This window comes from Manis pentadactyla, chromosome 17 (assembly GCF_030020395.1).
Source record: "Manis pentadactyla isolate mManPen7 chromosome 17, mManPen7.hap1, whole genome shotgun sequence".
Taxonomy (NCBI): Eukaryota; Metazoa; Chordata; class Mammalia; order Pholidota; family Manidae; genus Manis; species Manis pentadactyla.
Genome location: NC_080035.1, coordinates 59,187,371 through 59,259,459, shown reverse-complemented (window position 1 = coordinate 59,259,459; position 72,089 = coordinate 59,187,371). Strand labels below are relative to the sequence as shown.

The window sequence follows — 72,089 nt, the reverse complement described above, 5'->3', positions numbered from 1 at the left end:
ACTCTCATGCAGCAGCGATGGAGACACAACAGGAGAAAGTTCTCTGAACTTGGCATTCTCACCACTGTGACCTTTGACCTGAAGGAGCCTGAGAACTGTGCCAAAGACTCAGACCATCTATCTTAAATATTCTTCACTTTTGCACCAAACAACTTGCTTCCTTTGAAGGGCAAATACAATGTCTTATTGATGCTGGCTGAGAAAACAAATATCCTGAATGCTTAATTATTGACACTGAGAATTACATCCCTTCCAATGACTCAATGGGTGTGATATTCAGTAATGGAAGTTTTTAATTTGTGATTTTGATCCACGAAGACCTTCCTCTGCAACTGCATTTTGTCCGCTGATGTCATTGTCTGCAGGGATCCCGTCCACATATGCTGCACGCAGTTTCCTGTTGTGTAGTCTACACAATTGAGTGATGCCCTCAGCACTGGTTTTCCAATAAACATCACTCACAGTGACCTTGAAAATAACCATTCTCCTTCAAATATTCTTTCTAGCGCTGGTCGTTAATCAAATGAACTAAAATAATAATATTTTTGTTAATCAGAAAAATAGCAAAAGGGATATAAAGAAGATACTGAACACAAATTGTGTTCTTTGGCACTGTTAATTATATTAAATGATTATGTGAATATATTTCTGTAAATTAACATATATATCTACATGAATACACATGCTTTTACACAGTCTATTATTTAATGTTTATTGAAAGTTGCTATGGGCAGAACACTGTTTTCAATCATAAAAGGTGGTAATATTATTAACCCCGTTGCATAGATGAGTAGGGTACAGGCTTGGAGAGGGTAAGGAAAGTGCTCAAAATGGGGACTGAAAGGTGGTGAATTTAGGGACTCAAAGTTCTTATTCCTGGGCACTGTAATATGGTAGTGTGTATCCTAACATGTGCATATTTGTGTAAGTACCCATGTGAGCACACACATGCACACTTGACTATATAACAGCATATAGCTGTTAACAGTATACAATGAACCTCCATGCAGGTGTTAGCAAGTGTGAGCCAAAACCCTATTACAGGGTAATCCTTTGAAACCAAGCAAAATGTCCAGCTATAGGTTGAGTTTGTTATTTTTCCTCCTTTTGACCCACCTATTCATAAATCTGAGTTAAACAGCATGGCAAATTCTACAAACCTATTTTCATCAACAGTTATTAACAATACCAATCAAATTAAATTTCCAGAAACCTCTTCATAATTTTTAAAATTAGTGATATTTCAAATTTCAGTTTTTTACAGCAACACCCTTACAAAAATACTGATAATTAGGACATTTTAAATCAACACAAGGAAGTAAAAAGTGTAATTTTCAAGTCACTCACAGAGTTTGAAAAAACTCTGAGTTACCCTGAACACCAGCCTGAGGTATGACTACACATAAATGAGTGATTTAATAGGCAATTTAAGAAAAATCAATCTTATTATTATAGAGCAGAGGTCAAAAATGGGCAGGCTACAGGCCAGATTTTGCCCTCAGATAATGTTTTGGTCAGCCCACATAATTTTGGCCTGTCCATGGTTGTAAATTTTTTGGAATAGCCGCCAACAATTGAAAATTGGGAGATTCATAAAAACGTGAGCTTCTGGCTTCTTTTAAAAAGCCTGAAGATTTGGCAAGCTGGCCGTTGCTTGTCGCCTGGCAACTCTGATTTGTATGACGGTAATGGCCCAGCTGTCCCTTCTCTGTCCTTTCTCTACTGCTCGAGCTCTCCTGAGGCTTCTCTTGACTGTGACAGTTTCCCAGACTTCCCCTGTTTTTGATGTCCTTGGCAGTCTCAAGGAGGATGGTCAGGTAGTTAGTAGAATGTGACTGACTCAGCTGGGACTTTGCTAAAGTTTTTCTCAAGATCAGGCTGTGGTTACATTGTTTTCATAGGATCACAGAGGTACAGTCATCACATTATACCAAGGGTACAAACTCTCAACATGATATCACTTTTGATGTTAACGTTGATCATCTGGCTAAGATGGTGCATTAATTATGCAGCTTACAGCTTAAAGAGCAAAACACTTGTGCAATTATTTTGGATCCTTCTGGAAGATGTGGAGATTTTTAGTAGAAGGAATCTCATATTTCAGGACAACTTCAGTACTTAAGGGACAGTTTTGGTCTTCTTGGGAATCTACTGCTTAAGTCCTTCTGGTGATTTGGTTAAATTATCAGGCTTGATAACTTTGTATCCAGTGCAGTATCTTAAAAGGTAGGTGTGTAATACATTTTTGTTGAATGAATTAATAAATTATAGCCACCACAATTTATATAATGTATGTGTATGTGTCATAAATAAATCCCAGTCATTGCTAATCAAAACAGTCAGCTTTTTAAAACGTGCACAGTACGACTCCAGGTGTGATTACTATGCAGTGATAGAAAACAGAGCAGGGGGCAATTGAGACTGGGTCTAGAGAACTTTGGGGTGATGGGAATGTTTTCTAATTTGATTGTGGCTGAAATTACATGAATATCTACACTCATTAAAGCTCACCAATGAGTATATTAAAATGTAACCAATTATTGTGCAAAGTCAGTAAAGTTGACTTTTAAAAAGTAAAATATAGACTCATTTTCCAAGGTTTCTTATCAGATGACAAAGAAATACTCAAAACTGTGAGAAGCAATCAGGTTACAAAATGTTAAAGATGGGTATAAATTTAATAAGTAAAGAGAAGTGTATCAGAGACTGGTAATTAGCAAAATTCATATCCCCATATACCATAATAATGGAGTTTAAGCAAGAAATATTGTCTTATATTTAGAGTTTACATTTCCATTTCTCCTCTGTGAGTAAACAGCCATATAATTAAGTCATTGCCAAATGCATCTAGAAAGAATTGATATATACAGCTTCTGCCTTACTTTCTTAAAAGAAAATACCTTGCACAGCATTCCTGATTTCTTCTTCATGACTGCTGCACCATGGATGTGTCTGTAACCAGCTTCAGTCTTACAGATGAAGATAAGAAGCTACATATTGGTGAAGCTAGATCATGGGAAAAACCTGAATCACCAACAGCCACGTGGAGCAGAGCCTCCCAGGCAGTCACCCAGGGAGGTCCACGGAAGTCAGTTACAGTTCTTCTTTCAGCCGATGCATTTTTGATCTGTGATAAGAGTTTACACTTTGCTCTAATTGAAACCAGGAGGACACAGGGCACTTCATGTGGGATAATAGTAGGAATAAGGGCAGAGAGAGATGCATGGCTAGTAGTGAGCAGGCATGACTCACTGTATTAGGAAAAGGGATTGGGATAAAGGAATGGGAAATCAGGTCAATGGGGTAGCCAAATTGTTGAAGAATTTACAACTAATTGGGGCTTAACAGTATTAGAGAAGGAGTGGAATGATCATGAATACTGCAGGGATGTGCTGAAGGCATTTCTTCAGGAAGATTAATGAGATGTATACAGTTGGTTGGAGAAAAAAGAGATTCCAGTAAAATGAACCTGTGGTAATGATTCAGAAATAGAGTGGTATATGCGAGGGCCAGGAGTAGTCATAAGCATAGAAGACATGAGAAAGACATATCTTAAGGAAAATACTGACACATGAGGTGGTAGAAACAATAAAGGGGTAAAAAAATTAACTAAGGTACAAACGTTCAGACAGTATGGGTAACTGTAGAGAGGAACAGTTCATCTTTCCTTTTGTATAACGAATACTTCGATGCCATTTTCATAGGAGTATGTTCTGCTGAACTTTCCAATTAATTCCCGTAATATAATCTTTTTAAATGAGTTGCCTGCATGAATTACAATTCTGTATCTGAATCATATTGGTTTTCTCACGAAATTAAATTCAAACTATAATTGTTTGCTCTGTGTTCTCCTTTTCGAGGAAGCACGGAAGTGTATCTAATAGTGTGGAGCGGAGAAAGAATGCTTTCTCCAAGAAGATAATTCTGCCGTGTTAAATTATAAGCAAGTGTCCAAGGTGTGTGGAAACAGAGGGCCTGCCCGGTGCTCTGAAACGCATGTAAACAGGGGAAGTTGTATAAGGAAATGTGGGAGCATTAAGGGATGGTAAATATTCTGAATGGCCAATGCGTGGAGTACATTAGGAAAATGAAACAAAAAAAGATCCCCTTTCTTCCTATTTTAGTCCTAAAGCTCAAGGTCAGAGCCACAGGATTCACTGTAGTCTGATATGAGGCTTCTATCTAGTCCCTCTACAATCTCTCCTGTACATTCGCAAGCATGTTATGCCCTATGACATATGCTGGAGTGACTCTGTCTTGTTTTGAATCCTCCGAGAACCCACCACCACCTGAGGAATATAGTTTAACATCCTTGTGTGGGTGTCAAGGCTTTTTCAGATCTGACTGCAACTTATCCCTCTTGACCTGCTAAATCAAACCAGGACTTGTGCTCTAGTTCACGAACACAGCCTGTTGTTTCCCTTTTTTTGTGTGTCTTCCCTGTGTACTCATCTTTTATCTTTACCTTTTGAAAAATCTACTTATCTCTGAAGGTTCAGATTAAACAGCATTTCCTCCTGCATCTCCTTATGCTATATTTAATTTTGTTATATGGCACATCCCTTTTTTCAGTTAGTATATTTAGTTGTGCATGGCATTTTTCTGTGAAGAAACAAGTTACAGTGCTCATTTCTGAAACTTTATAAAATGTTTCATTTTGTCCTTCCATATGCTTCCTCCCACCCACTCAGAGGAAGCACAAAAATCTTTGCACTAAGAGAATAAAGTTACACACACACACTTATACAAATAATTTGATATAATTGTCTTACTTCCCTAAGCAGTTAACTGGAGATTAAAAAAAAAAAACTTACACATATTTACCAAATAACATTTCTTTTTTACTTTAATTACTCACTAGACATGACAGTGTTCTGACAACTTCAAATACCAATTTGTAGGTGGTGATGATAAAAAATGATCTTCCTAATATCGTCTTGACTGGCTTATTCACCATACAGAGGAAGCAAATTGTCATTCCATGAATAGGATACAAACTGAGAGTAATATTAACAATAATAATAGAGAATATTGTTTAGAACTTTTCTGGAAGGAAGTGACAGAAAACCAAATCCAAAGTCATATAAGCAAGAAAAACAATTTATAAGAACTATATTGGCTCAAAATTAGTGAGAATGCTTGATATCTCAATCTGGGTGGTGGTTACATGAGTGTCAAAATTTTGAATTTTGATGGTTACATGTCAAAATTCATTGAGCTGTATACTAAGATGTGTACATTTTACTGTGTGTACTTCAATCAAAAACTGGATATGCTCAAAAACTGAAAAATAGACATAGGTCTAGCCTGAGACACAGCTTGATATAAGTCTCAAATGACATCATCAGTTGTTGTTACCTTATTCTTCAGTTGGCTTCAATCTCACACTCCAGGCAGCAGTCGCCTTTGTAGGCTTAATTCAGCAAACATATTTTGAGTGCCCATTATACACCATCGGGAGTGTGTGTGTGTGTGTGTGTGTGTGTGTGTGGTGTCTATTCAGTGGAAAGCATTCTGGGTAAAGGAGAAAGGCGTTTATGATAGGGGTGCCAGGAAAGGTTGTCAAGGAAAAGAACCTCTTCTAAGAAGGGGTCTGAACGAGCACTGACTGGAAAGCAGTCATGACAGAAGACGTGGGGGCATCTCTGTGAAGAGTCTTCCGCGTGGAGGGGCACCTGGGAGAAGGCTGTGAGGCCAGAGAGGCTGCCAAGCTCCGGAAGACAGGAGAGCCCGGCCTGGGGGGAGGAGCGTGCACCAGGGGAGAGTGGCAGGTAGCCATGCCTGAAAGGCCGTCCAGCATGGGGGGGAATCTGGAGCCATTAGGTCATAATAATAAGTTGCTTTTACTCTAAATGAGGCCAAAATTACTAGAGGATTTTGAGAAGAGATTAGCATGATGAACAAGCATTTTACAAAGAACACTACTTTAGAGGTTCCAGATCAAATAATCACAACTCTGAACCCCAAAGTGGAGAGTGTTCTTGTCACGAGGAGCTCAGTGTAAATTCCAGGAACTGAGGCTCATGGTCACTGACCCACGTGACTTATGTCAGTTACCCTTTTATAAAATGATCATTGGGTCCAGGGAAGGGAATAGATGGTGACTGCACTGAATGGCTCAGTCAAGGTCATGTGCCCCCCCAAGCCCCCTGTATCTGGCGCTAGAGATGGTACCACCTGACATACACAGAAAATATGTAGAATACAGAAGTCACTGAGTTGATTAATAAACTGATGGAGAAGATGTTGGAAAGAGTCAGTGAACTTGAAGCTAGATCAATGTAAGTGATCTAAATTGAAAAAGAGAAAAGAAACTGAATAAAAATAATCAAGGCCTCAGGGACACTATTAGTAATGTCAGTAGATCTAAGCAATGGATAATTTCAGTTCCAAAAGAGAAGAGAGAATGGATCAGCAAAATGTCTTTGAAAACAGAATGGCTAAAAACTTTCCACATGGAGTGCCAGATATAAATTTATGTATTTGAGAAACTCACTGAACATAATCTAAAGAAATCCACACATAGGCACATCATAGTCAAACTTCTGAAAAGCAACTATAAGGAGAATATTTTGAAAGTAACCAGACTAAAACAATACATTACCCACAAAGGACCAATCATTTGAATGCCTGTGGAATTCTCAGCAGAACCGAGCTAACCCAGGAAACAGTGAGACTTGTCTAGCAATGCAATACATCATCTGTCTCAGTAAATATAACGATGTGTATTTGGAAAGAATGTTTATCCCCTAGTCGATAAGTGCAGGGTTGTATAAATAACAAATCAAACTTCCATACTTTTATTATTCTTTCTAGGCATTTTATCAATTGCTTGAAGACTGATGTTAAAATCTACTATGATTGTGGACTTATGCAATTTATCCTTTAATCTTTTATCAGTTTTAGATTCATATGTTCCAAGATGGTGTTATTAGATACATCTGCTTTTATAATGGTCTGTTTTCTGGATGAGTTGATACGTTTATCATTACAGAGAGTTCTTCTTTTAAATGCTCAAAGAAAATAAACTGTCACCTGGATTTCTCTCTGGTAAGAATATCTTTCTGGAACAAAGGCAAAATAAAGGCATTTGCAAATAAAGGAAAACTAAGATAATTTGCATTATAGCTACAATAATAGCTACACAATAATGCTGAAGGCAATTCTTAAGGCTGAGGGAAATGATACCACAGGGGAAATGGCATCTTCAGGAAGGACTGGAAAGCATCAGAAATAGTAAATACATGGGCAAATATAAAAGACTATATTTCCTCTCTGTCTAAAATACTTATAATCATTAAAAACAAAAAGGCATATAATATCTTTGTGGAGTTTTAAATGTATATTATAAATATAGCATATAAAATAACTATAGCCCAAAGTTGATGGTGTGTGGTCAGTATACTCTATGGTTACAGCTTTTCTAAATATCATATGAGATGGTACAATAGTAAAAGACTGTGAAAAAATAAGGATGGATATTGTAATACCAAGAATTAATAAAATTTATAAAGCAAATAGTCTAGAAATAAAAGCTCTGAAAACTATTCAAATACTTCAAAAGAAGACGTAAAGAAGAAACTGAACAAGAAACAAAATAAATGACAAATTAGTAGACTTCAAATGATATAAACAATTATATTGTTTTAATAGATTGAATATTCCCATTAAAAAGCCAGCTATTAGAATAAATGTACGATCATGTGCTATTCATAAATGTACTTTGAATATATTTACATCAATCAATTAAAAGTAAATAAATTAAAACGAAGATCAAACAGTAATAAGAAGTCTATAGTAGCTACAATAAATGTAAAGTAGACATCAAGATAAATAGTATTATAGAGATAAAGAGAGCCAATTCATGATCACAAAAGATTAATTCATTAGGAAGATAGAATAATCATAAATGTAGATTTGTCTACTAGCAAAGCCTTGAAATGTATGAAATAAAAATTGGCAAAGTGAGAAATAGTTAATTCTACAATTGTTGTAGGATATATTACCACCCAACTCAAAGTAGGTGATAAAATATCTAGAAAAAAATCAATAAAAACAGATGGCTTCACTGGTATTTATTGAGTACTGTGCTCAACAATTGAAACAAAAATTCTTTTAAGATGTGCTTTGTTATACTGCCAGGACACACCAAAGTATTGGGCCATTAAACAAGTCAATACATTCAAAGTAATTGAAATTTTATACAGTATGTTGTCTGACCACATGGAATTGTATTTAGAAATCAATAACTATAAGTTTTAGGACAAATATTTATAATATTTGGAAATAATTAGGAGTTCAACACACTTCTAAATAATACTTGGGTCAAAAAAGAAATCATAAATCAGAAAGTGTTTTAAACTAAACTATATTATAGAAAAAATACAATATATTAGAATATATGAAATGGAGCTAAAAGAGTGCTTAGAAGAATAAGTCGGTTTAATATTTAAAAATCCATAAGTGTAATAGATAAATATTATAAATAAATAAAGCTGTTTTTACTCTTTTTCATCCTTAGCAAATTAGCAATAGAAGAAAACATGTTCATGCTGATAAACTGCATAATTAGTGATTGATTATTGAATGCTTAACCCTAAATTCATCAACAGAGCTAACATGCACACTCACCTCATTTCTCTTCTGGAGTGCTTCACTGTCATAAGCTGGGTGGAAAAAAACATTCAGGAAAAAGGGATTCTGGAAAAGAAGTAACACCATCTATTTGCAGACAGCATGATTGTTTACATGAGAAACTCTAAGAAATTTATAAAACTACATGAACAAACAAATGAGTGTGGAGCTGTTGAAGGATAAAAGGTGAAAACATAAAAAGGAATTGCATTTTATAAATAAGCAACCAACACTAGGGAAATGAAATATAAACTCATTTACAATACTGCCAGTAAAATATTTTGGAATAAATTTAACAAAAGATATTGACATATCATTTCACTGAAAATTACAGAAAATCACTGAGATAAAAACAAAAGTAGAGAGAGACCTCGTCCAGAGAGTGAAAGTTTCAATATTTTCACAAGGTTAGTTCAATTGGTCTATAGATTCACCTCAATCTCAATCACAATCCCTGCAGGACTTTCTGTAGATGTTGCAATTTGATTCTAAACTCTCTATGGAAGTTAAAAAGATCTAGAGTAGCCATAGCAAATTTTTCAAACAGAAGCACAGGTTGGAGGGTTTATACTACCTGACTTAGAAATTGCCGCAGGGCTACAATAATTAAGACAGTATTAGATTAACGGTAGACAAATATATAAAAGGAACAGAATGGAAAGTGCAGAAATTCATCCATACGTACGCAGTCAATTGATTTTGCCAAAGGTGCCACAGCACCTCGAGGAGTAAAGAAGTGTCATTTTAACAAATGATGCTGGAAGTAGGGGGTATCGATATGGGGGAACAAATAATGATTGACTTCATTAACATCCTACACAAAAATACCAAAACAGGTTCAGATCTAAATGGCAAAAGCTAAAATTATCAAGCTTCTAGGAGAAAACAGAAAAGAGTATTTTGTGACTTGGGAGTAAGTAATGATTTCTTAGCTAGATCACAAAATGCAGAAATCAGAAAATACCAACAAGCTGGACTTTATGAAAATGTTCTTCAAAAGGCATCATGAAGAAAATAAATAGGCAAACTACAACATAGGAGAAAATATTCTCTATACATTAATATGAAACAAATGTATCCAGAATATATAAAGAACTCTTACAACTCATTAATAAAAAGACATACAACCTAATTAAAAATAAGGAAAACATTTTAATTGATACTTAATGAAAGAAGTTATGAATAAACACATTAAAAAGCCTAACTATCATTAGTTATGAGAAAAAAATGCTAATCAAACCTTTTACTTTCATTAAAATATCTCAAATTAAAACATTGGTCAGGATACAGAGCAACTGGGGTTTTCATATACAACATAAATGGCACTACCATTTTAGAAAAGACTTTGAAGTTCCCTATATAGCTAATCATGTATTTATCCTATTACCCAACAAGTGAAGTTTCAGCTATTTATCCAAGAGACATGAACACACATATTCACAAAAAGATTTGCTCTAAAGTATTTATAACAGCTTTATCATAATAGTCAAAAACTGGGATCAATACCAGTGTTGATTAACAGGAGAATGAATAAGTAAATTTTGTGTATTTTTCCAAAGCATTTACATTTGGCAATAAAAGAAGTGGAATGAACACTGTAAATAGATCTCAAAAGCATTATGCCAAAAAAAAGAAGCCAAACTAAAGAATATAGACTTTATAGTTCCACTTACTTGAAGTATATATTTACGATTCCATTTATATGAAGAACTGGCAAAATCAGAAATCAGGACAGTAATTACCAATGAGTTACAAAGATTGAATGAAAGGAATACAAGGAAACTGGGAGATGCTGTCTTTATCATCATGACTCTTAACTGATGGTAGATAGCTATTACAATTCACAGGACTTAAACTTTATCTTTATTTAAAAAAAAAAAGACAAGCCTATTGCTTAACAGTACATGGTTGAAGAGGAATGGAGGTAGATGTTACTGCATTTGCAAGAGTCAAGTGTGAAGCTAGGATGTTTGTTTATCTATGTGACTATTGCAATCACCCAAGGGGAAGGTAGAATTTAGGACAGAGAGGAAGATTAAACTCGTTATGTGAGGAGGATTTACCTATCTCTGTTTAGACCATGAGCATGGTAAGGCCTGAGATCCTACCTCAGTATTTGACATAAAGTGGTAACAGCCAAAATAATACCAGCCAACATTTAGTGTCATGGTGGGCCAGATGAGCTTCTAAGAACTTTAAATGTATTGACTCATTTATAGGAAGTACTCAGCTCTGGTCAAATAAAAATCTTCCTTCATTTAAAAGTATCCAGATACATTATAGAAGCTGGTTATGCAATTTATAGCAGACATTAGTCTTGTTGTGAGACATGCATTCCTAATATAATGCAGTACTAATATAAAACAATGGGTGAGGCATATATTGCCTTTTTATGTATTCAAAATTGAGAATACAACTGCATTTGCAAAAATGACTGAAAATAGCAAAAGGTAACCAAGGGTCATGTCTTTAGTCGTTAACCTACACAGAGCTATTTGTTCATGACAGATGCTTACAGGGCCTGCCATTCTGTGAAAACCTATCTCTCAAACACTCCTGGAGTTTGAAATTTCTTTTCACGGGGTCCAGCTACAGCCTGGACTCTTAGAAATGCACCCTGAAATGCTCCCCTGTGAACATAACTTCAATAGAAAGCTTGGTATAAATACTGTGATAGCAAATTTAAAGAGCTTGTCTTACCATTCAAGCCTTCTTATGAGGCTTTCAACCAGGAAATAACACGGGTACACCCAGGAGATGTGTCTCTTCGTACCCTGTAAAAGAACTTTTAAACACAATCACCTTATTCAACTTTATCTTTGAAATTTTTAGAATGTCATAAGTAAATTAAATATCAAGGTTTTATTTCTCTGAGTTTATAATACATATCCCCAAATAATTCTGGCAAATCAACTAGGGAGAAACACATATATCCACTAGGCAACTGAGCAAATCTGGAATTCTGTACACTTTTCAAGGGAATAATTAAAAATAATTAACAAATTGCTCCAGTGTACCCTAGAGAAAGAAAAACTATCTCCAACACTTGGTTATGGATTTCACTTCTGTGTGGGTGGACTATTTTCTGTGTATCCATGTATCTTTTTTATTCTCCTATTATATTTCTTCTTGTGAGCATGTGCTGAAAATCTTGCTAGTAAAGGATAATTAGAAATTGTAATATGCCTCTTTGTTTATTGTCAATGTTTACATAAAATCAAGATGATCTTCATAAACTGTAGAAACTTTAAGTAATATAAAGGATGGTAGTTTAAAACAAAAGGAACCCATCTTTGTGTTCCTATCTAACTGAAACAAAAAAAATCTAAACATCAAACCTATGTCTCTTAGAGAAGGGAAACCAGTTGTCCACAACTAGCCTGAAGTATTATAATGCAGAATTGAGAAAGAGGAATGACTTCGGAGAGATTTTACAGCCTAGGTTTGCAGGGCCGTTAGCAAACAGAACCCAAAAGTCAAGCACTTGAGTAAACAGTTCAACACAAAATTACTTACTGAATGCTATCAGAGGCCGTGGTCAAATACATCTGCCACAGGGCCGCTGGGTAGGATGAGTTAGCACTGCACACAGATCAATGGCATTCCATGTGTGGGTGCCCAGTGAGGGGCTGGCAGCAGGGAGGAGGAAGCCAATCAAGAGGTGGCACTTCTTCATTTACATCACATTGGAATTCAGATGGTGGCTGAGAACTCGAAAAGTGAATTTATTGTTGCAAGAAAGTCAATATTTTACACTAACTCTAGGCAGTGATTTAAAAGGCCATTTCATGCACACCATTTACTCCTTCATACACATGTATATTGCTATTCACTGCCATGGATACCTGGGGGCAGAGTAATTCCACGAGGCTGCTTCATTTGAAACACTGGATCTTTACAAAGCAAACACATGACCTACGGTTCATCAGGAAAACTGAGTTATTAAGAAGTTCTCTAAATTTCAAGAGAGGCTATTTACTTTCCTTCTTCCATCTTTCCCCCTATTTTGCTCTTTTTTTTAAAGAATGTTTCATTTTTAATGAAATCTGTCACCCAGTCAAAGCTGTTGAGTTTATCCTGCCGACTGATGGCTTGCCAACACGATCCTATGAAAACAGGCATAGATAACAGAATGTAAACTTGACTTTTAAAGTGATGTATTCTTGACTGATGGAAGAGTATATTCATAAATTTCAAATAAAGCTAGGGTTCTTTTCTGAACTAATGACTTCTTGCTTATTTATAAATAGAAGCAAAACTTATATTTAAGGTTGTTATGCAATGCTTTTAAGTGAGCTTATCTTCAACAAAAAAGAAAAAGATGTTTTTACATATAAAAATTGTCCTTTATGGCAATCACACACAAAAGTAACTGGAAATATATGTTCTCCATTTTTTATAACAGGTGTTCAGTTAAGACAAACAGAAAAATGAATACATTTGATGCAGCTATTAACGCTGTCAAACCCACCCTCTTTCTTTGTGGAATAGAAGGACCAGAATACCTGTTCATTGACATCAGTTTCATATTTTCACTTGTGTCAAAGGGTGTCTTCTCTCTACATATGTATTTTTTATTATTACAATGAGCAACTTCATCAAAACATACTGTGAGCTCTGAGCCTAAAACTCTGAAGAATATGCTATCAAGAAGAAAAACACAGAGTCCCTTTAGATTATTTTCTAATCTCTTCAGTCTCTACAAAGTACATAAAACAGTCACACAGCCCGCCCACGTCTATGTAGTACTTCATGTCCAACAGAAGTTTAAGACCATTGGAGTTTAAGACTCTATAGTTGGGGCTCATGAATATCTTTTCTCATTTGCATTGGTGTAATGCATTGTGTACTTAAATAAAGGGAAAATGAGGTCAACCTTACAATAGGTTTTTATTTGTTTGGATAAATGACAACACCAGAACCTTTCCTCTATATGTATTCAACAAGAGCTTCACCACTCAGAAATCACTATAGTATACATGAATTCATGTTGCAAAGGACAACCAAAACTCAAACGAGATCTGAAGAGTTGCAAAATGCATCTCAAAATAGTTTTGGAGATGAAGTAGTGGATCAGTTTTCTACCCAGCAAAGGAGTACACCATTTACCCACAAAATCCATGCAGCTGTGTGAGGAAGATTAAAAATTGATGCATGGACTGCGTGTTGTGATTTAGGAAATTTAAGAAGGCTGTATGGCCAGCCCTCAGAATTTAAGAGTTGAACCTTGACCTGATCAGAATTCAACACCACCTTGCTGCCTCTTACAGTCTCTGTCATTGTTTTCCTAAACTCTCAGGCTCCAATTCTCCCAGTGTTATGTCTCCAGTGAGTTTCCCTAGATTCTCACTTCCTACACCATTCTCAAGTTCATAACAGGTCTCCTCTTTTCCATTTCCACTCGTTTCCAAACAGTCCTTCAGGAAATGAAATTTGTATGACGTAGCTTCCAGACACTCTGGTAACAAATTCATTCTGAGGGTAGAGCACCCTGTTGCCCCACTCTTTCTCTGTTCTGGCCTAGGACACCTGAAATGAATAAATTTGCCAATTCCCCTAAAAAAAGAAATGCTTTCTTCTATTCAATTACTTAACTTGTTTTGTGTAAAATCTACATGTCCTATTCCAAAAATTGACCCGGAGTCTTTGTGTTTGTGCAATCAGCTTTGAAGGGGAAAATTTCTTGAACTTAGGCTTAGGGAAAATGTAAATTGTTCCCAGATCTCCTATCTCTATGAATCTTTTTTTTTTTTTAATTTCAAGAAAAGCTTTTATTGCTATTACAATGCCAAGGATCAATTCCCACAATTATATTTAACTATTTAAAATAATGTCAAGTTACTTACATAAAATAGTGTACTATTTATTTACAACATTCCATTTGCTGCTGGTCACATTGTGGTCTATTGAAAAATAGGATTTGTTTGAGTTGAGTGAATGTGAGAGAAGGTTTCTCTGAAAGTAAAGAGGGAAATATTTATGAAATTTGATATATTGTCACTGTCCAATACTCTTCTAACATTCAGAAGCTCTACCCTAGAGTCTGCTTCATTAGCATCTGACTGCAATTAAGTGGACCATAAGTAAGGCCACTACTGGGTTCAGCATCTTAATAAAACTCAGCTCAGCCTGAAATCACTTTGGCATGAACGGCGAAAGTTGCATGGAAAATTAATTTTAAGGATCACTTTAAGTCATGTCGATGAAACTATGTAGGCTTCTTTAGAGTAAAATTGCCAGAGCTGCAGGAAATAAGAGTCTCAGCAATGATATTTGTTAAACAAAATGAAGAATAGCAGGAGCCGTGGACGTTGAAGAGGTAGAAGAGAGGATACTCTGAGGGCAAACAGCACCAGAAGCCTTTAAGACAATCAAAGGATATCAAAGTAATGGGGCAGATTAGCTAACTCCATACATACTTTCATCCATCATCCCTTTGAGAAACAGAGCAAAAGTAAACAAGAGGAAAAACCAGTAATCACAGAAGCAAATTTTCCAGTCACTCTACTATCCTCATCTCAAATACTATTTGTGTGCTTCTCAAAGAGCATGTTGCTCATATAAAAAATGCTAAGTGGCATACAGCTATGAGGCCAGCAGTAGATAAATGAATCCTTTTGAAAAATGTAAAGGGGAGAATTCTGATTTACAAGCTACCATTTATATAGTAGAATGAAAATGAAAAAAAGTATATACATTGCACCAAGAATAAACTACTGGTACATGTCAGAATGGATGCTTCTCAAAGTTAGACTGAGTGAAAGGAGATAATAAGTACATGGTGTATGATTCTACTATATAAGTCTATGAAGTTCTAGAATATGCTAATCAATAGTGACAGAAATCAAATCAATACCTGCACTGTTTTTTTAGCTTGATAGAGTGGTGCATTATGGAGGTGTATTCATTTATCAAAACTCATTTGAACACATAAATGGACCTGTGTACCTCACTCTATATAAAGTATAACCTTTATTATATTAAGCATGGAGAAAAACAACATATTTGAAAAAAATACTAAACCCCAGGGACAAAAGCATTTTCAAAAAAATATAAAACATAACAATTCACTCAACAAATATTTACTGGATGCCTTTTACCTGACAGAAATTTTGGGAGCATTTTGATATGCCAGTGAGCCAACTGTAGAAATAGAAAAATAGGCAAATAGAATAAAAAAGAAATAATGACTAGCTTTTACAGTATAGTTGTAGAAGATGATAAATGCTATGGAAAAATAAAATGGTAGAGCAAGGTCAAGTGAATTACGAGTGCTGGTCAGAGGAGCAGAAGGCTTGCTGAAATTCTGTATCAGGTGGCTGGAATAGGTGTCACTGAGAAAACGAATCAAGAGGTGCAGTGGGCGAGCCTGTTTCCTAGGTGCCTATCTGGGTAGAGGGCATTCCAGGAAAACAGTGCTGCAGCGTAAAGGCATCAGGTGGGGATGCGCAGAGAAAGTATGAGGGGCAGCTGGGACATGGGTGTGAGTTTTGGAGGCAACTAGGAAAAGAAATCAAAGAGGCCACTGGGTTCCAGGCTCCAGGAGCCTTGGAGGACATAACAGCATTTGGTTGAAGGGAAACAAGGAGCTATTGAAAGTTTTAGAAAACATTGCCTGAGCAATTTAGTGATGAATCATTGTTAGGGGTCATGGAGGAGACAGGAACCTGTTGTTAGCAGGAGGTGGCGAGGGTGGTCCTGTTCCGGATATATTTTGAAAGTAAACTTTGGAGGATTTGCTGAGCGATTAGGTCTGAAGTGTGAGAGAAAAAAAGAGCTCAAGTTGATTTTTTTTTTCAAGACTATTGAAGGTGTTTGGTGGAGCAGATGAAGAATAAACAGATAAATGTAGATTCACAGACAGCAAGCCAAAGTGAAGGCATTACTCAAATGTGTGTAGTTCTTATCCAACCAGTTTGGGGCATAATGGAAAGAATTAGAGCAATCTGTAAAGAGTAATGGATTTTAAAGTAAGAAAATTCTGCTTTCAAAAATTTGGCTCTAACATTGAACTGAGTTGTTCAGAATACTGACAAAGAGACCTGACCCCACTGTTCCCCTATTTGGCCATCTGGTGAAAGGGAAGCAACACCTGCCTAGTACCTGCACCCCCTAGATTGTGTGCATGTAAACAGCAAAGACAAAGCATCAACAGAAAGATAAAGGAAAGCAAAGGTGCCTCAGGGCAATTAGATGTGAAGTGATCTTAGAAGTCAATCTAGCTTCCTCCCCCGGTAGAAACAAAACAAAACATAACCTCACCCCAAGCATCCGAGATCATTGGCCCATCCAGAAATAGGAAGCTCAGCACCCTCCTTCCAGAGAGCCCGTTCCATGATTGCACAGCTGGGAATGTAAACAAATGTTTAGGTCGATCAGCAAACTTCTGTCTTCTTATAAATTCTATTTCTGCATTTGGTTTAGTTTTCACATCTACACTGAATAAGCATAATCTCCTTCACCTGACAACATGCAAACCTGTCAGGGCAGGCAGCATCTTCACCTCATCTTCCCTTTGCGTTTCCACACCCTGCTTTCCTCCACTGTCTCTCATTTACTCTCGTTTCTAAAGCATCTGTCACCATAGGCTGTCCAGTCTTTGGTGATGGACAACTGGGCTGTTTCCAGCTTGGGGCTGGTATGAATGAAGCTGGGAATGTTCCTGTGGAAGTCCTTCTGGGAACTGAATTTTTGTTTATCTTGGGTAAATGCCTAGGAATTAAGTATCTGGGTCTTAAGGTAAGTATATATTTCCTCTCACAAGGTATTGCCGAAACTTTTCCCAAGGTGGTTGTACGATTTAACGTTCCCACCAGCACTGTATGAAACAGAGGTTTATGCAGGTTTTGGGTGCACAAATGTATGCATTGGTCAAAATTCAGCAGATGTATACTTTTTTGTATATTTCATTGCATGTAAAATTTATATCACAAGAAAATAACTGTAAATAAAACCAAACCCTAGCTAATGATATGCTTGCTGAAATACTTAGGGTGAATTTTATGCATGTCTGAAATTTACTTTGTACTGTATCAAAAAAATTAGATTGATGGGTAGACAGAGGATTGGTTGCATCAGTAGTTACTGATAAAGCAAATACATAGAATGTCAATGATAAAATTTTATGGTGGTTATACAAGTGACCACTTAATTATCTTTTCAACTTCACCATATGTTTTAAATATTTCAAAACAAAAATGCCAATAAAAAGAGGAAAAAAAAGGTATAACATACATCTACCATGGGAACCAGTTCTTCTATCCATGAAGTGAAGACAGATGTCCATACAGAGCCTTGTGCATCAATGTTCCGAGCAACTTTACTTGGGGTGACAAAAAGCTGGAGGCCAGGCAGGGGTCCACCAGGAGGTGGGTGGATGAGCAAAAGGAGGTCTAACCATATGGGGGGCTGCTGCTCAGCAGTGAGAACTACCAACACCCAAACTGTATGGTTCCATTTATATAAAACCCTAGAAAGCCGAGCAGCAGCTACCTGAGGATGGGCTGTGAGGAGGAGCGCGGAGAGGCAGAGAGAGAGAGTTAGAAACAGGAACAAAGAAAACATCCGGGCCTCACTGTGGCGATGATGTCACATTTGTATATAGGTATCAAAACCCAGCAGCTTTTACACTTTAAATTGGTTCAGTTTAGGGTGTATCAATTATACCTCAGTAAGGCTGGTTTTCAAATCCTAAAAACCAACTGCATAAAAATCCTCTGTCATTCTGGAGTCCATTTGCTGCTCACAGGGGTTTTCAGCAGTCTTTTAAGTGCATCATTAGGCTTAACATGGTCTCGGTATGGAGAACATAAGCTTGTCCTTCTTTCTGTTCTATGCTCTTGGTATGCATAAAACCACTGTTATTCTTTTGGCAGTCCTGACACACTGTTGGTATATAGTGTAACTAGAGTAAAAAAAATTCCTATAAATTTTGTGTTTAAAATACGTGCCACTATTAGACCAGGTCATATCCAATCACACAGTGTTTACCTTTGCACCTCACGTGCAGAATTTTACCTTTCTCATTAGTCACTTTGTAATATTTTGGTTCATGATTGTAGTCCATTTTCCTTCATGTGTCTTTATACTATAATCAAAATGTTAGCAATCACTGATTCTTTTGTGAGCCCACTGCATTGGGATGAGAACCATCTTAAGGTGAAACAGTAACTGGTATACAGAAGAATACAAAATGAACAACTCAGAAAACAATTAAAAATCAAATGAAGAAGAAGAAAATTAAACCAAATTGTACAACATGATCTTTTATTAAGTTCATGACATGTCAATATATTCCATGTTATCCTCAACCTGTTCTTTATATTTTGTTAATCGGGTAGTTTACTAACAATGTGGTTACTGAACAGATGGGTAATGGTCATATAATAGCTAACTTTAATAAATATCATTCCTTAAGTAAAGAAGGATATACATTATGAAATGTCATACTGTGCTGGTTGACACTGGCTTTCTGTTCTTAGAATGTGATCACTGCCATTTGTGTTATTTTTTTTCTGTAATTGCTACTTGCTGATGTTCCTTTTCTGTTCTACTACCAGTCATTATATTTTTGTATACTTGTTCACACCCTGAGGCTATGTAGAAAAAAAATTCCCTGGCTTTATTTATTAAAAAGCAAGACACACATGTAAGATAAAAGTCTAGTGAATGGATGATATTTTTAACAACATCAAGACAAAAGAAACAACAGCTCAGAAAAGTTGAAATTGCTACATTAAGTAGAGGACAAAAACTGTATAAAGACAAATAACATATTTCTTGCTTTGGCAGATGAAAATAAACTACAACTATAATATATGCATAAGCCATCTCTATGCAGGAAAAAAACACACTTATTTAGTGCTTCTAAATGTCTTTAGTGTGGACAACAGAATTCCTCATGCCCAAATACTGTACCTCTGCTATTAAGCTTGTAAGAAGGCATTACAATTATAAAGTAGCATTAAAATTTATCATGTTTCAGAAATAAAATAAAAAGTATGAGTAAGCACAATTGAATATAAATGATAATCCATGGGATAGAAATATAATAAATCAGTCTATCCAAAATCCCAGCATGAAAAGGAAATCAATATTTATTTTTAGTGACAATGCTCAACTTAAGGTGCCTTTTATTCCTATTTTGATTGTGTAAACTGTGACCGTATTAAGGTACAAATGAAGCGACGACTTGTCAAGCCCTCTTATCGCCTAGTGCAGCTGATGGTCTACTAAGAGGTCCGAAAAAGCTTTCTGACCTTGTGACTGATGGTATTCATGGGGCAAATAATTTTTATTCCTTTGCCTTCTCCATCTGTTTTCTGTTAGGTCAATATGAATAACAATGAGACAATGTTAGGTTCTTTTTTGACTGCTCAGTGGAGTACCTTTCAATAAACTTCATATATCTTAAAAGACCCAGTACTTCTAGAACATCCTATGTTTAGTAGAAAATATGCTCTTTGTGATCACATTCTCAGATAAAAATGTTTGCTTTCAAATAAAGCCAATAATGTATACAAAGTGTACATAATCAACTGAAGTATCTGTAACTACTATTATACTTCTTTTATAAACTTCTAGCAAAACAAAATTCAAGATTATAAGATGCAATGAATTGCATTAAATAGAACACTTATCTGTCAGAAGACAGCTCTTAAGTAACCGCTGCTGAAACCACCTAATTACCGACATTGCACCTTTCATCCTTTCTGCAGCAATAGATATTAAACCCATTCTCATTATGTCTTTACTTAATTGCTAGGAAGTCCTCACACGGCCTCTCCTCCCAATGCTCCCCTTTGTTATTCTCAGGGAGTTGTAGGGAGGCATAGCAGAGCACAGGAGGCTCTGCTGAATGTTCTAAATAGGACAAGAATTTTCCATCTCAGTTGAGGACAACAACCAAGAGAGCTGAGCTGCAAGTTGTGTGATGTTAACCACTCACACAATTGGGCAAAAAGGTCCTTTGCTTTGGATCAGGAAACTATTGGGCACAGACCTTGTGTTGGTGTTTAGGAGCCCCCAAGATGTGGCCACTCCCACCACATGCAAATTATGCTGCATAAATGTTTGCTTTCCCAACTTAGAACTTAAGCATCTTGAAGACTCCCAAAATAGGGAACCTAAGAATGCCTTTGTGCCTTGAAGACACCTCTGTCCATAGACCCCATGGGAAACATCGTGACGGTGGTCTGTGAATGAGAAATTAACATGAAATCCTAACCTTGGATAGAAACCCTCTCCCTGGGTTTGGGGTGGGGAAGAGGGTCCTTTTTCTGGATCCACTTTGCTGTTTGAATTCTCAGTGTGATTTTACTAAGAAGGACATGGGGGGTGGGCAGTTGTAGGAAAATAAAATGTGACTCATTAACTACACTCCTCAAATAGGAAACCCATTAGATGGTCTGTGATATGTCATGCAGTAAATTAAAGAATGCAGTGGAAACATGGCCCGTCTGGTTTTATTACCCATCTTGCCACAGGTGTGATTAAATCAGTGAACCACATTTAGTATCAAAGGGTTGGAAGGGGCACTGAGCAACTGTCAAATAAAATGGTGAGCAGGCATCACGGTTCTTGCTGTCCTTTGTGGGAATTTGAGGTAAGCGCCCCTTCTGGAAGCTTGTGACTCCGCCAGAATACATGACTTCAGATGCCAGACATTCTCATTCCATAGGCGGTGGCGAGTATACAGAATCTGACATTTTAGTTAAGTGCACAGGTTTTTCTGAGAAAAGTGTTTAGTAACCCATAATCCTCTTGTAGCATTCATGGTCCTATTAGAAGATCAGGAACAATGAGAAAAAGTAGGCAATAGAGTAAGAGGATTATAAACACTGAAACTTTGAAAGTCAAAGAGCAAAAAGGCCACTGAAGATCACTGAGACTGGGAAGGCGTCACTGAAGAGCCGAGAAGCTTGTTACACCAGGACAACCACAGCCCCCATGGAGGAGATGCATGCGCGGAAGAACAGAGATAAATGTAGTGGGGCACACTCTAATCTGTGAGTGGTCCAGTGGTTCAAAAAGTGCACATCACACCATGTAGAGATCAGACAGAGGAATCTAGAGGTTCACAGAAAACAGGCTAGGCTGTTGGCTTATTCTTCATTCCACTGACAATAGAGGATGCTTGGAGGCTTTAAGTAGAGATGACATAAACATAATTGAGCCTAAAAATAATTCATCTTGGGTCCGAAGAGGAGACAAACTAAGAATATTTTGCAGTCCTCCAGGGGAAATGTAATGAAGATCAAGTTTGGAGGAGTAGCAAGAGGAAGTGAGGGATGGAATAGATGCCCCAGGTGCCAGGCACAGGATTATGGGAATGATTCAATGTGGAGCACAGTGGATGAGAGAAATCCGGAGATGACTGAGAATCCAGCTTACAGGATAAGGAGAATCATATTCTTATCTGGTGATAGAAATAGGGAAAAGGGGATTAGGGAATCCGTCGGCAAGGAGTGATGAGACTGATTGTATAGTAACTCTCCGTTACAGCCTAAAGAATGCAAAATGAACTTTCTGAGTTAGCTTAGAGGTTAGGAGCCTGTGCTCTGGCTGACTGCCTGCATTCAAACCTCCTCTGAGACTTACCAGCAACAGTAACCCAGGCGAATGGTTCACCTATTCCAGCCTCACGTGCCTCTTCTTGAAGATTGGAGGAGATAATAGTAACTGCTTGCTGTTTTTTTTGCTGTCTTTTTGAGTCTTAAATAGATTAATGCATGCTGAGTGCTTTGAATAATACCTAGCTTATAATAAATCCTCAATAAATGCTGGCATTTAACCATATTTTCCTTTAGCATATTCTATCTTAGATTGAATTTACTTCTCTTTCACCAAATTTATACTATGAATCCTTTGTAAAAAATGGAAAACAGTTGCTCATATGACTCTCTAATATAGCCTGGAATATAAATTAATTTCTCTCTATACCTCCCAACTGCTATATTTCTACTTTTCAATAAACTCTGTACTTTCTTCCTTGTACACAAAACTAATCTAATAGAATGCATTTCCCCAAAACTACCCATATAACCATTAATGCTTATTTGCCCAAAAATAGTGTCTCAGTATTTTATAATATACTGCTTTATTTTACCTGAATAAATAATGTCTTTGCTACAAAAGCAATTCCTATAAAAAATCATGTTTAGTAAAATGTCTATTAAAATAGATTATTCTAGAAAATGAGATTTAAAAGTAGCATAGATCACATACATATACACGCTGATTGCATTAGCGAGTGAGAAAAATTACTCATGTTCTATATTCCTAGAAATGTATGTGTTTGTCTCCTGTGCAGTTTGTGCTATGGCCACATTGGGTTTTATTTGTACACAGGTCCCTCTTCATAATCAATGAGATGTCACATCTCAAAATCACAAAACTAATCCAGCTCTTCTATTGTATTTTTCAATAAAATCTTGGCCCTTCATCACTCTTGATCCCCACATAGAATTTCTATTGATGTTGCTAAGAGATGTGCACATAAATCAAGCTTCCTAAATGACACATAATAACTAGGAGACTGAATTGCTCTAGGGATTAGTAATGGGCCCCTAACCCACAGGTCAACAATTTGAATTCAGACTCAGTAGTAGCTAAAAATTGCTACTATCTGAAGTCCGATTGACAGCCAATGAAAGGGGCTCTACAGTCTGTGTGGAGTTCCGAGTTACCAGGTGCCATAGCATGGAATCCCTGAAACAGTGGCCAAGTTCAAGGTCAAAGATTAAATCGGTGTGGAATTCTAGCTACTTCTGAATAGCAGAGGAAGCCTGTGCAAAACTTACTAGAGTACTGATCGTGCAAACTACCCTTCCCATTTCACACACACTGGGGACCTCTTCCTTCTGCAACCGTGTCAGCAGAACAGCACAACATAGCAACTCAGAAAATTAAATTGTCCATGTGCTGAAAAATGTTTGTTTGCCTCTGGGTTTATACAATGTCATCTAAATGCAACTCCTATAACAGAAAGAAGGGACCATTTGCACAGAATTTACATTCATTTTCAAAAACAAAAGCTTTTCTTTATACAGTCATACAACACAACACTCACAGATGACAATTAAATGAATGCTACTCTACTTACTCTGTTATTTCACACATACATTCACCATTTCTATATTTTTCTATTGATGTTACCATGAAGGTTTCCTTCATACATGAGAGTCTCGCTTTGTAACTCAAGAGCTATCTCAGTAGTGCTATTTTATAGTGTTATCCTCATAAATAACAACAATTTTTTAGCATTATTGTATTTTATATAGAATGAGTACTTTTAAGCCTTCACTGAAAGCTCTACATATCCTTGTGTTGATGGGTATAATCAGATCAAATTTCCAGGAACAAAGAAAGATAAGTCTGTCTCACTCATCTTTGAAATTAAGGACATTTATAGGGTGCTTATAAATTCCTAGTGTAGCCTTAACTTTTAATGAATGAGGATGTATTCATAAAAAGAAGAAAACTGTAAAAATATGTTGTTATTCTTCAAGATAATATAATTTGGAGGAAAATATAAGCCAAGTTATGCATACACATAAAATTTTTATTTTCTAAATTTGAATTGCTAAGAAATATATAAATATACATATATTTAATTCTACACATATATAATTATGTGTGTATATATATATATATGTATGTATGTAAATCAGGAAATTACTCAATTACAACTGGAGAGGATTTTCAAACTCTTAGAATATAAAATGACATTATATATCTCGAGAACTCCAGTAAGTTCTACCTTTTAACTTTTGTCTTTTGCAGACCTAAAATTATTTCACAATGCAGATTTATTTAACATCTTGCCACCATTTTCTAATCATGTTTGGGATCCTAAATTTATAAGCAACTATTTTTACATGGCCTCTTCTGTTTTCTCATAAGAGCTGTTTTTTAAAGGAAAGAGTAAAAAATTATAAATTTCCCATTTTAAAATTATCCATATTTATATCTACTATCAAAATAAAAATGCATCATCTATCTGAAGTTTTCCAGTCATCTGAAAAGTTCCCCAGCATCCTGAATCTGTGGTAACTTGATGAGACATTTTCTGTATCAGAGTAGTGAAAGACATGAAAAAATTATTTTAAAAAGTATGTGCTTGAAAATTTATATTTGATAATATATTTGATTTATATTTGCTATAATTTATATTTGATAAATTTGATTATACCACATTTTGATTATTTCTAAAATCACATTAGAAATAACCCACTTTACTTTTTTATAGTGTTCTAAATCATCTTTGCTTCTCATGCCTCTTAATAAGATGATTTATTTATAGAAAGATCAGGAAGATAAGCCCACAGATGCTATGTCCCCCATGCTTTGTAAGTGGTTTGCAAAGGGTCAGATGACATTGACCTTTTAGATGAGTGCAGTAGCTGATCTCACAAAGAGGCCACTTCTCTAGCCCTGATTGAACTTGAGATTGCCTTTCTCAATGCAACAATATAAATGGGTAGCTGTTTATATGTTCAATAACTTATTTTTAACATCTAAAAAATTAAAAAGTATCTTGCCATAATCTAGTATTTCTTATCATGACAACAGGTAATATTTTCCCCTAGACATTAGTCACCTGCAAATGCAAATAAATTCTTTATTTCTACTTTAAAAGCACACAGATTCCATAGTAGCATCTGATGTTTGAGCACTGTCAGACCTGTTACTCATTTTCTTTTTATTTGCTTGCTCATTTAACCTAAACTCTGCCCCATTTCAAAAAAGCTTTACAGGTAAATTAAAGGAAATATACAATATAATGGACAAATAGAACAAATCCAAAAGACAGTCGAATAGCAACATTAAGCAAGCTGAGATGGCAAACTTACACACATTAGTTATTAAAGACTCAGTGTAGTGACATATGCCAGTGCATAGGTAGGTGTACACACATGTGCATACACAGACACATGCACACATAATGTTGACCTCAGAGTATCGATACCTTCTCAGCTCTCAAATCTGGGACACACCAGTTCTCTGGTCCCATGTTAATGGGACATTAAATGAAACTGATGACATTCTCAAAAATATCACAATGCTAAAGCAAACAACATCAGAAAGTGATTGTTTACTATATGCTTGAAAGCAAGGTGAAGATAAACTTAGTTCAGTTTTCAGAAAGCAACTCTTCAGGGTAAGAAAAGAAAATAATTAAGTCCCAGTATACAACTTACTGATGATCAGCTGGATGGAATTTTTAAATCTAGACCGATGCCTCTTAGTGTGCTTAAGAATGAGCCGAGTGATGGTTGGAATACACACTGCTGGGCTTCCAATGAGGTGGGGAAGGGGGACGGCCCCTCATGCCTGCTGAGCACCAATCAGGATTCTAGCTGTGGATCCGAGGATCATGGCTGTGGAAAAACTGCAAAGACAAATGGAAGGGATGTTTGCATATCTGCCATCCAGTTTTCCAAAATACTGTTTCTAATAACTCAGTTTGAAAAAGAATGGATAGCAAAGTGTTTTCAAGCTGTAGTCTGGAAAATGGGGACTTTCTAAATTAATGAGCCTAGGTATTCATTAGGTTCCTTTAATAAGAAATAAGCACCCAAATCAGGGAATGCTATGGTCCCACTTTATTTATTCTGCCCAGCCATACCTGGAATACTCAGTTCCCATTGTAAGGCCACATTTATGAAGGATATTGACAATTCATTCAACATATTCCACAGAAGTTTCATGACCACGGTCCATGCATATTTCTGGAATTGAAGGTGTGACTACAGGGGCAAACAAAGGTGCAAGCAGGAAATGTGCTATTTGAGGAACACATACAAGAGGCCAGCTTTCTTATCAGAACCACAAACACTGAGGCCAGACTCACAGAATGCAAGTCACGGGTCTGCCACTTACAGTTGTGTCATCATCTGTATCTTAGAGACAAAGGACTTACTACTCATGGCACAGCACGTAGCATGAGCACGATGCTGGTGGTGCCAGGCTGCAAGCCCAAAGTGCCTTGGGGATAATGCAGCGGGGCCTTCATTGGAGGCCTGTATCTGCAGTGAGATGTATTACAGAAGGACCCTGAGCTTGGGGAATTCACCACTTCCAGAGCAAGCAGAAGGAAGTTCATTGTTTGTTCAGAAAGAAAATATTACTGCATATTTCAATACTATCTCAGGATTGCTCACTGCAAAGATGGCCTTACGAAATAGTCATTTGCAACAGCATGGATGGACCTTAAAATCATTATGCTAAGTGAAATAATCAGTCAAGCTGATAGAAACAGGGTAGAGAAGTGGTTGCCGGGGGCTGGGGCTGGAGGAAATAGGGAGAGGTTGGTAAAAGGATACAAACTTTCAGGTGTAAGATGAATAGGGCCAGAGAAAAAAGAAACAGAAATAGCCTGGTGAAGAGCAGACAAGGCTCTACTTTTCTCATCCCTACTAAAACCACACCAGGTGTCAGGGTCCCAGGGTCCACGGCAGACTGCCTCAGTCTATACGAGTCTCGTGGGGAAAAGGGTAGATGCTTAGGGATCATATATATATATATTTACTTACTTAGATTCTAGAAGACAAGAATGGCAATAGAAAATCAGCAATGTTTAGTCATTAAATTGTTAATATATAAACATATTTAGCTAGTAGTAACAGGAAGACACTTCTAACTTTTATTCTGAAGCTAGAACATGGTCTGTATTTTAAGGCTACATAGACTGCAATCAGTCTAAGAGCAGTGGGTTGCTCATCTAATATGATATGGAAAGTTATAAATATTTTAATGAGAAAAAAATACTTAACATAGTGTTGTAGGTGAAAGTGTGCCTTTCAAAAAGAAACATGAAGTCCTAACCCCCATGAAACACTCTATGAATGTACCTTATTTGGAAATACTTGTTTTCCACACGTAATTAGTTATGATGAGGTCAGATAGGATTTGAATGGACTCTTAAGTCCAATGACTAGGCTCTTTGCAAAAAGCCATGTAGCTATACAGAGACACAGACACACAGGGGGGACACATGTGACAGCAGAGACAGACTGGAGTGCTGCATCTGCAGACCAGCGAGGGCCAGTGTCTGCCCGCAGCCACCAGAAGCTGGGATGAGGCAGGAAAGAATCCTCCAGGCCTGCAGAAATGCTGGCCCCAGCGATGCCTTCTCAGACTTCTGGCCCCCAGAATGTGAGAGAACAAATTTCTGTTCTTTTAAAGCCACCAAGTTTGTGATCATCTGTTTTAGCAGCCCTGGGAAATGAATACACACGCAAACATGAACCTTCCCTCCGCTGCAATCATCAAATATATATAAATGAAATGTATCAGTGCAGATATACATACACAAACTTGTACAATCAACATCTGTCTTCAAATGGGTTCTCCCCGAAGCTGACACTGAGACAAAGATTTTGGTGCAGTGGTTTATCTGGGTGATGACTGGGGAAGCTTGGTGGAGGAAGGGGGAGGTGGGCAGGAGATGCAGGTATGTGCAGAGGCTGAGGTAAGATCAGGTGGTTGCTGGAGGTGATCCTTAGAAACACTAAATAACACAGAATCTCTACAATGGGCCCCCAAAAGGTGAGAAGAGTGGATATTTATCTACCCATTCCTGCCCCTCATTAGCTGATGGTTGATACTGGAGCCATGAATTTATTAGCACTTCAGTACTAGAACGATGCTCTTGGGCAGAGAAAGGAAGCCAGGACACCTAAGGGAGCTGCATAATGACACTGCAGGTGGCCTCCAGATAGGGCGGAGAGGGTAAGCAGGGCACGAAGAACATCTTCTACACTGTTCATTAAAAAAAAAAATCACTCTTTGTTCTACTGGCAGCCGAGGCAATGGTATGCAGTGAGGTCAAACCTGCTCATCGTTGGTAACAACCCATTGTACTGAAACTTGCTAATACAGTGGCTAACTTTCAAATAGTACTTCTTATGACCATTCCATGTTGGAGAGTACATATAGGTCTTCACAACAAACACTACTTTATTTAGAAGAAACATGCTATTAAATTATCATGTGAAGACACTAAATGTTACATATTATAGCACATATTTCTGTGTTGTAAGGAGAGGGACAATATCAAGTCTATTGATTGGTGATTCCATAAGGAAATCTCACCCTTTCTATACTTAATAATTAAATATGCAGGGAAATGTGCCATTTTTTCCTTCTGGGAACTTTTTAGTGCAGTTGTCTGTGTAATCTAGTGAGGAGTTGGGCTGTTTGTGATGTACTGTTGCCATGGTTACCCTCAGTGCCACAAAGGCTTCAAATGCCAGGGCCCACTGCTTGTGTCCAGGAGGGGAGTGGTTTGACAGACAACGCCTTTCTGATTCTGAGGTTTTAAGGCTTCCCTTTGCTCTCAGCCACAGAGCAGCCTCCTTCCAAGCACGTGTCCCTCCCCTGCCCTCTCCCAGCAGCAGTCTGTTACTGGTTATTTGAGAAGTCTTACCCTGAGGATGGGTGTAAGGGTGCGCAGCCTCTGTTCTGATGAAGGCTCTGTTTGGCTCATACTTGTTCCTTGTCTTGGGGGTACGGCCTTCTTCATCCTCCTGCTCTTCTCCACGCTGCCTTTATGGGCTCAGGACTTAGTTCTTTCCCTCCTCTTTCCCTTTTCCAGCTACAGAGACTATTCACCTCTGCTGCCCCGGGGTACGCAGTTGTGCCCTCCTCCTACCTGCAAATGGAGATTTACATCCACAGTGGATTTACAAAAGGGAGAAAAGGGGAGGCTCTGGGGCAATGGGGTGGCCTGGCCCTCACAGGTAGCACACTTCCCTGCCCCAGGGCTGCAGCATAACAAACGCTTTAAAAGCTCTCTGGTTTTTTCTGTGCCACCCAGGCAGTTTGTAGAGAGTGGGTCTGCACAAGTGTGTAGGCTCCCCAACCTCCTCTTCCCTTAGGGGTTTTGCACTCACTGTCCCACCAGCCCATACTCAGCTTTGGCTGCCTGTCACCTCTTGCAGCTGAACTCTTGTGGCGGGCATCCTCTTTCATCTACAATAGTTCTCCTCTCTCCATACAGGGTCCACACCTCTTAGATTTTCTTCCTGCTGCTTTCTCTGCAGTCTCAGCTCTCTGATAGGTTTGAACAATGAAAAACTCTATGTTAGTCTGGGTTGTTTCCATTGTAAGGACAGGGACTTGTTCCTTTCAGTTTTCTGTATCCCAAATACAGATGCCAGAAATCCTGGACTCTGTTTAATGTATTCTAAATTGCCTTTTGTTTCTATTAATTTTAGTCATAACAAAACAGTAATTCATACAATAACAGATAAACTCCAAATAGCAGTATTGATAGATAATATTGTGCATATTTTAAGTAGCAGTTTGCTCTCGGAAAAATAAAAATAGACACAAATCAAGAAAAGGATTGTAATAGAAGATCTCCAAGGAAATTCAGCTTTACCCTAAATCAAGAGCCACGGTTTAATGTAGGCCCTACAACTCTCTTTGATCCATAATGCTCATGTCAGCTTTATTTGGAAAAGTAATCAAGGTAGTTAGCTACTGTCCAAATTCCCTTTTATTTGTGATTGTCATTTTATGTAAGAAAACAATTCAGGAACCCTCTGTCTCAGACTCAAGTTCAGCCACTACTTTGGAGCAGAGAATCCCAGTTCCCTCCCCCTGGCTCCGTTTGCAGGAGCTGGCTGCCTACCAGTCCCTCAGGGACTTAATGCTCAACTTTCAAAGAGCAGGAAGGAAAATACAGAAACTTTTATTGTTTTTAATTTTAGAAAGCTCTCCTGTACTTGTATCTATTGAAACAATTGGTATCATGCAGTTCAGATTTCTAGATACTAGTAGTTGCCATAATTTCTACATACCATTATTCTAAAGGTCTTTGAAAAAAATATTAGGTAGTAAATAATTTGCTTAATTTCCTGATCTATTATTTCTGTCCATTTAAACAGTAGAGCTTCAAACTGTACAAATTAATTAATTTAATGGTATTAGCAAAGCCCCTACATATGTTATCCCTGTATTATTTGTTTTGGGATAAATGTAAACATACAGTGAAGTATGTGCTGCTCTTCCATAAGTTTAAAAGGGAAAATAAATAGGACGGTTCCCAGGTAATCACGTATGTCAGAACGCACATGTAGTAAACGAGGTACAAATTGCAATGATGGTCTATAAAAGGAAGCAATCACCTCTGCTTTGGGGATCAGAGAGTGCATCATGACTGAGAGAGCATCTGAATTGTGTTTTCACACGTGTGTAGAATTTGACAAGTAGAATGAGTAGGAAGTACATTACAGGAAGAAGAAACGAGAAGAGCGAAGCCAGTTTCGCTAGACCAAACAAACAGAAGAACAATGCGGCTCAGAGCTCAGCTGGGTTTGGTTGGAGCAAACAAACATTTGGAACAAATTAGTGGGAAATGAAGCTGATTGAGGAAAGAGAGGATTGAGAATCCTGTCACTGCTACTACCCAAATCAGGCCACTAGCATCTTCAATTTGCAGTATGATTAAAAAAAAGCCCTAATTTCCCTCTTTTCAATGTGATTTCTTTATCATCTCTTCTTTGTATTTTCACCGAAAAGGATAATTCTAAATTACAAACATAACCATGTCTTTGGTTATCATTCGGTCTATGCTCCTTATGGATGAGTCTAGTGCTATAGCACAGTTTGCAAGACTCCACATAAACCGATAACCTAAAATCTGCCTGCTGATTGTTTCCTAACCAAAAGTTATCCTGATAGTCTACTCTCTAAATTACATACCTCAAAGCTACTTATGATTTCCCTTAATTAGATGAGCCACATTTTACAGGCTTGAGAGTGACAGTGGCACAGTGCTGGTCTAGGAAAGGAGGCGAGGTGTTGTTTCTGTATCTGTGCTGGAAACTTACCAGGTGTAGAAATGTTCAGCTTTTAAAGAAATCAGTTGGCCCCAAATCTTCAATGACTATGTTTAGTTTTGGATGAACATTTTTAAAATATTACATTCTGTGGTTTAATGTACTTGGGCAGTATTACTGAGCCCCTAACAGCATGGCCTATTTCTGTAAAATATCACTACTTCAGGGATCTTGGCTCAGACAAGGTGGCTGATGACATGCGGACAGAGATCGCTCAATATTTAATCTCCTACCAGCAACTCCTAACACTTCCCTGGGTGCTTATGGAATATTTTTTAGAAGTAGATGGATTTCAAAAGCACTGCTTTCTACCTCAGGAATTCCGTCCTCAGCCGGCCTGACACAGTATGTAATTAGTTTGAAGATCGCCTTACGGGAGAGCATTAAAAGGAATTTAGAACAGCTCAAGGTTTGCCATCCCATTCCTCTTTCACCTGAAGTGTGAAAATAAGGAACCTCTCATTGAAAGTGATTCCTGAAATATGCAGCTTTGTCATTGTGCTCTAAGGAAGGGAGTTATGCTCAGACTCATTTGTGTTCAAAATCGCCTCCTCACTGGTTTACTGCTGCAACTAAACTTATTATTCATCACTCAAGAGCCTTCATTCTCTACAAACCTTCTGAACGCAAGCTTTCCAACAGGATTTCTTGTTTCAGTAACGGGTTTCACCAGCTTTCCTAGGTCAGTTAGAAGAGGTCTTCAAATTCACTAGGTTTAATTATCTCTTTTCTAATCTATATAAGTAATTTACAAAATGGTAATGTGGCTGTTATGTTGCATTCTTGCATATATAGGAGTTCCACATACATTTTCTTACCTAACTATAATAACAGACTGGCAGGACAGGTGTTATAGCCTCTTTTTACTTCCATGTGGCTCTCCAACATCAGCTGACCACAACAGCTAAATCCGTTTGAATAACAGAGTGTAACTGCAGCCTTCCTAGTACATCCTTGGAAACGTAGTCCTCTTGTGAAATACTCCCAGCTGGAGCAACATATTTGAAAAAAATCAGTGAAGAATGAATTTTATTGTTTCTTCCCAAATCAAATGCAGGAAATCAAGCATATGAAAATCACATTCCTCTCTCATCTTCTGAATATAGATTAAGAAATGTTTATAGAAATAATTATGTAGAGAATGAACAAAGAGTTTTAAATTAATTTAATATAATCAGGTCGGCTCTCAGCTACCGTAGGTAGACAGGAAGGAGATAATTTGAACAGATTAATGCATGGTACTTGGAAAACTCTAAAAAGGTTTTTTCAGGATTGATTAGCACCTACGTTTAAAATAGAGAAATATATTCAATGTTGAATCATAAATCTCATCCATGTTTTACATGACTATGTAGGAAAACTATTCTAGAGAATAAGAATCATTAGGTATCAGTTCAATAAAGATAGGAGCTCAAGAACTATGGACTTCAACATATTAGTTGATTGCATAGTTGAGATTATTTCATGTGTGTAAAATCTAATCTGAATGGAATGTATCAACCTTTGAGAAATAAACTACTTCATAAATTCCGTCTTATGTAAAAGAGAGTTTTTCAAAAATATGGAAATAAAAAGCTGTGGTTTAATATATAATCAGTGGCTTGATGCCTGAGCAGGTGATCATTTGAACAGCTCATCAGCACATCATTACATTTTCAGGCGAATTGTTTCATTTAGCAAATCTGTCTTATTTTGTGCATACAAAACTGGTATATACGAACATTTTGGTGGAATAAATACTTGATAAATTTTGATAGAAAAATACTTGGAACATTTAGTTCATAAAAGAAAAGAATCCATTTCTCAGAATATGAGAAATGTCATTTTTCCTAAAAGAGACACAGGTCAGATTTCCCTTCTGTTCAGTTAGTTGCCTAATAATGTGGAAACCAGGGAAGTTTCTGAAGCATATTCACCAATTAAGGATAAGGAGAGGTTAGGTTGTATCCTGAAGTATAAAACAGATCTGTGAAAACTACAAAACCAGCCAGAAAGAAAATCACACTGAAAAATTTGAGACTGAATCATGCAAAGCATATCATGTAAGTCAGTGACAACAGCATTTGACATCCATGATCCAAGCACAAAAGTGTGGTTTGAGAGATTATAAGTGGCTAAATTTCTCAAAAGACTTGATTTTAAACATACATTAGGGTATGAAAATTTACAAATATTCTAAGGAAATTTGCCATTGATATTTCAAGTGAATTTGAAAAAAATGTGTATAAAAACATTTAAATAAATGCTAGGATCAATAAGCAATTCTATGTTAGAAAAAAGAAAGTACATTACGGCATTAAAGGACAAATCGACTATAAAGAATTCATAACAATTCTCTCAGCTTATGACCTGAAGGGAAAATGTAATCTATACTGCAAATCAGAACAAATTATTCAATAATACTAGAAAAAGACATTCATATATATTACAGGAAGAGAGGAAAGAAATCATAAACTTTTAAGTACTGGCTTATATTCTAAAATATAGCTATATCTCAAGCCATTTCCACAGGTTCTCTATGGAGAGAGGGCCTGAGGGTCACACCCAGAATCTTCCCAGGTGTGAGTTAGAAGTTTGTCCTTTGTTCTGTTGTTCCCAAATGACATGGATGGAGTACTACACACATCTGGCCCTGGACTAGGTGGTTTCACGCTGTCTCATTTTATTCTGAGAACAATTTTAGGAAGGGTACATCATGTGGCCATCGGATAAACAAGGAAGACTGAGTTCTATAGCACTGGATTGCTTTGTTTAAACCTGTATTTGGTCAGTAAGGAATCCAGGATGAAATCTGTGATGACTTCATTCTAAACACAATGCTCTTCTCAACATTCAAGTTTGTCCTCCAGGAACAGTGAAGACCGAAAACAGCATCCCCTCGTGTTTTACTATAGATTTCAAGCTCCTGGAGAAATAGAACACAGGAGCCCACGCTTGATCCGAGGATGGCTGGCAAACATACCCCACCACGGATGTCTGGGAGCTCACGCGTCTAAGCAGTCACTGAATTTATCTTCGTAGAAGATGTTTGATTCTTAGTAAACAGTTTGAATGCCATTACAATTTTCTTCTCCCTTCTGCCCCAACCCAAATAAAATCTGGTGTATTCCTTAATGGAGTTTATTTTACTTTGTACCCCACCTGAATGTGGTAGGCCTGGGATGGGTCATTCATCTCATCAAGTGAAGAAATATTAATTTAGGATCTACTGTATGTAAGATACTGTGGCAAGTAATAATGGAGAAGAAAATGTGCATATGGCACCTTCTTTATCCAGAGATCTTAATAGTCCAAAGGGAGAGAGAGGTATACAAATAAATTATATGTACACATGTGTATGTGTGTGTATATGTGTGTGTAGTTTTCTTTTGAGATTAAACTATATTGATATCATATATAAAAGCAATTTGTCAAAATGGTCATTTTTACTAATATATATTCATAGGAATGGAAGAGACCTTAAATATTAATATTCTTCACTAAGAGCACCATGTTATAAAAGAGTAAATAGAATTGAGATGCAGAAAGTTTAAATAATTTACTCAAAGGTTTAGTCTATTAAATCAGAATCAACAGTGGAACTCACATCTCTGAATCTTCAGCTTGTATATTTCATTAGCACATATATGGAGACATTCAGATATACAAGTAATTCTAAAATGTTTTTTGTGGAGAATAATGCATGTCTTAGAGTCTTGCAGAGAGGCAGAAAATACTTTTAAAAGAATTTTATCTAGTGTAACTTCCCATGCAGGAATTTTTCTACTGCACACTAGATCACTGATTGATATTCATATGCCTCTTCATGAAATATTCCTGTCATAGTAACCTCATAAATTAACCCATTCAATATGTGAGTGGTACTATTGCTAGAAGCTTCATCTTTATGCTTAAATCTGAATCAACATAATTTCCATCCATTGGTTCTGCATCTTTTCTTTGGGGCTATAGGAATACATCTAATCAAGCATATGTGCTATTAGTTCATTATCTAAAAGTAACTGATTTTTCCCATACACCTTCTGACTTCTGAACACAATAGTTCTGGCATTTTCTCATCATTACTGCCACTCTTATTTGGACGTATCCTGATCAGCTAGCATCGCATTTCAAAATGTGATGTTTAGAAATGAGTATGAAATTCTGACATGGTTTTGCTAAGTCAGAGAACTCGGCTGTTCTTACCCAAAGACTTAACCCCTGCTGCTGTAGGCTAATGTAGCACTCATTCTTGGCAGCCATCTCGTGTGTTTGAACTTCACGTCAATTCAAAGATGAAGACTTTGCACAAACTACATTTCCAGGAACCCAGGTGGAGAACCAGCCACCCAGGAGAGGCTTTGTCCAGATGGCATGAAGTTGAATCTTCCTGGGACTGCGTGAGTATTAGAGGTTCAGTCCAAAGCGTCGGATCACCTAGTCCTCTCAGTCCTAATCGTCCTGTCACTGTTATTTGAGGTTCCCATTACATACAGTTACATCTAATCCTGGGACACCCGTTCTGCCCTGAACAATCCTGTCATTCATTTTCTCTCTTTTTAAACTCAAATTATCAGGGGCTTCCCACAACTCAGACACTGGTGAGGGAATGAGATTTTCATCCCCAGCCTCAGGAGACACTACTGTCATCTGGCAATCCTTTCATTTCTCATTTTTTTGTGACATTTCTTTTTTTCAGTGACATTTCCATTTATCCCCAGTGACTGCTTCAGTGGTTTCCTCACAGCTCTTATCCACACAGATGAAATCACCCCTCCTTTGTAGAGAGAAGTGAAGTGCCCTGGCACGACCGTCTTGGCAGCCCGCCCTCAGCCCGGGAATGAGCCTCTTCCTCCCCTCCACGTCCATGAGCAAGTCGCCCCCACTGAGTCACTCATCAATCCTTTAACAACTTCTCCACATCCACATTTATTTCTCTTCTGTGGAGTGAGCTTCTTCTCTACCTATTTCATGTCTTCTTTCCTATAGATTAATTATTTCACATTAGTCTATTTAAGTCTTTCCCATGATAGGAGGAAGAAAAGGGGAGAAAAACCCCTTGACCCTGCTTCTCCCCATTAATACCACTCTCTCCCTCTTTCTCAGACACAATTTTTGACAAAATAAGCTGCACTCACTGTAAGAATTTCCTCAGTTTTGAGTCTGTGCCCAGACCTTTGCCTCTCGACTTTTACCCATACGAAGCCACTGAAAACCACCAATGGCACCATCACCCACGTCCTCAGGATCTACGCATTTAAACAGACTTCCGCTTACTCCCTCCCTGACATCATTAGGTGGCTTTCAGTATCCTTTACACAGTGAGTCTCAAAACCTTTCATTGCCATTACATTCATTTTCTCTGAAATTTGCTACCTCACTGGTTCTGTTTCCTCCTCACAATAAATGTTGGAATGTTTAGTTGCATTTCCTTCTCCCTCCCCGCCTCCCACCTTGTCCATATGCATTTTGATTTAGGCAATTGTATCCATTCTCTGATTTCACTTCAAAATTTCCAGTTGTGACTTAGTGCTGTCTCCACAGACATCCAGATGCACATTTCAATCTGCTCACCAAACACGGCACTTGGATAGCCGGTGGGCAGCTAAAATCTTACGTCAATAAATGAATTAATCATATTTCTCTCAGAATATGAATTCATAATATTACTCATCTTCTCAACTATTTCCAAATTGATTTATGATTTGTTCACCAGCTACCCAAGCCATAACGCTGAGAGTTATCCTATAACCTGCCTTCCATATCCAGTTAGTCTCCAGTTTCCACAGTTTTACCTGATTATTCTCAAAGCTGTCTCTCTCCCATGGTATCACCTCAATGGCTTTACGGTAGGGCTTCCGCATTCCTTTCTCGCACAATTGCTAAAGCCTTCAGACCAGTTTCCCCAACCCCAGTCATCCCCCCCCCCAGTTGGAGTGGCCTCTCTAGTATTTGAATCAGACTTCTATTTCCTCCTTCTTAAAAAGCCTTTGGTCACTTACATCATCTGTGACGTGACGTGGACTGGACAGAGGCAAACACCTCTGTCATCTTCAGCCTCATTTATTCTGCTCACAGAATAACTGATGCTCAGTGATGACACCACATATTTTCTTTAGCTACTTGGAGGTGTCTGGCGCCTGGCCCCTTTAGCCACACACGGTATGCATCCTTAGCCTGAAGAACTCTTCCTATCCAGCCACCGGGGACTTGGTGGCTGTCCCCTGACCTGGTAACCCCTACACTTACCATATTACATGTAAACGCTATTTGTTAGCAGATCCTTGAAGGCAGATGTTCTCCCTAACTTATCTCTGTATCCTCAAGGTCAAACACTAAGAATAATATGGCCACTAAATATTCATTGGATTTGGAGCACTGACCTGCTTAAGGCTCATTCATTTGCTCTGGATTATTTCCTATTGCTGATGTGACACCTAACACAAACCTACTGTCCTACGGCAACACAAATTTATTCTCTGATGGTTCTGAAGGTCAGGAATCGAAACTGGGTCTACTGTGCTGAGCTCTTCCTGGAGGCTCCAGGGAGAATCGATCTGCCTCCGTGACTTTTCCTGCTTCTAGAGGCCATATTAGCTCCTTGACTCATGCGCCCTTTTTCCTTCTTAAAAGCCAGCAGTGTGGCATCTTCTCTCCACTCTGACCACTCCTTCTATCCTCAAGTCTCTCTGTAACTCTGTTCTTCCAAACGCCCTCCTATTAAGGACCCTTGAGATTACATAGTATGCATCCAGGTAATCCAAGATAGTCTCCCCACTTCAGGATCTTCAGTTTATCATATCTGCAAAGTTCCTTTCCCATGTAAACTATTATATTCACAGCTCCAGGCACCTATTGGAGAGGGGTTATTATTCAGCCTACCATGGCAATCTAATCACAATAATTTACATTTTTTTCTTAAATTATATCCTACTAATATTGGCTTATTTCTTTCCCAAATATTTATGACAAAATGTAAATTAAGATTCTCTGGTGTTTATAGCATTTGCTAATTTAAAATTGTGCATTCCTTTTTTTTTTTTCATGATTCAAAGACTGATTCTATTTATTTAGTTTTTCAACCAACAGTGACTTTATCTAACTCCACTATTCTCAGGTCCACATTTGTCCTTCTTTTCACTAAGAATACCATGAAATTCTTTGTGCAAATCTTATCTAATATGGTACATAATCACTCTATTATCTAACTATATTGAAACTATTTTAGTTTATCCTACTTTTTGCTTAATGAGTTCTGCTATAAAAATGAAATGTTTAATATAGCATAGGTTATAAAGAATCTTTTTATGTAGAAATTATAAAATGAAATAGTCACACCTGCCTCTATTTTCTAAAATACTACTTTCTCCCTTTTTGGAAATCAGGACATTTCTTCATAGCCAATCTTTTGGTATCTCTCTGATTCCTTATTATGCCGAATATAACAGTACTTTGGCGATCAAATATAAAAATCCATAATCTCATTAAAGTGTTTTAAGTCTTGTGGATACACCCACTCTTTGCATGTTCAAATTTAAAAATTTCAATAAAATATATTTCATATTTATGTATTATATACAGATGTAATATATATAATACTTGATTTATAAATACATATTAAACATATAAATGTATTATATCTACCTGTACACACATTTATATATTTGGTATTACTGGTATCTCTAAATAAAAACAAAAATAAGTATTTTGTCACAAGATTGTTAAAATGGGAATCTAAGACATCATGCAAATGTAGGGGAATGTACATATGCCAATGATTTTGCAAGCTATTTTTTAAATAATATTTTAACATGCAGAATAAATCCACTCCAACTTGGAGATTATCCATAGCTATCTGTTTTATTTCCATATTATACCTCAAATTTCTCCTTAGAGATGCTATAAATTGTTTTTATCCTATAAAGAAACATTATTTTTAAATTTCATTTACTGAAATATATTAGACAACTTAAAATTTCCAAAAAAAATCCATCATCTTTACTATAAAAATATTTGGGTTTTCTAGTTCCTTTCTGAGGGCTGGTGTCAGCGCTACATGTGAAACACGTGCGGCGCTGACGATGCTGGGGAGGTGAGAGGCTGGCGTCACCTCCACCCACCATGGTGGGAATGCACCCTGTGGGGCCTGGATGGCGCTGCACCCTGGGGAAGGCTTTGAGGTCATCATTAAAACACCATTTTCTCTCCATTTTAAAAGTTAAATATAAAACAACAGAAGTTTGGGATTCCAAATAATCTTTTTAAGGGTTTTGAAATAACTGCAAGTCATGTTCAGGAGAAATGTATTCAAATCTTCTAAACCTCTCTTAAGACGCTGTGAATGACAGAAATTAAGTTGAAATTCAATGTGAAACCCCCTCAAAAGAGGTTTAAAGTGAAAACTCTTCACAAAAGAAAATCATTGTCAATTCCTAATGCCTGCTGCTCTTTATTTTATAGGTGATGTATGATGTAAAACAGTCACACAAATAATAATAACAATAAAACTGATAATCTTTCATCGTTACCTAATTGTTTATGTTGAAGAACTTAAAAGGTCTTTCTATAGGTTGGCCAAAATATACTGTCATCAATGAATTGAGCTAGTAACCAGGAATGTCATCCTTTTCCTTATTTAAAAATTTTTAAACATTTCAAATAAGGCAAAAAGAACTCAGCTTATGTGTCTCTGAATACTGTTTTGATTACGTGACACATGCTCTTCTTCTTATACTATTTATTTACTCTTACTAATATTTTTCAATTTAAAATTTTCACTTTAAAGATAAGACAGTTGTTGGGATACAACAGTTGGATATATGCAGAAAATGTACATATACTGAGGGTGATATGTTCCTAGAAAATCATAAACAGTGGGAAAGAAAAATCATTTATGGAATAACCTCAATTTACCTATTAAAATCCCATTAAACAGGAGCATAAAGAAACCTGGTTGATCAAAATGAAATTTAGTTAAGTTAGTTAGACACAACACCTCATCACATAAAAAACAAAGCATTTGTGTAGGTAGAATGCCCTTGTGGTACAGATCTTGTCAGACATTCAAAGTCTTTGCCCTTGACTTTATGACTAAATGTACTTTTTTTAAGCTTAAAATAAATTTTGGATCATTGTAAACCAATTTATAGAATATACTGCTAGATCATAGGCATACAACCTAATTTTATAACAAAAAAGAATTTGGAGGTGACTGAGTTCTGTCTTTTTATTTTGTATTTCAAAATGCAAATACCGGATTAAACAAATATCAATGAGCTTTTGGTTCTTCTTCTTGCCCCTATTACGCCCATGACTAAACTAATTTGCAAAATACACAACATTGCAAAACTACTTAAGATACTACTGCTTATAAATTGCATGGAATGGAAAAAATAAAGAAGAAATGTGTTTTTACTTTGGGTCTTTTTAAGAACTGGAGCATTTATTGTAGCATATACTGAATATTACTTAAAAAGACCATTGAGAATGTAATAGAAAATAGGATGGCACCTTGGAATTTGAGTAAAATACCTTAAAGTTCCCAGGCTTATGCCCTGAATTATTACTTCCTGTAGTCACAGTTGCTGATCTGTTCTAAAAGCCAGGACTTTACAGTGTTAAAAACCTCTAGACAGAAAGTAAGGGCCTAACACGTTTTAATTTACCTTCTGTAAGTGTTCATCTAAACTTCTTCCTTAAAAACATGCTTTAAATATGTGTAAGACATTGCCGACAAACTCATCAAGTTTTAAGTAGAAATGTTTTGTTAGATGTATTCTCACTCTCAAATATGTATACAGCAATAATTATTCATAGCAATAAAATAATAAAAATAAAATAAGATGTCATAAATCACATTTGATTAGTCATATGTAATTGTGCGTGTTTGTGTATATGTCTCAAGAATTGAGTTTAGCAGAAATAGTTTTGGTCTCCTTATCATAAGTTTTCTAAATTAACAGGTGTGCTAAAATGGTAATTTCATTCTTAACAAAAATTTTATTAATACTGCTTTTACCTTAGTGAAATTGAAGTGAAAAGTCTAGTCTAATTCACCAATTAACTGAAACTAATGATCCTTAACTACCTTATACTAAGATTGCAAGAGTAAATCAATTTAAGGTTTCTGAAAGAGTTCCATAAGCAGGAAGCCACCACAAGGAGATTTTATTAATCTTAATAAATTCAGGTTGCCTGTGTAAACAGTACAGGCTCCCTTTAAACAGTAATCCTGGTTATCTTCAATGACTGATTTCAATAAGCAAATCAATCAAATACATATTGAAAGCTTATTAAGCTTGAGACTCAGTATAAAGTGTTTTGGGTGATATAAAGATGAATAATGGGTATTCTAGCACTTAAGGAGTGTTTAATCTAGTTGAAGACACTTTGGCTGTAATGAACAATTCACAAGTCACTTATGTCTCAATACTTCATTCCAAAACAATCAGTACTCCTTGTTGAGAGATATAATAACCCAAATCTGCTTATCTGGAGCAGAAGTCACTACAGCCATAAACTACTAGGAGCATTAAATGCTAATTTGACAAATTGCTGGAGGCTGAGTATGGACTAGCCTGAGAGTCAAAGATCTTGCTGCTGCAGTCTTAGGAGGCAACTATACTTTCTTTATCTGAAGAACTCCACCAGGTTCTCATGGCAAAGATCGAAGACAGAGCCTTCCTTGACTGTGCCAAGGGAAGGGAAGGATCAATATAGTAAAACCAGAGACTTGACCCTATCAAAAGCCTCATGTCCAGGGGAGGGACTTCACTAGAGCACAATAGCTAGAGGAAGGGAATTTCCCCCGTTCCAGCCCCCTTCAGCCTTCCTGTATCAAGTGAGACATTCTTAAGAAATAAAATCAGTCAAGAGGGGACAGGACTTCACAGAAATAAATTGGGAAGGCTTCTGCAAGAGAAAGGCTCAAGAGAGAGAAGTATACAAATGGGAAAGAAACAGAAGTACTTGTAAAGGCCAGAGTCCTAAAACACAGGCCCACTAAAGGATTGAGACTTAAACAGAAGATTATAGAATGTTCCTCGGCTCATAACCGCCACCGCCCCCAACATCCAGGTTAATAACAGTGGATTTCAGCTAAAGGACCTGCAATACACACACTCTGTCAAGTACACAGGAAAGAATCAAAGCCGTGAGGCCAGGCAAAATCGAGGACACTAGACGAATTGAAAGCCTCTGGCACTGAGTCATGGCAAAACAGCCCAACTTCAAGCCACATTAGCCTAAATTCTCACACGAAGTGCCAATTACTTCCATATCTGTTATCCCAAACAATGTGGCTGGCTTTCAACAAAGAAATCTCAAGACATGCCAAGGCAATAAATAAGTAAATATCAACCAGTCTGTAAAAGACAAAGCAACCATCAAAATGAGATTCAGCTGTGACTCAGATAGTGGAACCATCAGTCAGAGAATTAAAAATAATAATAATTTACATGTTAAGTGCTCTAATGAAAAAAGACAGCATACAAATGTAAGCAAAGAAATGGAAACTCTAAGGAAGACTCTAAAAGAAATGTTAAACATGAAAAAACACACAGCAAGAGAAACGAAGATTGCCTTGAATGGAGATGATTAGTAGTTTTAGCATGGCTAAGGAAAGAACTAGTAAACTTGCAAATAAGTTAATAAACTTCCCAAACTGAAATAAATTTATCACATGTGTAATTGGCATACCCAAGGGGAAGAAAGGGAGAGTGAAATGGAGGAAGTACTTGAAGTCATAATGACTAAGAACTTTCCAAAATTAAGGGCAGCACCAGATCCAGAAGTTCAGAAAACCCCAAACAGGACAAATTACAAAAAAAAAATTCTATATTCAGGTATGTCATATTCAAATTGGAGATAACCAAAGACACAGAGAAACTGTTAATGGAAAGTAGAGGGAAAAAAACTTTCTATAGAAGAACAAGAACAATAATTACAGTATATTTCTCCTTAGAAACCATGTAAACATGAAATGAGTGGAGTGAAATTTTTGAAGAAACAAGCCCACCAGTGTAGAATTCTATATCTAGTGAACTTATCCTTCAAAAGTAAAGAAGCATAAAAATTTCTTAAACAAACATTGACAGTACTATTGTTAGCAGACCTGCTATGTGTTCAAGAACCTTAAATGAAGAAGAAAATATAGATCAGAAACCTGGATCTGCATAAAGAACACAGGAAAAGGAAGACATGAAAGTCAAATAAAATCTTTTATTTTCCATACTTTAATTGATTTGAGATAATTCCTATGTAAAGCAAAAATACTGATAATGTATGAGGTAATTATACTTGTTGGATAAATGAAATTAATAATAGCAATCTTGGAGGGAAGAAATGGGTAGATACTATTATAAGACACAAGCAACATAGGTGAAGCACCATAATGCTATTTAAAAGTAGACTTGTTTTTAAATTTATGTTGCAAACTCTAGAGACACCTCTAAATATGTTTTAAAAGAAGTATAAATGATATGATACAATTACAAAGATGGTAGATATTGATACAACTACTTCAATAATTACTATATCTGTAAATGGCCTAAGTACATGAATTAAAAGACAGAGATTGGCAGAGAGGATAAAAACCAAGAGCAGTGTTAAAGACAGTCTTATGGGATCTGCTTTCCCTCTTGTCCATGTCAGCAACTTGAAGAACATGTGCTCTGTCCTTCTGAGTGTTCTTTTCGAAAGATGATGACACATTCCAAAGCCTTTCCTTTAACAAAATAACCAACTGTGAACACTGTATTGCCCTTTGCCCTAGGCAACCTATCCACTGATTCATTGAGCTTATGCCATCTGTAAATATGATACATATCCTCTGTAATATTCAAGTAATTTAATAAAAATCACTGGATTTTGAAAACCCCAAAGACTGTTTCTCATCAACATTTTTGTGAATGACCATTCTGTATTACAAATCAACCAAAGTGTGCTATAATCTAGTCTACTATAGAATTCTATTGCCAATATGGACTATAACTCTTAGTCCATATTTTTCCTTTTTGCCCACAAAAATATCAGGGAACATTCAATCAAATAACTTATTGAAATCTAAACAAACTGGCTTACTGATCACCTCCTGATACACCATCCACATAATCATGAGATGCAATGAAAGGGGCATGAATTGGTTTTCTTTAAATAGTGCTGCCTCAAAAATACTCTTTTCTGTTCTAAGCCCTCAAACACAATTACTTTAACCATTATAGTTTTTTAATTGAAGTATTAACAAACACACCTGGCCATGGTGATGTGATTTTATTTTCCTTTTATGGATATTGCAACACATTCTCTATGATCCCTCAAGAACTAACAACTAAAGCTAGATAATTACATCTGTCCATTTTCTGCAAGAGGTGGGATAGTGTTCGCCTGCCAGGAAATCAGTTTACTTAAATTTAGGCAAATCCGTCCGATCTAATCTTCTTCTGCTTCACACATTCAATCTTACACATTTACTCAGCCAATTATTTATCGAGCGCATATTAAGTGCTAGGTACTGACCTAAAAGAAGCAAATGATGGCCTAGGGTTTATTTCATTCTCTTTGTCATCTCTTGACAACTTGCAATCCTACTCTTCTCTTATTCCCTTTCTACAAATAGTTATTAATTAGCACACAAATTTAATAGATGGGAGAAAGAGAGATTATACAAATAGATAACAGATGATAGAGATAGAGATAAAGACATCCATTCTTTAAATATGTAAGCTGTATTTAATAACCAATGAGCAGAGTTTACTTATTTATTTGAGAACAATTTTGTCATAAAAGATAAGAAAACAAATGGATGGATGAAATTCATACAAAGTATTAAGCCTAATGACTAAATAACTTACAAGTTTTTCAGATATGGGTTAGGCTGATAGGAATTGTTAAATGTATGTAATGAGTTAGCAAGTTCTTTACATAATTCATAAGTAATATATGTTAACAGTAAGATAATAACCTGTAAGTCATGTTAAAAATAGAACTAGTGGAATGTAAGATCTAATAAATAAGAATTACTTAAAGATAGAAAAGAAGGGAAAGAGTAAGTCATTGCTTTGCCACCTCTGGGCTGATAGCTCTGCCCTCTTTAGGTCCAACACTCTTTAGAAACATCACATATGATTTCTTTTAACCTTCCATGTACTTCCCCAAGATACACAAATAAAACCTGTAGCCTTTCAGGAGCTAATTAAAAAGGTGCAGCTTTGGTGAGGCACAGCCCCCACCTCTCCACTGTAGAGCAAGTATGTATCACTAGCCCAAGGCACACTGCATCTATGTGGGCCTCTGTGCTCAAGCATCGGCTCTAGTCCTCCTAACAGGACCATAATTAAGAGAGGCTGGTGTGTATGTAAAACTTAATCACATAACTCAGACTCACTGCCGTGGGTACTCTGCCTGCTTGTGCCCTATCCTGAGAGTCTTCACTCATCTCTTTTACTTTGCTTTTGACTCCATTTGAAATTGACTTATAAATCACGTGACTTCAGCATATTCATTTAGTGCAGGAGATTTTGGTTTCAATATCTGGGATAATTTAGTCAGCAGAGTAGTGAGAGGGGATCACTACATCAAAGGATGCTCCACACAATAGGAAAACTACATCATAATGTGTGTCCTGTCCTTTGCAATTTACTCGAATGACTGAAGTCTAGAAAAGAGAGAAATGGTTGCTCAAAATGCTAGAAAAGAGGGCAATTACCTTATAGCTTAAGGCCATTTTTTCACTCTATAATACATTATTCTATTTATCTAAATCAGAAGTCAAAATTAATGAGAGATTAGTAGAGAATGATTACAGTAGACTATATAATGGAAATTTTTTAAAATTAGATCATTTTATTATTATACATAATTGATATTCATTTTTATTCTTGATAAAATTGTAAGACAAGCAGACTTTTAAAATATTCAATGAAGAACATTCCAAATATGAAATATTACTCTAATTCTACATGTGCATCTACATCTGCCATATTTCTGCTTTATATATTTACTTACTTTACCAAAAAATTATTCAAAATGAATTTGCTTCATAGTAGATATCAACATAGATAAATGGTATGTCCTAATTGCTACACTAACAGCTCTATCATTCAATACAAATATCCTCAATCAGTTTTAACTTTGAAGGTCTAATAAAAATGTATTAATTAGCATGTTTCATAACGGTAGTATAATTTGAAAGAGTGAACACATAAGCTCAGGAATTTAATATATATTACAGTGAACATTCATTTAGGGGGAAATAGTTGAAACAGCCATATTTGATGAGATCAGCCACTCCTGTAACATTTGCTTACTTAATGAAATCATCTAGATGGAAAAATTTCATAATGTCCTTGAAGCATTCAGAAGAGTAAAATAATAAAGCAAGTTTCTTCAAAGCATAAATAACAAAACTATTCATTTTAACGTTAAAAGATTACTCAATTCATATGAGTTCATTTATATGATAGCAGGTAATAGAGAAGCACTGAGCCAATTCCTAATATTTAATATTATAGAATTTTATTGTTTCCTGGAAAGAAAAAAATGCAGAGAATTTCATCTACATTTTTCTGAAGAACTGAAAGAGATGGTTTCTTACTTCTTTAAAACAATGTGAAATATTAAAATATTTACTTAATATATTTGCATAATTTGAAATGGAAATTGGGCAAATTTTATATTCTCAATTATTTTAATTATAAAAATAAATAATTTAAAGGATCACTAAGGGTAGAAATGCAGTTGTCTTGAGAAACTGTGGCCAAGCAGAAATCAAAAGCAGTTTGTAAACTACAAAAAATTTAACTTGAGGGCACAGTAACTTGGCTGGCTTAATTTTTCTTCCTTGTTAAATTTTTCAGTATCTGAAAAAGTGAGTGTTTTGTTAAATAACTGATTTTGTAAATAAAAATGTGCGCCTTCTAAGTGAGAGATATTTTCTCAACACATTTAATACAATAAAAAATTTAAAGGTATGCTCTATGGAAGGAAGAGTAGAATTTGACCTTTTGAATGTATGGTGACATTTAAAATGCCGGCTCTAAAATTCCTAGGTGAGGGATGGGATTTGGGCTTCTGGCTGATCTCTAGAAACATATGAATGCTGACAACAATGATGAGCAATTAACAATGATTGCTTTCCCACATAATGTTACTATATTCAAAGTTCATTTTCCTGTAGCCATATGAATTGCTTCTGCCTTTGCCATATGAAAACACTTCTTTATATACACATGGCATCATAAGGAGAATGACTCTGGGACCCTGTGCTGATTGTATGATTAGGATACCTCTGTGCTCAGCCTAGAAATACTGCACGTGATGTCACTGATGAAATAGAGGGTTTTCCTGTGTCCCAGGGGTGGTTCAAATGCTCATTTTTATACTTCTGCTTCTCTAGTAGAATAGGACTTCCTAGCAGATAACAGGAGCTACTACAGTAGGGACTCTCCATTCCCATTGCTGAAGATAACAGGCACCATTACTCCATCAGCACAACTATGATTATATATCTGTTCTTATGTTATAATTCATTTTTTGATAAAATATTGAAAATAATAAATGGATTGTGGAAATCAGGGTCCTCACAAGCTAAGCTGAGAAACAATAGAATAAAGAAACCTGGAAACAACATCTCATGATAATTTTAAACTGACATTTCATGATAAAGCAAAAATATAGGAATAAATGATTTAACTACATTGCAAGACATTTGCATGATCCAGTATCAGGTGAATTACACTGACATATTATATCTTAGGGCTTATATAAGAAATTCTGCCAGTCCCATTTCATCTACGCACAAATTCTCTCTGAATTCCCGTTTTTGAGGACATTTCTAAGTAAATTTGGATGCATGCATCTTACGTGGGGTACCGTGTTTAGCAAGCTGCTGATCCTGTCGATGTAAAGTTGTGCCGTACAGAACAGCGGTGTACCTAATGATCAGGTTCAAGTATCACGTGAAATGTGTACGCCCCTCTCAGGACATCACTGAGACCTCCCACCCGTGCTTTCGTCTTTGACGGCACACACAGCGTTTCAGGAGAAATACAGACCTAGTGCGAGTCCTTGGACTGGACTGCTGAGCGTGTCTATAAGTAGCCTCTGTCTTAAGTAATTCCACCTGCTCATTCCAGAGCCCATTTGCAGAGCACCTCATAAGAACTATGATAAAACCTCCAGACATTATCTCAGAGCAGTTAGACAACCAGGAGATGGCTCCGTCAACAATCTGAAGGGAAAGGGCCGGTTTTTCCATCCAGCTGGGCAAAAGTAAGCCCACTCTCTCATGTTCATCCCGTTCATCAGGAATAGAAGCTCTGATTTCCTGGTTTCCCTAATATTCATGCTCTCTTAAGCTTCCCCTTTGGAAGAATGCAGTGGCAATAACAAACTCCCTGTTGAATGTATTTTTTTTCCAAATATCTGAGAAAATCATTTTGCTTTAGGCTTTATTTATAGATTAATCCAGAAAATTCTCTTTCCCTCTCTGTATGCTTGCTTATACGCATGCGTATTTTGTATGCACATATATAAAATATCTCCTATGCTGAAAGCATTGCCCTTTCCCTCCCGCGACCTCCTTACAGAGATATATAAGCATGAAAACAAGCTGTAGTGGGATGGGTAAGCAAAAATTGCATTCACTATTTTATATGTGATATCAAATAAAGTTCTATAAATACCCAGGGAAATATATCTGGGGAAAAAAGCATTAGCCTTCTGCTCTTTCAAAGACCACGTGAGTAAAAGTTAAGTCATGAAAGAATGATACATGAATGTAAACAGGGAAACGAAAGCAGCACATAGTTCTGGGGGTCCGTCAATCACAGGCTGTGTGAGGAAACGCTAGTGGGAATACGTTTCCAGAAAAGATTACCCACGTCCAGCCTGAAGTGTTTGGTAATGGAGTAAGGCTCTCATTTCTCAGACACACACATAAAATTACACCAGGAGAAGAAGGTGGAGAAGGCAATTAAAAGTTCAGTGAGAGTTCTAGAGCAGAAGGGGGATTTATGTGTGGCTAAGAAGGAAAAGAGAAAAGAGAACATTCTGAAGGGAATGTTTATTGTTCCGGATAAAAACCATTGACCCAAGCATGCACGCTCGTTTACGGACAGCAGCTGAGTCAGTAAGTGACAAATGGCACCCTTGCAACAGAAGCACCAGATGTCCCTTGCTGGCCTTGCTTTTTAGTGCAAAATACTGCCTCTTGTGGCCCGATGTAACTTATAGAAGACAGCAGTAAGTATTGTATAAAGATTGTTCACTTCACATGCTATATCCTGCTTGCCCACACTCTTTCAAACCTGGGTCCCTAATCACTGTAAAGAAAATGCTCCTGTGTTCAAAGGAAGTATGATTTTCTGTCCATCGGCAATGTTATTCTTACGCCTTCACACACTGAAACATTTTAAAAGACAAACAGACAATTGCAGATTGAAAAGGATTAAGCTGATGTTCAGGCTGCACCTTGTCCATTTCTCATTCTGTAGGCCACAGTACTTTTAAACCATGTAAGGGAATCACTGGTTTTTTGTTTATTTCCTTTATGTTAATCATAATTATAGATCTACTCTGTTGTAGTCACACAACATTCCCTTGTGTATTTTTATCCAGCACTGGTTTTGTGTTAGGTTCGGCAATATAAGAGGCACACTTTAAATTTATTTTCTTAGTTAAAGCAAACATGGGGGAAAAAAACGCTGACCAGTTTTAGCCATTTACCACAATTCTCTTTAAAAGGGTAAGATTAATTTTGGGACTTGTAGTAGTAAAATATGACGTAAAGATCAGAATAAGAATTTCTCTATTTTACCAGAATTTCAGTGGGTACAAACCCCACCACTTCATGTTGTAAGAATAGACTTGCACAGAGTAATTTTAGCTTTCCTTCTGCCATTTAGAGGCACCTTCAACTATTGGCTAATATGAATGAATAAAGCAAACAAAATGGAATTTTTACCAATAACTTATGAACAAGTTCTTCAATTTAATATTGCAACATGTAACCTAAGAAAAAATGAATTATGCTGATTTATCCTGTATTTAGAAACTTAAAGATTAGGAATTTCTTCTCCAAATACATATATTCTTTGTTTAAAAGTCCACACATCTCCTGAATTTGGGATTCTAAAATCTTACATCTTTTAATCTTTGTTTATTTTTAACATGCATTTAACGAGTACCCACATATATACTGTCACTCTAAATTATTTTTACTTTATAAGCTCTCCTTGTTTAAAGTGATTGCAAAGCTACAAATAACAGTTTCCTACTTTACCTGCCACCTGTTGCCATATTGAATCCACCAAAAATTATCCATAGGAATAAATATGTTTGTATATAAATGGTCTAGAAAGCTTTTAAACGTCAAAACATTTTATGTTTTCTTTTAAGTGATACCTTGATTATGTGAGCACTGTGTGACAGACAGAAACACACCAACCTGAAGAGCAGCCTGTGATCAACTGGGAGACAGAATATGCATAAGCACAAGGAAATGTTGACAAAATTTCTATGGAGTTTTAAAATACAAAGCAACTCTCGTGTCGTGTGATAGGCAGCGTATTTAGTCTAGGTTCATCATCTATTTGCCCGTGACTTACATTCAGTAGAGTTAACCCAAAAGCATTTCTCTAATTGGTTTCTAAGAAGTAGTCAATTTTATTAGTTTAAGAGCCCTTAATGTTATTTATTTTTACTTCAACTTACTAAACTCCATTATTAATAGCTGTTGTCCAGTTAACGTCCAAGGCCTTCCCAGTATGCTTGGCTTGCTTCCTCTTCGTTATCAACCCACCTCATGTATATAGCTTAAAACTTGGCTATAATCGTACAGGTCTCTTTACTATTTCCTACATACATCGGTTTTTTTTGTCTTCATTCCTGTACTAAAGTCTATGAATATCTCATGCTGTGAATTACGGTCTACCTCCTCTTGGCCGATTCACGTCATGCCTCCCCTTGACACATAGTTCTCAGCTCCAGGAAGTCTTCCCTGAGGCTGTACGTGTGTGATTCATGCTTCTATGCGCTCTCCTTTCCCTCCCCATCTCCACTCCGTCATCTACGGAGAGGGTGAAGAGCACTGATGAGATTTAGGAACTTCCTCGGTCCTGTCAGCACATTCATCTTGTGATGCTGTGCGTGTATGATGCTCTCTCTCAAATTCAATGGTCTCATCTATAAAATAAATACATTGAAGAAGATCACCTCAAAGTCTCTGGTCTGTGCCCGAGATTCCACACTGCCAAGCAGTTCGGTGCTTCTCAAAAGCAGTCTCTCGTGTTTTGCTTTTTGTTCTTGTTGTTCCCACTTTGCCTGGTACATTAACTAACAGTCTTAGTGACATAAATCCTTGTGGAATAAAACTGATCGCATCAAAAATCTTCCTGGGAAAGACCCAGTCTGTCAAAACCAGTATTGAGTGCATTTGTGCACTGAGGTTCTCAGTATCACAGACATGTTGTGGCCTCTTTGGACTCTGAAACGTTTCAGGAAGATCAGGAACCTGTGTTCCATATGCAGCTCAAAAGCACGGAGCTGGAATGTGAGGCCGGATGTCTGTCTCCACCACCAGCATGGTGTCTGCAGCAAGGTCCTTATTATATTTTTTAATAACTTCATGTTATTAATAACTAACAGTTATTTAATAACTAACAGTCTTAGTGACATAAAACCTCATTGCACAAATGCACTCAATACTGGTTTTGACAGACTGGGTCTTTCCCAGGAAGATTTTTGATGCGATCAGTTTTATTCCACAAGGATTTATGTCACTAAGACTGTTAGTTATTAAATAACTGTTAGTTATTTAATTCATTTTGTAAATGAATTCCTCTTTAAGTCTAGGTTTTGTTTTTGTAAATGTTTTCTCTCTAAAACACACCAAATTTGAGGAGGCAATGTCAGCATGATGCCAGTAAAGATTACTTCATGGTCAAATGGAAACACTAAGGGAAGCTCACAAAATCAAATATGGTCCATAATCTTCATGCCTCCCACTCTGTCATCCTCCAGTTTATTTAATTTTTTTCCCCATCTTGAATCCAAAAGAGCCCAGGGCTTTGGTCAAATGCTGTGTGGATAAGTTCTTCATGGCATGAGTGAGTTGCATCATTTCAAGCGATCTTGCGTCCAGCACACCTCACGCGTGCAGCCAGTTGGAGATAGAGGGGAATGCCAGGCTACAGCGAGTCACACATCAATCCAGGCCCCCCACTGCAATGACAGCTAACTTCTCCTTGGTGGGCGATTTGAAAGAAGAGTGATGTAAGTGTGTATGCTCCCTAGCTTTTTCCATTTTTTACGTTCCTGGCTCACTCCTCTTGAAATGATGAGAGAAAGCTTACTAAAAATCCATTTCAGAGTGAAACTGGCTGTGTCCCACAGGCAGTTATCGTTATTTCATTCAGTGACATTTCCTTAGGCTGCAGATATATTTAATTCTACTAAATATTCAGATAGACTCAGTTTTCATCTACCTAGACAGGCTTCCCCCCCCCCATGAATCCAATGTGTTTCAACCTGTAAGTCATATAAAAACCTTAAAGGCAAATGGACTTATTTTGCTATATTGCTTATTATATAAACTATTGCTCTGCTCTGTCTTTAATTGTATTTATTTGAATTCTAATATGAAGTTAAATGCCATGGTTTTACTTGAGTTATAAACTACAGATCATTTTACAGTGGTGACATTGATTTAATTTCTTTTTCCTTTTTGTTCAAACTGTTTTTCTAAGATTTTTCCTATATTTAAAAACTAAGTGCATTTACTTTAAAACTAAATATCAAAGACTACTGCCTACAGCAAAGAACAATTCATGAATTTTACAACCATGATAACACTCATTTCTGTATAAAAGTCTAGCTACGAATATACAATATAGTAATCATATTAAGTAAAAATTGAGCATGCCTGTGTTATAAAACTTGAAAACAAATCAGAAAAATTATATATTGGCATGCGAAGCTATTTATTTAAGCCAGCAATGAGTTTTAGAACTAGGCTTGTACAACTAAGAATACTTGATTGATTTTTTAAACTTTTCTTTAACCCTTTCAGGCATCAGCTCCTTCAGCTATTTATGACATAGAAATGCAGTCCTAAATATAGGCTGGTTTAAGCCACGTGAACCAATCACTGTGGCCAGAAGAATGCAACCAAGTGACCAACTGGTCAGTTCTTGGTTGTATCACTAGCTAGTGTCAGCAGGCCTGGTCAGTGGTTGGAAGGACTGGTCTCTTATACTTCAATACACAGATAAGGCACAGCTATTCTTAGATGGAGGAAAACTTGCTATCTGTAGTGGGTTGCATGGTGGACCCCCAAAATATAAGAATCTGTGACTATGACCTTATTTGGACATCTTTGCAGATATAATTAAAGATTATGAGATGAGATCATCTTGGATTATCAGGGTGGTCCTCTAATCCAATGTCAAGTGTCCTTATTAGAGAAGACAGAGACGTAGAGAGTCCATTGAGGGTCTATTTTTCTTCAGGGGCTGCAGACATGTGCCTACATTGCTTAAGAAGATAAATGATAAGGTAGATGTGTTCTAGAAAGTCAAGTTGACTTCCAAATTTGTCCTCGATTTTACCACTCATTATTTTCAGCAATAAACCATTTTGCGCCTATTTATTTATAAGAATTCTCTTCCATTACCAGTAAAACAAGAACATTTTGAATACTTATTAAATAAATTTGAATTATTTTAATGAATTTAATCCCTTGTGGCAATACCATGTAATATTTACAACTTTGTTATCACATTTTATATCTTAATAGGCTTATCTATAGCATCTATATATTGAAAGAAATTGTTCCCTTTTTTCTTTCCCCAATTTTTTATTACTGCTGTTAGAGCTAAAAGTCATTTTGTTCAAGTGATGTAAAGTCTTGAAATGTGAAGAAAACTATGCTGAAACATTGAAGATGATATTTTGCATCACTTCATTACAACAAGCATAAGAAAACATGCTTAATGATTTTTACAAATGCACGCTTGTGAGATATGAGATTAATAACAAGCAGTATGACTTATTTAAAGATAAATAAATTAAGTCTCTCAGCTCTATAATGTCTAGAAGAAGTCACTTAGTATTTCTGTTATTTTCTACAAATGGTTATAAGGAATATCTGTGTTCACTGCTATACCCAAACTTGCAGAAATAAATATGTATTAGGACATTTATAACTTTAAAGACTCTATTGGTACAGTTTTAAAAATTGATGATTGCCTACTTACTTCTTTGGAAATACAGGTGATGTTCACATATCTCTCAATACCTAATTCAACAGAAAAGACTGTTATTAGTAAATACGAATAAAATGATAATTTTATATCAGAGATGATTCTGATAATATTATACTTAAAGGGTTCTTACACTCAGATTGAGTAGCAGAACAGTTTCTGTAGTTGATAAAACATAATTTTTATTAAATTTGTATATTTCTAATTGCATGCTTTGCATGTGCTCAATATTTTTTCTCATGGTATGAAAATATTAATAAATAATATGAAATGATAGTATTTCACACACATAAAGTTATTTGGGGAAAATGTATTCACTATTATATCAAAGAATATACAGTATTTGAACTTTATTTGAAAAAATTATATATGTATGTAAAATATATGTAAATATATATTTACATATGTATAAAATACATATGTTTTTTGACCTGGCTTCTAGTTTGCTAATTATCTCTTCAGCCATGTCTATTTTGATCTTAAAACCAATGACTGGAATTTTCTTTTAATTTAAATGATTAAATTTAAACTATTTAAAGTTATGTTTGAAGTAAATTATTTTTAATTACTGCATGAGCTATTTGTTTCTTTTTCCAACCTGCTCAGTATGTTTGTTTTCTTTTTCTAATAATTTATTTTTCCTTGACCAGTTTTAAAACTTTGCCTTTCTTATTATACAACGTAAGAACATTTTACAATCTTTTGGCAATATTTCCATATCTGAGTGTTTGCAGATCTTATTTTTTCCTGCTAGTTCATACTCATGGGATGCTATTTATTTGGTTTCTTAGTTTTTTAAAATAAATATATACATATATATAACTCAAAAAAATGCTGACAAAAAAATTATGTGCCTTGAATAATTGTTTGTGTTAATCTTTGAAATCCATGTGGGGTAAATTCCTCAAGAGAATTGCTGCATTTCTTTTGCTGAATGCCTGGTCTCTTCTAGTCCAGAATCACTTCAAGCAAATTCATGATTTAAGTTATTTTGGAATATTTGGAATATTTGGGGCTCTAAATCCAAGGACTGTGGTATAGTGCTACTCTCAGCTTTTTTTTCTTTTAAGTTTTCTATTGCTTGAGTCAACCTCGAAACAATGCTCCTGGCAGTTCGCTCTTCCAGTATTTTTACACTTTACCTAGTGATGTGCTTTTTGCAGTTCTAGATTAATGTCCGGAGGTTCTTCAAACAACCCTCCACCCTGGATAAACTACAAGCTATCACCTCTGTCTCCCATAATTCATGAAACATTGGAAGCTGTTGATCAAGTTCATGAAGGTGTGGCAAAAATACTCCCCGATTTTATCAGATATTTCGTTAGATTTCATTTCTTTTTTTAAACTAGTGGGCAGAGACCATGACTTTATTTAATCTGTTGCCTCAGGAGAACCAAACCTACAACATAAAAGAAACTCATAGTTTTGTTTAATAGAAATGTGTACTACTGATGTGTTAAGGTGTTTAAAATATTACTATCCTGATTAAAAATATGTATGCTTGGATTTTCACTTTTTAAATATTGAAGGACTATGGCACATTTTTTCAGTATCTTCAAAAGGGTTTTTTATTCATTCTCTGAAAGTAAATTTTATTTGTTGGAAACACTTGAAAATAATTTAAGACCTATTTTGGTGATGGCAGGAATGAGCAAATAGCTAAAAAAATTGAACTTTAATTTAAAAATACGTGTAATGGTAAAGTAATAAGAAGGACTTTTTAATGGCATGATTCATACATAAATTGACTGAAATTCCAAGTCCTATAATCTTGCGATAATATTCATTTAGCAAAATTAATTTGGGCAGTTTTACTTAAATGTCTCTTCACTATAAAGTTGCATTTGTGCAGACAGATGCATTCTAGTAAATATTTCTATACTTTCATTTCATTATACTTGATATCTAGATAAATGAGTATTCAGAAACATCTGCTTCAAAGTCATGGAAATTTGGAATGATGACACAAGCTAGTGGCTCAGTTTTGAATGCATATGTCCAACATTTTAGCATCTTAACATTTTCTGCCTTCCATACTGGATACATGGAAGATGTGATTCTGTCATTTTGATTTTTTTTTTCTTATACTGTAGTTCAGGTGATCATATGATACATTGATAACATCAGTTATTAGTATAACCTGCCAGCTTATATTTTCCACTGTTATATACAAATTTTACTATGTTCACAGTATTAAAATTTATAAAGATCCATTTATGATTCATTTGTTCAAGCATTCAATATTTAATTTAAAGGTTGATTTAAGTTTGCATTTGAGATTATGTGGTGTGTGGCTCTGATGTGTCCATGTGTGTAGGGGTAAAATTGTAAATTATATGGGGAATGGGCTGCTAACTAACTGTATCACTAATTTCATTCTCCATTTTGTGGAATTAAGGACATCTTTGAGAATATTTTACCATGGACATTCTGGAACAAAGTATGGCATAAAAATGAACATTAACTCACTGTACTCTTAAAATTTATTCAGCAGAGTATGATGATGGCTGCCATACCCAGTTTATCTACCTATAGAGAAAAAGTATTACCTCTTTCAAATTAAATAGGTATATTAGTAAATAAAGATTTATTTTTATTGATCTATATTTTCTAGTTTTATTTATTTGAATTCAGGCAGAAATGTGAAGGGCAAAATTTAAGAGGAAAAAAAAGAACGAATCCTGCATGTTCAAAAGAGCAATCAGTGCTTTCCCTGCTGGAAGGCCAGGTGACTTCTAAATATTGCTTCAAATTCCATGATGTCATGTACAACAATTAAATCTGCTGTTACACTGTTTGCTAATCCTCATTTCCTCTACAACACTGTGAGCCGGGGAGAATGCCCTCATTCTTTTAGGTTTTGTCTGCTCTCAAGACACTTTCCTTTTCATCCTAACCTAACTGTTTTTTAAAAAGAGCATGCATTCGTGTTCATTTGTCTCTGCAAACACTGTGAATGATAGAAGCAGCCGAGGAGGCAGGCAGCACTCAGTGCATTGCTGCTGCGTCCCATTACAGCTGGTCCGCTGTGACCGCTAATTGCCTGTCACAGCCACTGGGCCATGGAGCTGGCAGGACTGCCACCTCCTGTTTGGTCAAGTTGTCATCTCCTATTAATCTGAACCCTGTCGTTTCTTCCATTGCCTCTACTTTCTCACTCTAGACAGAATGAAAACCTGTTATCTAACTGTGATCTGAGTGTATCAAAATTTTAATTTCGAAGACAAAGAGGTATAGAAAGACCTTCTCATGAAGAAGGGAATCTCTCACCAGGGCTGCATGGTAATTTCTCTGCTGTGTTGATTTTAAGAGCTGATGTCATTTTCTTTTCTGCAGCAACTCAGCTGTATTCATAGCGCCAGAGATCATCTGGTGAAATTTCACAACTGCAAGCAAGAACAAAATAAAAACATACCAAAATCCAGAGGAAGTTCTGAGGTCAGTTTAATAATGGTCAGGAACTTTTTGCTGCTTTTGGGTTTCTACAGAATACAATGGAAAATAGGACTGTGCACTGGAGGGGGTCAAAGTCTCATTTCAAGACCGTGGAAGCACGATGCAGCCAAAGGCCAATGCCAGAAGTACTTGACCACCTCTGGATCACGGCAAATTCATCGGAACCACCAAGCAGCCCCCCATAATGAAGAATATACTAGCAAACACTCACAAGAATCTTGCAGGTGGGAAATCCCAAGAGCCAGGGCTTCTGTATCACCAGGCAGGAACAAGCTACAACATTTATTTCACTGCCGTCTGGCTGCTTTCAATCCAGAGCACTACAGAACTGTTTCTCTCTTTTTGTCTTTTCCTGAGTGGGTGATATTTCAGCCTGCCAATTCAGGAAGCTCCAAGTCACTGAACACAACATTCGGAAGTAAACGTACACAAATTGCACCAGTTTGACCAGATTCCCAGCTCTGAGGCAAGGTTCAACTTCAGAGCCCACGGGCCTGCGCCATGTAAAGTGTCCTTATGGATGGTAAACATGGGGTCCGGTTGTGGGAAAAGTGACCGCTTTGCTTTGACTTGACCAGTTCAGTGACCTCCCAAGTGCCCAGGTGTGTGTGTGACTTAGTGGGTGGCTACGCCTGACACAGTTGTTGGAATTACTATCTGCAGTTCTTCCTTTTAAATGTTAAAGATTCTGTAGAGGAATAAAAACTGTTTCCCCCAATTCACACATGCTCCTGGGACCAGCAGTGGCCTGTTACCATCTGTTCATAAAACCCTGAAATCAGGACATACTTGACCCAAAGGTTGAAGATTTACTTTTGATTCTATTTCTGTCCCAAATGGTACTCAACATGTTTGTCCCATATGTTTCATCAGGTTAGGCGAAATGATAATATAAAGATCAACCAACATAACATGGAAGTCTTAAATTAAAAAGAAAGCTCTACTTTTAGCACATTCTAAAGGAGAAATTATAGCTCCCCAAATTAATTCCTATTGCCCTCATGAGTTGAATTACAAACAAAATGTAAAGGCCCAATTTTAAAGTGGAAAGAAAGTAAAAGTCAAACATAACCAGCCTTAAATTTCTTACGTTGCTCAATCTGCATCAGAACTCTGTAGCTAAGTAGCCTCCATGCCCCTCGTGGAGGATGAATTTTGGTCCCACGATCCGTCAGCGCCTGCCATTGCCTCTTAGCCCCCAGTATGCCTGTTTCCCCCGGGCTCATATTTGTGCAGCTGGAGAATTACCTGTCTGCAATTCAAGAACTGAAGCTGCTCTCAAGTTCTCTGAGAGCTGTAATACGAGGGGCCTGGTGAGGACCCATACCAGCCTGAACTCTCCAAAACACCTGTGTCTGAACCCATCCCTCCCTGGGACATGGGGATCTTCTTTTAGCAGCTTCTGAATTCTTCCAGCCCCTTTAGGAAAGGATCGGCTGTGCTCCTTGTTGTTCGTTTGCTTTCCCCTCTGTACCTCTCGGAGGGCTAGCACCATTTGTTGTATTTGAGTGCCCACTTTTGTTACCATTTTTCTTGGCTTTCTTGCCCAGCCCTTTCTTTTGCTAACACAGTCCTAGGTGTCTATGGTGGTCCAATGAATGACATCTGCAAGTTCTGCGACTGCCAAATGCATGCACGGTTCACACCAACCTTTCCACCTTCCCTTTCTCAGTGGGACAACAGACCTCCGAAGTCACTGTCCTACCAGACAACCTCTGACCCTGGCATGGACCTCAACCTTCTATTTTCCTTAACACCTTCTTTTTTTATGAAAGGAAAGGACAAGCATTTATTTTTCCAAATCAAGCAATTCATCTTTTCTCACATTTAATAGTGACAAACTTGAGACCTACAAAACATTGCAAAAAGAGTACAATGAATGCCCATATGTTTTTCTCCCAGAGTCAGTAGCTGCTAGCATTTTTCTACATTCCTTTTTTCTTTCTACACATCTGTTTGTGCAGTTGGTTTTTGCTGACACAGTTGAGAATTACTTGCAGACATAATGACACTTTACACCTAATTACTTCGATATTTGTCCTTTAGGAAAAAGGAACTTCTATATATCCATAATGGAATGGCCACACTTAAGATATCTAAAATTAATTTTATATTCTCATTGAACATACATCACAGTCAATGTTTTCAAAATGTCCCCATATTGGCCTTCAGAGCTGTCATTTCCTGTTAATTCGTTTTGTCCAATCAGGATCCTCCCTGGCAGTTGCAAAGTCTCTTTAGTTTCTTTTAATATAGTAGGTTGTTCAGACATTTCTGTCCTTTATAAATTTTACTTATTTTTGTCTATTGGTGTCTTCATGGATAGCTACAAATTAAAACCCTTTTGGCAGAAATATTGAATAGGTGACAGCTTTGTTTTTAATGTGTTTTACCCTCCCATGCCTTCCTGGAGTCCTAATTCCATGAATCTCTGAGGCATGTTCTCTAGGGGAGCAGGGGACATTTCCCCACCCACGTGATCTGGGTCATTGTACAACTCACCCAATAGTTAACTTTGAGTTTTATACTCAGTCTTCCTGGTATTTCTCTCTGAAACTGATTCAGATTCTTACCAGTTCCTCAGGGCTACTGCCCAGCTTCAAGAAGACTCTAACTGTTGTGCGCGGCTTTAAAAATGTGCTGCTCCGTAGTCCAGCCTGCTTCTTGGGGATTCATGCCTGACTCCTTTCTTAGCTGTGCGAAATTGTTCAGGGCCCCGACCACCCTTGCTGCTGTGGTAACAAGCTAAAGTATCTCCTCATGGTTTAAACCCCCTGTTTGAGGGCTTTTAGAACGTAGAGTGTGTTTATTCCTGTGGTCTATTCCTGCGCATTTGTGTAGATCTGGATTTATTTCTGAAATCCCAGATCTCTTGATAATTTGTGCATCTGCTCTTGTATGACTCATTACAAATTTCCTGGTTAGCCCTGTGTTGTTGTGGTGGTTTTTTAAAATTTAAACTGTTTCCAAAGCAGAAAAGTGACACATGGAGAATAAATATGCGCTTAATACTTCATATGATCAATGTCAATGATGACTTCCTGCTCCTTCTACATAGCCTGGAGGTAAATGTGTCTCAGGCTGCCCAGAAGAAGAGCCTGAGGCAGATCTGGGAACACAAGGTTTAAGGAGAATGGGAGGGATGCGCCGTATCCCACGGGGAGCTCAGAGGATACTCACAATGCAGCATTGTCTCTGTCTGGAAGAGAAAGGCTTGATCTTTTGAACCCCCTTTTGGTCCATCCACATTCATCTGTAAGTTACCCTATGGGCAGAGGCAAATGGGGGTGCAATAGGCAGCAGGGCTGGCCATAATCTCCCAGGAAGTTGGCACCAATCATCTGAGGGCAATTCTCTGGACGAGGGGCATCTATGAGCCCACAGCCACTAGTTCTCACAGCTGGGAGCTGGATGTGCCTGCGTGGCCAGTGGACCTGGCAGGACCCCAGCAGCAGTGCTGCCTGGTGGTCAGCCTCACTCTCCAGGTAAGCCTTGGGGAAGTGATGTAATTAGGATGTGAACAAACCATCCCTTGATTGTATCTCAGCTGATGAGCTTCTTTTCCAACTCTGGGGCAATTAATGACACCTTTCTCCCTAAGTGCGCAGGCAAAATTTAATTTAACCCTCCTAAACTACCCTTTGACTCTCTGAGGTAGTTACTATTATTTAATGGCCTTTTGTTTGTTTCTTTGTTTTGCTCGCCAGCTTCCATTCTCTCTGCCTAACCCCAACCTTGGGAGGGGGCTAAATCCAGGTGCAGGAATGTGCTGCATGGCGCAGGACAGCCCTGGAACCCCTCCCTCAGAGCCTCCCTGCCATCGCCCCAGAATAACCAAAGCATGGTCTCTGACTCAACACAGGTGCAGACTCTCCCTTGGGGTCCTCACCCATTCAGACACAGTTCCTTCCAGGAACCTTCCAAGCAGGTCCAGGTGCCCTCCAAGAACTTTCTGGAGCTGTTTAGGTGGTGCTCGCCGCAAGTCCTGCTCATCGGCCTTCTGTTCCTTCCCGAGGGACTCCTGGCATCCGGATAACAAATTCTCATTTTCCTTAACTTAACTGGACCCAACTTCTCTTGCATTTAACAATAGGAATTTTCTACCATGTATAAGGATTTAAAAATTCACATAATTTAATATTCCCCAAATGGCATAGCAAGTAAGCATCACAGCTAAAACTAGGACTCAGGTATGGATAATATTCAAGACTGACCCTCTGGTCACTATGCCACTTCTGTTTTTATTAATATATTTTTTTGGTAGATTACAATGCACAAACTATGAAATAATTCAGATTATTCAATGTAAATTACTAGGGAAGAAAAGTATGCATGGCTGTGTACAGGAAAGAACTTTAATGAGCATCATTAAAATTCAACTTTAAAATATTGGCCTTCTTCTGCATATGTGGATGTTTTATTGCCCTGGGCTAGCTTGGATTAACACATAGTCTACAGGCACACACCTGATCATCTACATTTGCTCTCTTACAACACTAAACTATGTTTTCTACCTTTATCTTGTATCTACCTACCACTTCAGCATTTTATTAAAAATAATAATAATAAAGAGAGAAATGTGGTATCCACATATAAATCAAGTATAAAAATCAAATGAGTATTCATATTTGAACTGACTGTTTATAGTTCATAATGCATGAGCAAAACCGAAAGTTTCTGTGATGGCTGCCCTTGTACTGTTCACCATGTAAGAACTTATTCACTATGTAAGAATTTGTTCTCCATGTAAGAACTTGTTTGTTATGCCTCAGAAGATTGGAGACTGACGAAAATTAGGCTTGGGGTGGATTAATGATTGTGCATTGAGCATTGACTCCCCTATACAGAATTTTATTGTTGTTAACAACCATTTGATCAATAAATATGAGAGATGCCCTCACAAAAAAAAAAAAAGTATACACTTCCAATGGTAAAATAATAAGTAACCGGGATGTAATGAATATAGTCAAGATATTGTAACAGCTTGGTATGGTGATAGCTGGTACCTAGAATTGTCATGTATATAAATGTTGAATCGCTGTGTTGTACACCTGAAACTAATGTAATGTAATACTGTGTGTCAACTACCCTTCAATAAAAAATAATTACAAAAAAAAAAAAATATTGGCCTTTAACAAATATCCCCAAATGCCAGTTCAAGATGCCAATGATGAGATTTCCTTTCAGATAAGATCATCCTGAATGGATCTGGCTTGGCTGAGTCGCCCAGCATTCTACACCGCTGGAGGGGCCTCGGGAAATGAACGTGATGAGAGCATTTCACGGAGCGGTGACTGGGCAGTACTGTCCCAAGGATGCTTAGGAAGGGGAGTAAGGTGGAATTCTCTGAGGCCCTCGATCCCAGCATGGGGCCTAGGAAGACAGGCACATTTTCTCTCTGCTCTGACCCAGGAACAGGTCTGGGTTTCCAGGGCCCCCACTGCTTAAAGCCACAGTTATGATTTAGGGACTCTTGCATTTGAATTCTCTCCTGGAACTAAGATATATCTTCATAGGAGGTAAGAGCCACAGAGTTAGTGACATGAATCATTATGTTTTTGCCCATCCAAATAACTTGACTGAAAAGCCTGTCTGGAGATAGAACCTTTAAAATGTATCTGTTTCCGAAGCTCTTCCTTCATATACTACATAAAGTGGAGAACATATTATGCCTATCCTAACTTGTGGATCAATTTGAAGGTCATGATTTGCATAACTCTCTGCCAGTACTCATCTCTCATCCCTCTGCTTCCACATAACCCTCTTGTTTCCCCAGGAATTACTAATTAACTCAATATGCTTTCATGTCACTGTTTTTACTTTGGATTTATTCCTTGCAGTATTTTTTTATTTCACCAAAATTCACATTCCAGCTATCTGGCTGCAATGCAGGGAATTTAGAGGCTGGGAGACATTCTGTTCTAGGTTTGACATGTGCCATATTTTAGCTAAGAATTTATTTTAAACTAATATGATACAAAAAAAAATCTTAAGAGTTTTAAGTGGAAGAATTGGTCAAAACATTCAGTCCCTGGAAAGGAGACACATCTGAAAGGTATTTTTCCCACAGTTGGGAAATACCTCTCCCTTTTTCAATTTTTTTTTTTTTGCTGGCAAAAATAAAATAACAGAAGCAAAAACAGACATAAAAGCAACATTAACAAAACAAGCACTCCTTTGCACGGACAGGTATTGAGTAGAAGCCCCCCTTACTTCCCCATTGCCCACTCCTCCCTCTAGAAGAAAGTATGCTCTCTGATTCTTGGGGTGGCCAGTGATGGGAAAAGCATAAAACAGAGGGGCTAGAAGATAAACAGGCTTGAAGGTTTTCAAGAACAAGGGATATTCATGGAACTTTAGAGAAAGAAAAAGGCTAGAGTTTGTTGGGGAAGTTTAGAAAGGTAGATATGGAACAGGTTATAAAATATTCCATATGTCATGCAGAGAAGTTAGATTGTGCAGTAAACCACTGCATATCTTTAGCATTGGAATAACAACACAGCTATATTTAACTTTCAGACAGATAGCTCTCATACCAGAGGGAGGATGAATTAGAGATACTGAGATAAGACAGAAGTCATGTGAAGCAATGTGTAAGGAAAATGATGAGAGGCCTGGTTCAGAGAGTGGCTATAGAAATGGAGGGGAAGGGCTGTAATTAAGCACATTTTAAAGATAGCAACGACAGACTTGGTGGCCAGGTTGATACAAGGAAGAAAGGAGAACAATGTGCTAAGACTGCTGCATTCTTCCTAAAGAGATATTAGGGTAACCCCTTCTTTGCCCCTTGTTTATTAGATCTTCTTCTAGTAGCTTTGAGAAGCCTCTAAGGACTGTGAGTCCCAGTTTAGTGTGTCTCCTGCTAATCCAGAGACCCGACTGCCCTTCATTTTATAGGAAGGGACATAGAACAATATAATTACAAACTCAAGTATACAGTTCTTTTCCTCCTGGAACCTTAGTAATGATTGAGGTGATACATTTTAACTAAAGGGACAGATTATAATGAGGAATGTCTCAAAATAAGCAAAAAATATGTAATTTCTTTGAATCTAATCCTCAGTTTTCCTATAATTTCTACCACAGAGTCTGTATAATATCTACCTATAAACAGCCTCTAAAAACACAAGATCAACCCTGTTTTTAAGCAGCTCAGAATGGTAGTTCAATGATTTAAGATCAAATTAGACCTTACCACTAAATGCACGTGTGCGGGTCTAGTCACCGGGCATTTACTTTGCTATTTTTCTCAAGTCTAATTTTTTCTATTGAATCCCTAGTGACTGGATCTCTGAATTGATTACCTCAGTCCCTTTGAGCCAACCTACACATACCCAAGTTTATTTAGGATTGGAATATGCCTTATTATTTTATTCCCTTTGCGAATGAGAGTTGTTCCCTTGTATTAAATTTTCAATTGCCTGTGTTCCTAGTATTTGCTTCCAGTCCATAGTGAAATTAGTAGATTTTCTTTTTTTTTCATTTCATTAGTTTTTATTACCATATATAAATGATGAACTTGGGTCTGAAAGTACAAATTTTTATCTACATTATGAATTGAAAATTGTGTTAGATTCATGTTGATGCAAAACATAGTCATTGCTGGAACTTCCAAAAGCAGCAACATTTTTCCAAAAGGAGCAGAGGAATATTTTTAGATCAATGTGTGATCAATTTCTTTTGATTTCTCCATCAACTTAATATTAATGGATGCCTTTAGGTTGGCCCAAAAGAGTCCATGTTTGCTCTTCTCTTTGGGCCATTCCAAGTAAGTCCGCTGTGCCATGAGAGTTCTGAGCCTGTGATAGCTGCCAGGAATGGAATACTGTGGAATCGTTTCTAGCAAGATCAGGATTAAGCTAGTAAATCCTTCATGAAAGAGACTGTGATGGGCAAAGTAGAGTTCATAAGGACACCACTCACTGGACAAAGTTGGGAGACAAAACACAGATGGACTTGTAGCTTTTCTCAATGCAGTTCATGATATTTTTCCACAATGCTCTTGCCAGGAACAAAGACTGTCTCATAGAGACAAATCCATATATCTTCTTTTTCTAGGTTTGGTCTTAATTCATCTTTCATTTAGGCAGAACCATGTTAACTGTATGAAATAAAAGCATGGAACTGGAGAGTTCTTCTAAGGGTAAGTTCCTCGCCCTGTGCCGGGTCTAGGTCCACTGACTCACCATCCTGAGATACCAGGCAGCTCAAAGTAGATACAGAGGACGGTCACAATAATGGCCAACACCAGCCCAGTGATTCCAATGGTCACAATCAGCAGAGCCGTGTTGCAGGTTAACTGAGACACGTGAAAGTCCTTCAGTGAGGTTCCCTTATAGCTTCCTGGATAGTCACACTCATAGGAGTCAGGCAACCCTCCACCACTTCACTTGATACTTGGCCTATACTTTGAATAAATTCTCTTGGCTCACGTGTGCACTGAAATGGATTATTCCCTGCTCTTAGGAACATGATCTTCTGGGAGCTCTGGAAGAAGTCAGCTGAAGGGTCAGAAATGGAATCGGAGTCAACAATCAGTACCGGAAGACTGTTAAACATATCACATCCAGGAAGGCGGGCTAGAGAATTGAAAGCGACACTGAGTTATTGCAAAGCTTCTAGTTTCATGACCGGTTTAGGAATGCTCCTTATTCTTTCACTGTGAAGATCAAGTACCTTCACTCTGGGAAGATGTTTACCTCCTCCCAGAAAACGAAGTCAGTAAGTACATTTGAAGACATATTTAAACTTAATAAACTTCTAGTCCAAGAACAATTTCCTTCATTTTCACCAAATCTTAGAGAATTCTGGCTAACATCCAGTTGTTGTAGAGACTTCATCTCCTTAGTCATATCAACAATATTTGCAAGTTCCTTTAATTGATTCATTTGTAAACTAAGTGTCTCCAAATTAGCCAAGTTTCCACAATTTGTAAAAACTGTGTCTGTTAAGAGATTATCGGAAAAATTCAAATACAGAAATGGACTGATTTGGAATGGGCAAACCATGTGGACCATTCATGTACCAGACACTGTGAAATTTTGGATGTTCATATTTGAAAAGATTTCGTAGATATAACTGTGGAAAATTAAACACATTACTGACAATTTGGTATATAGACAAGGTCTTCAGTGAAGTGTGAGAATAATCAAAATCTCTGGAATTAAGTTGACCTCATAGTTTCATATTTGAAATTGAGAAGTATTCTATGCTTGTGTGCCAAACCAACTGGAGGATCACAATGAAAGTTCCAAGTTGTTTCAATATTGTTTAAAGTAAGATTTGATAACCTAGATTTCTTTTGAAGTTTTGACATAATGTTTCAGAAACAAATACATCCATTATCATCTAGTACACATTTGATATTAGACAGTTGCAGACTTACTGCTGTGCTGGCTGACATATCCAAAATGAAATGGAATTCCTCTCCTGTGGGGATAACAATGTGCAGACTCTCTGTGTTAAAGTCTAGAAGGTTCTCAGGGTCTTCTCTTTCTCCGTAAGTGTCTCCCAAGACCAGCAGAACCTTGCTAATATGCAAATGAGTAACTGGCAGTACACTAGATTTTTGTAACTGTGTGCCACTCAACCCCAGAAACTCTAGTTGAGACATATTGCCAAACTCTTTGCTTACAGGCAGGTCATCAAATGCATTAAATTAGAGGTCTAAGTGCTTGAAGTTCACAGTGGGGTGGCAAGAAATGTTCCCCAACTTGTTGTGGGACAAATCTAAGTGTTCCAATCCCTGATTGAATTTAAAAGCACTGGTATCAAGATACTGGATGCTGTTATGAGAAATTATCAAAATCCTCAGCTTTGATAGTTATAGGACACGAGACGTCCAAAGCTCAGATATATAGTTTTGTGATATATCTAAGATAGTTGTATTCAGGGATAAGTCTTTTGGAACATGGAAGAGACCTGTTTTTGATCTGTCAACTAAAAATTCACTTTCATCAGATAATTGGATTCTGATCTCAAGTATTAACATGCCAATACAATGGTGGCAAAATGGAAAATGCTAGAATTAGTTTTGGTCACTTGGTAACTCTAGACATTCCTAAGGGTAGTTGCTATTCTTCAGAGCATCTTGATACAAAGATAGTAGATTTTCTTAACTGCAGATTCTTAGTTATAGGTCCAGGCTACAGGGATCTACTTTAGCCATTGCTGGACACCTGCATTCCATACCCTGGCCTTTCTTAGAACACCATGGGGCCTTGCAAGACTGCTTGTCTCTTTCCGTGATCTCCACTAATTGTCCAACCCCAGCAGCCACATTTCTACTTATCAACTCCTATGAGGCTCTTTTCTTCAGTTTGCGCCATCTCCTCATCTCACTTTTTCTTGAGCTGGCCTGTAACACCAGCAGATGTCTGGTGAATTGAGCATTTGTCCCAGTACACATTTCTTCTTTTCCACTTCCTGTAGGTTGGCATTCCAACTCTTTTAGCATTTCTGGATGTTTATATAGTTTTGTTACAAAATTATATAGGCACATTAATATGAAAAGGAAATTGTTTAGGATCAAAACTGCAGTGTCTCTGTTGTGCAGAAATGAATACTTTTCCTTAGGTCTCAACTACTCTTTTCTCTGATTTTACTGGAAAAGAGGCTAGATAAGTCTATTTTGCACCTTGCTGTATTCTATTCTCTCTACCTGCCACCAAGATAGCTAACAACATAAAAACTCCTCTAAAAATAGAATGAAATGATTATATATTTTAAAACAAAGGTATACACCACCAAATATAAAGAGAACAGGAGAAAAAACAACCACTAAAAAATCTGGGAAGCTGCAAACCTACTGAGACAGAGAAAGCTAAACCCAAGCCTCATATGGGTGTCAGCCAGAAATTCCTGAGGGAAATCCAAAAGAAAGCCTATTCCCACCATGGAACCCCAGACCTGGTCAAGAATTGGCAACTCCACGGTGAAGGTTTTCATAAGGCTGTAAAGGGATGAGTCAATTGAAAATGTGGAAAGAAAACAGTTTTTTCCCCAAGCTACTGAGTCAGGCAATCACCCTTTCTGCTCTAAGGCAAAAACCTAGAGCTGTAAAATCAAACAATCCAACAAAGAAACAAATAAGCAAGGAAACAGGGATTCTTGACTTGGATATCAGGCATAGCTGATGGCAGGCATATGATACTGACATAAATGAGACTGCAAACCACTGACCCTTAAAGTGATGCTGCAAATTTTTATCAGTATCTATTCTCTTTTCCTCCCTTTTAGTAATGAAACCCCTCAGTGCTCCACATTTTAGCTGAGTGACCAGGCAAAATTCACTGTTCAAAGTTTTCATTGCAGCCATGTGATTACATTTTCACTAATAGGAGGCAAATGGAATGATTTGTACACCTTGTACATCACATTTTTAAGAAACAGCTGCTTACTTTGCATCCTTTCTTTCCCTCTTTCTTCTGGTCAGGAATTGGGATGATTTTGTGGAATAAGGATTCTTACCTGCTCATCCACCATGTCTGTTTCATGAGAAAGAACCAATTTCTATTTGCTGTGGATACTGCATTCATGGGCATCTTTATTATAGAAACCAATAGTCTTAGAAACTGTCTAATTGTGACAGCAGATTGCAATTCCCCTTTGGAGCAACTGCAATGACTAAGAAACATAACGTACAGATACCAACAGCTGGAGGACCCCAAAAGCTGGTTTAATCAAATCACTGAAATGAAGAAGACATTAAACATTCTGTCCAGGATCACAATCAGATATTTGGTACTTAACTTTAAATACTAACAAAAGATATTTACTTCTAGACATTTGAGGACAGCCTCTAACCAGAAAGATAGACAGATATAAACAAAAACAAAGAAACAAACAAAGGAATTGAGACGAAATTGAGAAAATGAAGAGGGCCAAAGGAAACTTCTAAAATCTATAATCATTATCTCCAGTAGGTATGAAAGTATGTTGCAACCATAAAACAAGAATGCGTTATTATAACAAGTTACTTTTAGACAAAAAAAGTGGGATCTTGAAAATTAAACATTTGATACCTAGTTCAAAATAAATCAATTACATGTTTAAATGATTAAAGTAGATATAATATCCACAAAAGTAGGAATATAAATAGGAGAAAAAAGTTAAGAAAATATCCAGGTATCCCAGGAAGCCCAATATCCAGGTAATAAGGTTTCAAACAACAAGAAGGGAGAAAATAAAGAGGAAGAAGACACCAAAAGAAAAAAAAATTAAATTGTCCCCCTGAAAATGTGGCTTGCCAGACGGTCTTCACAAAGTGAGCAAAAAGTGACCAAAACAAGACTTCATCCTCCTGTAATTTCAGAATCTAGAGGACAAAGAATATTTTTAAGTTACCAAGGAAACAAATGAGTTAAATGCAAAGGGTCAAAATTCAGAATATCTTTGGATTTATCAATAATTATGGAAAATAGGTATAGGTGTGTTTAAATTATGCATAAAAACAATTTCCTGTGAAAGAGGAGAAATTACAACTTATACCCCAGAAAAAAGAATCAAAAGAAACTATTATGAACAATTATATACCAACAAACTGGATAACGTATAAGATATGGATAAATTCCTAGAAACACACATCCAAACAAGATTAAATCATGAAGAAATAGAAAGTCTTAACAGATATACAACTAGTATAGAGATTGAATTAGTAATCAAAAACTTCCCAACAAAGAAAAGGCCAATACCACATGGTTTCACTAGTAAACTCTACCAAGCATTTAAAGAAGAATTAACACCAATCCTTCTCACTCTTCCAAATATATTAAAGAGGATTAAACACTTCAAAACTCATTTTCTGAAGCTAGCAATAATACTAAAGCCAGACAAAGACACCAGAAGAAAATAAAATGATAGGATAATATCTCTAATGACTTTAGAAGCAAAAATCTTCAATAAGATACTTGTAAATGAAATTCAACAACAAATTAAAAGTATCATATACCATGACAAAGTGTAATTTCTCACTGGGATTCAAAAGTGAGTCAACATACAAAAATCAGTTAATGCAATAAACCACATTAACAAAATGAAACAAAAATCACATGATCTAAATAGACTCAGAAAAAGCATTTGACAAAATTCAACACCATTTCATGCTAAAATCTCTCAACAATCTAGGTATAAAAGAAAATTATCTCAACAATAAAGATATATAGGAGAAATCCATAGCTAACATCATGCTCAATCATGAGAGGCTGAAAGCCTTCCCACTAAGATCAGGAACAAGGCAAGGGTACCCACTCTCACCACTTTCTATTTAACATAGTAGTGCAAGTTCTTGCTATAGCAATTAGGCATGAAAAACAAATAAAAGTCACATAAATTAAAAGGAAGGAATTAAATTTTCCCTATTTTTATATATAAAAAATCCTAAGGACTTCATAAAAATTGTTAGAATTAATAAACAAATTCTATAAAGTTGTAGGATACAAAATTCAGTTGTATTTCTATTCACTGAACAAACTAGCTGAAAAGGAAATTAGGAATACAATTCCATTTATCATAGCACCAAAAAGATTAAAATACTTAGGAATAAACTCAAGAGGTAAAAAACTTGTATAGTGAAAACGACAAAACATTGATGACAGAAATTAAACAAGATACAAAAAAAATGGAAAGATATCTGTGCTCACTGATTGGAAAGCTTAATAATTATTAAAAGATCCATACTTACCAAGTGATCTACAGATTTAATGCAATCCCTACAAAAATCCCAATAGCATTTTTTACATAAATAGAAAAAATATCCTAAAATTGACCTGGAATCACAGAGACTATGAATAGCTAAATCAATCCTAAGAAAGAACAGACCTGGAAGTATCACTTCCTGGTTTCAATTACATTACAAAGCTACAGTAATCAAAACAGCATGGCGCTGGCATAAAGATAGACAAATAGACCAATC

General features: G+C 36.9%; 1 long non-coding RNA gene and 1 pseudogene across 1 annotated transcript; both read right to left on the bottom strand.

Moving 5' to 3' along the window:
- Positions 1-34,228: 34,228 nt before the first annotated feature.
- On the bottom strand, positions 34,229-58,126 carry LOC118916597 (uncharacterized). The gene is made up of 3 exons (XR_005026449.2): positions 57,992-58,126; positions 54,716-54,756; positions 34,229-34,389 (listed from the first exon to the last, which is right to left on the bottom strand). It is a non-coding gene; the product is annotated as an uncharacterized LOC118916597 (long non-coding RNA).
- A 7,556-nt stretch (positions 58,127-65,682) lies between these two features.
- LOC118916681 (toll-like receptor 1) lies at positions 65,683-68,543 on the bottom strand (annotated as a pseudogene).
- Between the last annotated feature and the right edge of the window lie 3,546 nt (positions 68,544-72,089).